The sequence below is a fragment of the Primulina tabacum genome, chromosome 7 (genome assembly GCF_025594145.1).
Source record: "Primulina tabacum isolate GXHZ01 chromosome 7, ASM2559414v2, whole genome shotgun sequence".
Lineage (NCBI taxonomy): Eukaryota > Viridiplantae > Streptophyta > Magnoliopsida > Lamiales > Gesneriaceae > Primulina > Primulina tabacum.
Genome location: NC_134556.1, coordinates 26650459 through 26722547, shown reverse-complemented (window position 1 = coordinate 26722547; position 72089 = coordinate 26650459). Strand labels below are relative to the sequence as shown.

Below are 72089 nucleotides of genomic sequence, written 5' to 3'. Positions count from 1 at the left end.
ATCAACTTTTCTTATATTAGTTTTCGTAAATAACCTATCATCCTCGAGTCAAATTTTTCTTCTTAATTCAAAAGTTTAAGTCAACTTATCTCTGATAGGTATATTCCTAACAATATAGACAAATATTAATTGTCCCCATAATACAATTCCATAAGAATTCTACAAGTAATCCCAAAAACGCGTTGAACGTGAATTTTCCAGAATTTTTCCAAAAATAGAAATTTTGGACATTGATCCATGGATAGAAAGAATACGTCGAGAGGATTCCAGAACAGTCGACGGAATTAAATTATGAATTTCCTACGAAAAGCCATAAGTTCTACGAAACTTTCCTAAAATAGCAAAAACACGATTTCGTAGGTCCAGATGAAGGAATTTCTCGTTTTCGGACCACGTCTCACAACAAAGTTGTGGTATTAATCGTTGGTCATTCCGAAGGGGACTGCATCAGCCCTTCGCCATAATCTGAGCAGAAGACACCCCAATGTCAGCATTCAGAATAAGGTCATGTAGGATCGAAATCAGGAATATCAGTGGACCTAAGAAAGTAGAGGCAATTCTAGATTAGCCGAAACATAATAATGCAACCGAAATTAGAAGCTTCTTTGGATTACCAGGCTATTAGCGGAAATTCATCGAGGGCTTCTTTTCAATTGTCGTATCACTGACGAGACTCGTACAAAAGAACTTTGTTCAACTGAAGAGAAAGATGTGAAAGAGCTTTCAAACATTAAAGGAGCAGCTAGCATCTACACCAATGTTAGTATTATCTACTGAGGACAAGAATTTTACCATCTACAGTAAAGCATCAAAGGAAGATATCATATGCGTACTCATGCGAGACAGGCGAGTCAACTGAAGCCGCATGAGCAAACCTACGCTACTCACGATCTCTAGTTGGCAGCAGTGATTTTGCTTTGAAAATTTGGAGACACTATCTCTACGATGCCAAGTGTGAAGTATTCACTCACTGTGAATTCCACTTAAATGTCACGCCCCGAGACCGGGGTTAGTCGACACCGGCATTGTTTTACAACCACACAATTGAAAACAACAAGGCTCGTAGTACAGTAAAAACCTAAAACCAGTTTATTACTCATAATCAATCAAAAGATTGTCTTTACAACGTAGATTCTTAAAATGATAAAAATATTATGCGGAAGCTTTTACAACTTACTAAGCCAAAACTAAAATAAACTTCTTGAATCATCTTATTATCAGCCCCAAAACTGGTCTTGCTCATCCTCCTCGATTTTCTTTTCTGATTTATCTGGGGAGAGTAGAGTAAGGGATGAGTGATATGGTCGTCACTCAGCAAGTGGGGGCCGTTTGAGCACAACATAAAATATTTACACAATTTTCGAAAATGACACATAAACATATCATGCTTTTCCATAACATATCATCATATTCATATCATAACAGCACTGCGATTCTTTCACATTCTATGGTTTACTGATATCAGTCCCTAATTTTTAATCCTCTAAGGGGGCGAGGCCATAAAACGGTTATATCCCACCGTTAAGGGCCATATGTTGGGATTCCCACCCATTTTCAGTGAATCCTCACAGTGCCAACACGTAAACGTACCAAAATTTCACAAAAAGACGTAGAAACAGAATGAAGGTACTCAACCGAAACTTTCGAAAACGAAATAATTCATACGCAACATATTTTAAAACAAGCCCACTTACCTTATACTGGAAGAACACGTGAAGAACTCAGAAACCATAGAAGAATCATGCTTCGAAACTGTAACTACACATCTACCGAAAAATCAGCCGTCTTGTAAAATTCCTTGTACCTTATTGAACCGTTGGATCAGGCTCAAACTTTTACAGTACATTCAAAAGTACGTTATATAAATTATGAACAGTGAAGATCGGGCTTAGAAGTCTTTTTGACCTGCTTATGAAAAAAACCGTAGGTATGCTGAATTCTCGCCTAAAATCTGGAAAGTTTTCTTGCAAAGGCTATGAACGAAAAACTAACCGTTGGATTTTGCTGAAATTTGGATATGTTATGCGAAACGTACCGAAGCATATTCTGAACGGTGGAGATCAGATTCCGAGCACCGGAGTGAGAGAAACAAATTTCTGAATTTGAACATAATTTTGATGACTCGTGCAGAATATTAGGAGAAAAATTTCGAAAATTTGGGGAGGAACTCGAAAATTTCATGTAAATTCTGAATGAGAGGGTCCTCCTATTTATAAGGGTGATGTAAAAATCCTACCATAATTCGATTGATATTTCTTCCTATAATTTCGAGATAATTATTCCATAATTATCGAGATACTCCTTCTTTAAATATTAGGATGCTACCTTGTTGAGAAAATCTACCTTGTGTGTAATATTTCCTTCCAAATTGATTGATATTCAGCCTTATTTCGAAATTAATACATGTACTGAATATTGAATTTCATGTATTTATTGACTTGGAATTTCCAATATTATGTATTATTTAATATTTTCGAATTTATTATAACTCGAAAATAAATTCTTATACATGTCTATATTTCAAAATTGCACTCCCAAAATTTGGGGTTCTCACAACTAGATTTCAAGTCTTTCATATTTGCTAAAATATATGGACTAAATTTTAAAGATTTTTGGGCATTATTGATTGAATAGAATTTGATTGTTCTTGAGTTTTCTCTCAAACAGCCAAAAACAGCTTCTTGCTTTGTATCAAAAAAAAAAAAATCAAACTTATCAAAGTTTATGCTTTGTGGCGTTTGTCGATCGTTTTTACACGAATTGTCATAAGCTTGTTCTTTGAAGATTCGTCTAGTTTCAGTTGTTTTCCTTGTGATTCTTTATTATTAAACCCGTAGTTTAGGGGTGAAAATCATGCACACACTTGATTCAAAATATCGGGACATCAACATGGATCCTTAAACGTTATTGAATTGAGGGCGTGATTCCAATTAATCGCGTTTGCTTTATTTCGTTCGAGGATTTATACCATAGGGTTTCAGGAGAAAAACGGTCATTTAAAACCTGAAAATGAGACGTCCTGATAGTTCCCTTTATGTTGTAATGAATGTTAAAATGTTTATTTTGAAATTTTATGGGATTTAATTATGAAAAATGATAATACTAAATGATGTGTTCTATGCTTGATTTAAAGGAAAATTGATATAAGTGCATAAATTTTTATAAGTGATGAATATAATGAAATGTTGAAAGATGTGACTTGATTGTGACTAATAGGAAATGATATGATGATAGGTGATATGTAAGGCCAAGGCTCAGTTGACGGGGGAGAGTGTCGCTGATGCCCCCGTCGCCTGGTATCAAGGTTATACGTAGATGGATCCATCGGCCAATCGCTGAAATGAAAGTCATAATTAATTATTTGAATTCAATAAAAAGAAAACATATAGCCTGGTCAGTACCTAGCCGAGCCATTTTTGTATATGATAAAAGGAAAAATGATATGATGATAGAGAAAATGTTAAAAGTTTATTCATGTTCATGAAAAGCTATTTTATTAAACGTATTTTTCACTGTTGCTTGCGAATGTATATGTATTACTCGTTATCATAGTTAAGGTTTGCTGAGTCAATAGATTCACTAAGTGTGAATGATGCAGGTGAGAATAATATTGATGATGATGGAGGACTTGATGGTTGAAATAGCTGGACTGATGATGCACATAACCCGATGACCTTTGCTAGTTTTTTCGCATTATTATGATTTAAGTTTATTTTAAAGATTTTATGACTTTTATTCTTTCAAGAGGTTTTGAGAGGATTTAAGGATTTTTGCTATTTTCAAAAATGTTAGTTTTAGGTTTTGTTTGACGATTTACGATTTTACACAGCTCTTTTAGATTTTCAAATAATAGGTTGGTTGGTGTTTTAAATGATGCAAATATATATATTTATGTAGTTGTGTATATTTGGCCGAAAGAAAGTTTGCAAAAAAAATCTAGTATATTTCAAAGAAAAATTAGTAATAGATGTTTAACCGGGTCCATAAGTTCATGTTTTCTTTTACGTTGAGTACCCAATATAGCTGCCGCAAAATAAAGGCTGACTAGTTTCAATTTCTCAACATTCACTTCTTCACCTCCTGCATTTATGAATTCATCAATCTTAGCCTTCAAATCACCCAAACATAGTCTCGATCTCCCATTAAATGTGTAAGCATAAGTCCAAAATTAATCATTCCCACTATCATAGGCCTATGTACTCGTAAAGAACCACAAAATCTAATTCGAATTTATATAATCTTTCACAAATCTAATTAGATTATCGAATTGGGTTTGTAGGACCAACTGCTCCAACTCATTTTCATTAATAAATGAATGTATTTTATCATACACCTCAGTGTAACGTGACCTTAATGTCAGCTTACAAATATAAAAATGATTTCTTTCAAGTTTGGTGGGGAAATAAAACTGCACAAAACAATACAAAATTATTATTTCGCATGGAAAAATAATTTTGGGTCGAGTTTTTTAATCTAGGTCGTCTGAATCAAGCTCTACCCAAACACATAAACTCGACCCAACTATATTAAAAACTGGGTTGTCTCGATCGTGCTCGACCCAGAACGAACACACGACCCAGTTTTTAATATCAGTTTTAGTTAGATCAACCCAACTATATTAAAAACTGGGTTGTCTCGGTCGTGCTCGACCCAGAACGAACACACGACCCAGTTTTTAATATCAGTTTTAGTTAGATCGAGTTTATGTGTTTGGGTCAAGGCTGACCCATATTCATCAAAACACTATCCAAAATCCCAAAATGCTAAGGCTTGCTTAATTTTTGATAATTTGGGAGTCGAGTTTTAGAACACGATCCAATTTCAAAATACAAATTTACTGTAATAAGATCAACAAATTGGAATGTTTGAAGTTGTACAAATACATGATCTCTCACTGTCTTCTCTTCCAATCCAATCTCGAAAAATTTTCTTGCTGTAAATAGTTGAAATCGAGTGATTCAGAAATGGAACTTCGTGGTAGTAATAACAACCTTAAATGGTGATTTTTTCTCAAATATGATGGATTTCAAGTGAAAAGTCTGTCCTTTTTATTGCTTTAAAAATACTAGAAATTTTTTTTAAAACACTCAATTTTCGGCCATGTACACTTACCACATGAAAATATTTTTGTAATATATTTTACCCTTTTAATATAAAACATCATCCATCTAACACTTTTAAAAACCAAGTGCAACAATCATAAAATGAAATCGTCAACTGTTTTACCAAGCCTAAAAAGCAATAAGTTTGAAAAGTATAGCCCATACTAAACCTTTCAAAAATATATCAAAAGCATAAATAAATAGTCTTAAAATCTTTAGCATAAATCATGATTCATAAATCGTAAATGTGGAAAAAGTAGAAGCGCTGGTCCTCGGGTTGTGTGCGTCTTCAGTCCAGTCAAATCATCCGTCAAGCCCACCCTCAACCTCACCTGCATCCATCACACCTAGTGAGTCTAAAGACTCAACACACCATAATACTGCTAATAAGTAATATGTAATACAGTCAACATACAACAGTGAAAAATACTTGTACTTAAAATATCGTTTTCATGAAAATGCATAAACTTCAAACATGAACATTTTCGAAAACTTTTTATGATGCATGAACTTTAAATAGAAACATTTTCATAATGATGCATCACCTTTATTCATAACCATTTTCATGAAATGCATCACATAAACCTTAACCTTTTCTTTTTTTTTTCCTTAACATGACATAACATAAATTTTTTTTCATGATCATAAACATTTTTACTTTTCCTTCTCCTTTTGCTTTTCCTTTGTTGAATTCAGATCGTTAATTGTGACTTTCCTTAAACCTCAAAAGTCGATGGATCCATCTACATGAAACCGCAGTACTGGCGGCGGGGGACACCAGCAACACTCTTACCGGTCAACTGGGCCCTGACCTATCCTCTTTCGAATAGAATACGATCGTCGGGCTCCTTCTGGGGCCTTTTCCCATAAATGGGCTCCCTCTGGGGCCTTTTCCCCTCATGATATTCCATTCTTACCGTTACCACATACTGTTACATCATATTCGTAATAATGGAAATACGATCGTCGGGCTCCCACTGGGACCATCACCCTCACGACATCTCCAACATTATCGAATTTGTCACATTACTTCACTTCCTTCAACGTTTACATTCTCATTACTTTAAAAAAATCATGCATAACATATAATTTTGTTTTGAAACCAAGCTGCAACATGTCCTTTAAATGTCTTCCTTAAATCATAAAAATCTCATGGACATTTAAAAATCATAATTTAATCATGAACGTTTCATAAACATTTTAAAATGACATTTTAACATCAAAACATTTAAAATAACATTTTGACATATTAAATCATAAACATATAAAATTCCTTAAAATTTGAAATATCATTTTAACATATAAAATCCCATACACATTTAAAATATGATTTTAACATAAAAATATTCCATAAACATCCATAACTATAGAAAATAATCATATTAGCACATAAAACAACATTCAGAGCACTGCCATGACATTTACATATTTTTAGGTGTAAAAAGACCGTTTTACCCCTGGACGTAAAATTCCTCGTTTTCGACATTTTCTTGAATTCATTGACTATAACATGTCCCAAATAATTATTTAAGCCTACATGAATTTTTCCATATTTTTATTTAACTTAAATCGAGGACTTTTAAATTAATCTTTAAATAAGACGTATTACTGCGTTTTAATCCCGAATTAAACCAAACCTTAATATAAAATTTCCAAATTAAAAACTTAGACTTTTAATAATTATTTAAGTTTAAATATAATTTTTCATAATTTTTTTAAGCATAAAACTAGGCGTTTCAATTAACTCGTTAATTAGCAGTTTCGTGCGGCGATTAAATCCCGAATAAATCCAAAACTCATTATTTTGCTCCCAAATTTTAAACATATCATTTTTATTATTTATTCTACCATTCCAAGTCATGATCTAGACCCATGGACCCATGGATTCAATTTTAGTCTTACTAATTTCGTTTTTTGACCCTCAACCGATCAACCCGAGCCATCTTTTGATTTACTCGAGCCATGCCCGAGCCACCTCGAGCCAAACCCTAGCCAACCCATCTAGGCACCCTCTTGAGCAATCCTGACCCATAAAACCTAACCCTAGCTCATGCCCAAGCCCTGCAACCGAGCTACAAAAATCTGCTTGTGAGCCCTTCCTTGCCCAAGACTCCTAGTGACCCTAGGACTCCTCTAGACATCTAACCACTGATCACCCACGACCCTTACCGACGCTAGACCAGTCCCAAGCCCGAGCCACCCCCAGCCCAAGCCCCTGAGCCGTGCAGCAAGACCCTGCGCAAGCCATCTTCTAGTCGCAGCCCCTCCCTCACGTGAATTAGGAGTTTTTCCATGCTAGGACTCCTCCTCCTCTAGACCCCGACTCCCTCCACCTAGCCGCACCTGTACAACCCTCTAGACCTTCCTGCACCACGCCTGGACCTGCGCACCAGCCTAGGCGCTTGCACCAGCAGCACGCCACTTTCTTCTTCAAGTGGGTCTTGCGCGTCTCCCCTTCTCCCCTACGTGCAGCAGTGCCCAGCCGCCCTAGGGCTCCTCCTAGCCTCTCAACACGACCCTAGCCAAGCCCCTACTAGCCCTGGCCGAGCCCCCTAGCCCCATGCAAACCATCGAGTTCCTTGGCCCCCACATGGACACACAAATTCTTCATATACCTCACGGCTCTCTTCCCTTAACCCACGTTTTTCCAGCTTTATTTTAAGAATTTGTGCAGCATAATCATGTGTTTTAGGACCCTTAGAAACGTGTTTGATCAAAGCCTAATTCATGGCAGACCTTTAAACATCATACAAGCATGGTTTTGAATCAATAAACACAAGTTAAACACATGCCTATGCATAGTTGCAAAAATTGTGAGTGGTGTGACTTGTTTTTATGCAAATTCATAAACAATTACATAATATGGTGTGATGATGAGTAAAAGAAGAATATGGTGTGTCTTTGCGTAATTAACGCACGAAAAAAAAACCGTTGACGATTTGCGAAAACTGGACAAGAACCTTGGCTTGAATTCCCTTGTGCTTTTTCCGAAAATTTCTTCTACTTTGATGTGTTGTGTGCCGTGTGATATGGTGATATTTCAAAAAATTGGGCGTGTGAAGTGTAGGGTTTTGGGGAGGGTTTAACATATTTAAATACTAATTAATCACTAACAAAGCTTTAGGCCTATTAAGCCAACAATTTAGGCTCATTAGTCTTAATTAGATTTAATAAAATATCAACAAAGTTTTTGTTTAAAATAATTTGTGAATTTATTAGCCGGGTTGTCCAAAAAGCTCGCATTTTTATTGAAAAACCAACACCGATAAAATTTACATCCCGGCGTATAAAATCACCTCAAAACCCCATATTTTCAAAAATAAGAAAAAGCAACACTCTTAATTTAAATAATTGAAAACAATTAACCAATAAAAACATTTTCAATTTTTCAGCCATCGGTCTCCGTTCCTCGATCGCAACTCGAATAACCTTTTAAAAATACATTTTTTATGCAACAATGTAGAAAATTATATTTTAAACATGCACAACATAATTAATTAATGCAATTAAAACATTTAATTAAAATACACAAAGAATTTAATAATTGCATGCATGAGGTTCGCGTGGACCTTTAAATTTTCGGGGCGTTACAATCTTCCCCCCTTAGATTGAATTTCGTCCTCGAAATTCGTTTATCCTTAATAACCCAAAGTTTAGACTTACTTCTAGTATCCCAAAAATCCACACTTCCGCTGCGCTACTCTAAAATTAAGTTCTAGAATGTCCTTACGTCTCCTTGATCCCAATTAATTTTACCTTCTAAATCCTTATTTTCCAATCGCAACTTAAAAAGACACAAATAACTTAGTGCTATTACTATTATAACCTCGAATTTCAATTTTTCTTACAATGACCATACTATTGCATATTATTTTGCTTATTTTATACCCAAAATATTTATCAACTTATCATATTTCAACCTTAAAATCCCTAATGCATCTGCTAACGCTTAGATTTTTCAAGCTTAGTAATGATTCATCCTTAAAAACCCATTATCAACATTCCTTATAACACTATAACCAAGATATCCCAAGGTTCCAAATATTCTTACAAATCTAAATCATCAAAAACTCTTATCAATTAACCCATTTAATTTTCACTTATTGCTAAACTAGTCCCCAAATTCCTCAATAATTGCAAAATTATTTCTTAATTTCCTCAAAAATTATCTTAATTGGTCCTTAATTTCAAAATCCTACAATTAACTCATAAGTTCTTAACATTCTTAATTCTCTTCTACGAGTTTCCCATAACATAAATTTCGATAATTTAAACTTATTTCCCCAAAATCAATTGCTATAACCAATTTTACCTTTCATGAAAACTTAAAATCCCAATTTATACATTTTCTTACTCCCGAAGTCGTTACAAATCCTCGAATCATTATTACTTATGAGTAATTCCCAAATATTTATTCAACTAGTACCCAAGAGCCATCAGTATTTTCTTAGAAAATCTACGTGTCCCAAAAGCATTCATAATATTCATGATTAACTACTGGTCCAAAAAGTAAAACGTCAATACTAAAACCCAAAAATCAATATAGTTCAATTCCACTACGAAGCCAACATGCGTTGAAATCAAATAATTTATTATTTCATATTGTATCACATATAAAAATTCTAAAGCATATAAATCAAATACGATCATAAAGCTATTAAACATGTGACATGAACATATAATCATGTACTTATGCAGGTAACATCATAAAATCATATAAACCATATAAACTTCAGTTTGAGGCTTGACGACTAATCTTTCCGGCGCTGATGGTGGCACAACCCTTTACAGGACCTTTGCTCTGATACCAACTGAAACGCCTGCCCTTTTTATTGCTTTAAAAGTACCAGAAATTTTTTTTTAAACACTCAATTTTCGGCCATGTACATTTACCACATGAAAATATATTACCCTTTTTATATAAAACATGATTCATCTAACATTTTTAAAAACCAAGTGCAACAATCATAAAATGAAATCGTCAACTGTTTTACCAAGCCTAAAAAGCAATAAATTTGAAAAGTATAGCCCATACTAAACCTCTCAAAAATCTCTCAAAAGCATAAATAAATAGTCTTAAAATTTTTAGCATAAATAAATAGTCTTAAAATTTTTAGCATAAATTATGATTCATAAATCGTAAATGTGGAAAAAGTAAAAGCGCTGGTCCTCGGGTTGTGTGCGCCTTCAGTCCAGTCAAATCATCCATCAAGCCCACCCTCAACCTCACCTGCATCCATCACACCTAGTGAGTCTAAAGACTCAACACACCATAATCTTGGTAACAAGTAATACGTAATACAGTCAACATATAACAGTGAAAAATACTTGTATTTAAAATATTGTTTCCATGAAGATGCATAAACTTCAAACATGAATATTTTCGTAAACCTTTTTATGATGCATGAACTTTAAATAGAAACATTTTAATAACGATGCATCAACTTTAAGCATAACCTATTTTCATGACATGCATCACATAAACCTTAACCTTTTCCTTTCTTTTTCCTCAACATGACATAACATAAAACTTTTTTCATGATCATAAACATTTTTCCTTTTTCCTTTTCCTTTTTCTTTTCCTTTGTTGAATTCAGATCGTTAATTGTGACTTTCCTTAAACCTCAAAAGTCGATGGATTCATCTACATGAAACCGCAGTACTGACGGCGAGGGACACCAGCAACACTCTCACCGGTCAACTTGGCCCTGGCATATCCTCTTTCGAATAGAATACGATCGTCGGGCTCCCTCTGGGGTCTTTTCCCATAAATAGGCTCCCTCTGGGGCCTTTTCCCCTCACGATATTCCATTCTTACCTTTACCACATACTGTTACATCATATTCGTAATAATGGAAATACGATCGTCGGGCTCCCACTGAGACCATCACCCTCACGACATCTCCAACATTATCGAATTTGTCACAATTACTTCACTTCCTTCAACGTTTACATTCTCATTACTTTATAAAAATCATGCATAACATATAATTTTGGTTTGAAACCAAGCTGCAACATGTCCTTTAAATGTCTTCCTTAAATCATACAAATCTCATAGACATTTAAAAATCATAATTTAATCATGAACATTTCATGAACATTTTAAAATGACATTTTAACCTCAAAACATTTAAAATAACATTTTGACATATTAAATCATAAACATATAAAATTCCTTAAACATTTACAATATCATTTTAACATATAAAATCCCATACACATTTAAAATATGATTTTAACATAAAAAAATTCCATAAACATCCATAACTATGGAAAATAATCATATTAGCACATAAACAGCATTCAGAGCACTGCCATGATGTTTATTTTAGACTTTTAATAATTATTTAAGTTTAAATATAATTTTTCATAATTTTTTTAAGCATAAAACTAGGCGTTTCAATTAACTCGTTAATTAGCGTTTCGTGCGGCGATTAAATCCGAATAAATCCAAAACTCATTATTTTACTCCCAAATTTTAAACATAGCATTTTTATTATTTATTCTACCATTCCAAGTCATGAGCCAGACCCGTGGTGTCACGCCCCGAAACTCGGGATTGACACCGGCGTTGTTTAACAATCACACAATCGAAACAACAAGCCTTTCGTAGCACAGTATAAACCGAACCAGTTTATATATCATAATTTTCACGAAATAAACATTGTCTTCACAATAACGAAATCCAACGAAATAGTAAATAATGCGTAAGTGTCTTACAATTCTTTAAATCAGAAAATTCGAAATAAAGCCTATTACTAATCTGGCAAATCACCAACACCAAAATTTTTCCGACTCTTCGTCCTCAACCTGCTCTTCGGACTTATCTGGGAGGGAGAGTAAGGGGGGTGAGTATTTTGGGAATACTCAGTAAATGGGGGACTTTGAACACAACATAACAGATTTAATAACATTTTCGAAACATATCATAAACGTACTGCATGCTTTTCATAATCGTAACGTAAATACCATAACGTAATAACACTGCGATTTTTCACCTTTAACGGTTTACTGACGTCAGTCCCTAAGTTTTAATCCTCTAAGGGGGCTAGGTCATAAAACGGTTCTATCCCACCGCTAAGGGCCATATGTTGGAATTCCACCCATTTTCAGGGAATCCTCACAGTGTCAACACATACACGTAATAATTTTCGTAAAAACGTATAGACGGGAGACGAAGCTCGATCGAATTTTTAAACCAAAAACCGAAAGTTTCATATGCATAAAAACCGAAGTTATAAGTATTTAAAACAGCCCACTTACAGTGTTTGGATGTACAAAAAAAACATGGAGTGTACGGCTTGGTTTGGATCACTTCGCGTTCCTCGTTCGGGTAGCGCTCCGGCTCGATTTCTAGCTTATACTTGGGACGATTTTTGGGCAGAGTTTCGGCTATGGAATGCTGCTGAATTTCGTGGCTTTCAGCTCTAGGATTTCGAATTTTAGGGGTGGAGAATGAGTAGGGATCGTGTGGTATTTATAGGTGGAGGAGATGGATCTAAATTTGGTACAAGAATCCTATCAAAATCATGCCAAATCTCTCAAAATTGGCGCCAATTCTCTTTCTGATTTTCGAAAGTATTGCTACTAAAGTTGGGAGATTCATTCTCTAATCCAATGCTCTTGATTAATTCAGAATTTAGTATTGCAAGATCCAACGGTTTTGGTGAAGAGTTTGATGATTTCCTTCCAAATAACCAAGCAATTAATCCTTACAAAATATTGGCATTTAACCTAAGGGAATTTCGAAAATATCTAGCTTTATTCATGCCTTAACTCTTTTAATTGTATGATATTCAATTCTTGAAAAAAATCCTTCCCAAATTTCGAAATTTGCTTGTACAGTATCTTGACATTGAGGACTTTCCATTCAGACAATTCCAATAACAAGATTAACAATATATTTCTCATTTATCCCAAGAATCCAATCCTAATAATTCCCTTGAAACAATGATTTAGATTGCTTAAAAGATCCGGTTCTCACATCCATCCCTCCTTATGAGAAGTTTCAGTCCTCGAAACTTGAGTTGGCTTGGTCACCAAATAGGTAAGGATATTTCTTTCGCATATTCTCTTCCACTTCCCAAGTTGCTTCTCGCTCAATATGGTTAGACCACTGCACTTTGACGTAGGGAATGATGCGTCACCTGAGGACTTGTTCCTTGGTATCCACGATTCTGATAGGAACTTCTTCGTATTTCAATCCTTCCTCCCAAGTTTCCTTCGGTCAATAGTGGTTCTATTTCTAAAACGTGACTTGAGTCTGGAATGTATCTCCTCAGTTGGGATACATGGAACACGTTGTGGATCCTTGACATGTTCGGTGGCAGTGCCAGTCTGCATGCTAGCGTGCCTACTTTTTCTAAGATTTCAAATGGTCCAACGTATCGAGGGTTCAATTTCCCGGCCTTACTGAATCGTACAACTCCTCTCATAGGCGAGACTTTTCACGTAAGCCTTCTCGCCCACGTTGAACTCTACAGGCCTTCTCTTAAGATCTGCCCAACTCTTCTGTCGGTCTTGAGCTGCCTTGAGCTTTTCTCAAACAATTTTAACTTTGTCCACAGTCATTTGTACTAGCTCGGGTACCACTAAGGCTTTCTCTCCCACTTCGTCCCAATAAAGTGGTGATCGATATTTCCTTCCATAAAGAGCTTCGTATGGAGCCATGCCGATACTGCCGTGATAGCTGTTGTTGTAAGCAAACTCAATTAAGGGTAGATGAGTGCTCCAGTTGCTACTGAATTCCAGGGCGCATGCTCTCAGCATATCTTCTAAGGTCTGTATGGTTCTCTCAGTTTGCCCATAGGTTTGTGGATGATAGGCTGTACTTATGGTCACTTTCGTTCCCATGGCTAATTGAAAGCTCTTCCAAAAGCGCGAGACGAACCTTGGATCCCTATCAGATAAGATGCTAACTGGTACTCCATGCAGTTTCACGATGTTGTCTATGTACAGTGAAGCCAACTTGTCGAGATTGTAGTTCATGCGGACGGGTAGGAAGTGTGCAGTCTTCGTGAGTCTGTCTACTATCACCCATATACCGTCATGTCTTTGCCTAGACTTTGGCAATTCTACCACAAAGTCCATGGAAATATGCTCCCACTTCCATTCGGGAATTTCCAAAGGTTGCAGTAATCCTCCAGGTCGATGGTGTTCTGCTTTGACCTGCTGGTATACCTGACATCTAGAGACGAATTCAGCTACATCTCTTTTCATGCCATTCCACCAGAAACTATTCTTGAGATCTCTGTACATTTTTGTACTGCCTGGATGGACTGAGAATTTTGACTTGTGCGCCTCTGCCATTATCTCTCGGCGAAGGTTTTACTGTCGGGCCCACACAGTCTTCCTTTCATCCACAATATTCCCTTGTCATCGATCTGGTGGTCTTGAGATTTTCCTTCTCTGACTTGATCCTTAAGTTTGATCAGTACCGGGTCTTGATCTTGGTTTAACTTGACGGTCTCCCGTAGGCATGGTTGGGCCGAGAGGGAGGCTAGAGTCACCTTGCCTGGGCCCTTCCTACTTAGCGCATCAGCCACCCTGTTTGCTTTACCCGGATGGTAGCTTATGGTCAAGTCATAATCTTTCAGAAGTTCGATCCATCACCTTTGCCTCATATTAAGTTCCTTTTGGGTGAACAAGTACTTGAGGCTCTGATGGTCTGTGAAGATTTCACATTTAGCACCATAGAGGTAGTGCCTTCAAATCTTTAAGGCGAAGACAACCGCTGCTAGTTCCAGATCATGAGTAGGATAGTTCTGCTCGTGCGGTTTCAACTGTCTTGATGCGTAGGCGATCACTCTTCCTTCCTGCATGAGCACGCATCCTAAACCTTCCTTAGATGTGTCACTGTAGATGGTAAAATCCTTATTCTCTGCAGGCAATATTAACACTGGTGTGGATGCGAGTTTCCCTTTCAATGTCTGGAAACTTTTCTCACAATTTTCATCCCAGATGAACTTAGAATTCTTCTGAGTGAGCTTCGTCAGTGGTACGGCTATGGAGGAGAACCCTTCGACAAACTTCCGATAGTAGCCTGCCAATCCAAGAAAGCTTCTGATATCGGTGGCGTTCTTCGGTCTCGGCCATTCTGTGATTGCTTGTACTTTCTTTGGATCCACTGACACTCCTGCTTTCGAAATTACATGTCCCAGGAAGGACACACTCTTTAGCCAGAATTCACACTTGCTGAACTTAGCATAAAGCTTATTCTCTCTCAAAGTTTGCAACGCAAGGTGAAGGTGTTCTTCATGGCTCGTCTCGTCAGGAGAATAGACGAGGATATCATCGATGAATACCACTATGAACTGATACAGGAATGGCTTGAATACTCTGTTCATCAGATCCATGAACGCTGCCGGTGCGTTGGTCAGACCAAAAGGCATCACGGTGAATTCATAATGCCCATACCTGGTTCGAAAGGCTGTCTTGGGGATATCTTCAGCCCTGACCTTCAACTGATGGTAACCTATCCTCAGATCGAGTTTAGAAAAGACGGCGGCTCCTTTAAACTGATCAAACAGATCGTCTATCCGAGGTAGAGGTTACCTGTTCTTGATTGTGATCTTGTTCAATTCTCTGTAGTCGATGCACAATCTCATACTCCCGTCTTTCTTCTTGATGAAGAGCACTGGAGCTCCCCAGGGGGACACACTCGGTCGAATTTGCCTTTTATCTAGCAATTCTTGGAGTTGTTCCTTCAGCTCCTTGAGTTCGGTTGGTGCCATTCTGTAAGGTGCCTTAGAGATTGGTGCAGCACCGGGAACCAGATTGATCTCGAACTCCACTTCGCGGTTCGGGACCGTCCCTGAGAGTTCTTCTGAAAAACATCTGGGAACTCTCTCGCTATCGGGATGTCTTCCAGACTCAGTTCGACTTCTTCTTTTATTTCACTGACCATAGCCAGGTAGATATCCTCTCCTGATTTCATGGCTTTCCAGGCTTGAGCTGCAGAAAGTAGCAACTTCCGTTCCTTGGATTTACCATGAAACACGATTTCCTTCTGCTCTGCGGTTAGGAGTTTAACTTTCTTCCCTTTACAATCCACTATGGCATTGTTCTTGGCTAACCAATCCATTCCTAAGATGATGTCGAAGTCGACCATGATCAACTGTATCAAGTCGGCGCTAAAAGGCTGATTACTGATACTGATTCTACAATCTCGGTAGATTTCGTGAGTTTCAACGGCCTTACTTGTAGGTGTGGCTATTCGGAGAGGTTCGGCTAACTTATCGGGCTTACGTCCTAACTTCTTAGCACATCTATTAGATATAAAAGAATGTGTGGCACCACAGTCAAATAACACATAAGCAGGCACTTGCTGAATAAATATGGTACCTGACACAACATCGCTTGCATCATCTGCCTCCTCCTACGTCATGGCGAACACCCTGGCATTCGGTTTGTTCTCCCGCGGTTTATTGGCATTTGCCCCTGAGCTTGACCCGTCTCCTTTACCTGGTCCAGCTGTTTTGTTGGTGGCGGCTGGAAAATCTGCCATACGGTGTCCTGGTTTCCCGCATCCAAAGCAGACGCCGCTGGCTCTACGACATTCTCCCAGGTGTGGAAAGTGGCAAGTTGTGCAAGGCTTAATGGCCTGGTAGCCTGAGGCAGGCGAAGGCCCTTTAGATGGTCCACCAGACTGGTTAGGCCTCTTGAAAGTCTAACTGCTATGCGAGGACTGACTATTCATAGGCCTTTTGTTCCTAATCTCTTTCTCTCTGCGCTGAATATCAGTTTCAGCTCGGATAGCTGCGTCCATCAAGTCTGAAAAGTTCGCAGGTTGGTAGACTGCCAAAGCCGACTGTATTCTGCTGTTCAAACCCTTTTTGAAGCGGTGCAATTTCAGAGTTTCATCTGCCATGATTGTCGGTGCATAAGATCCAAGAGAATTGAATTGGGATGTGTATTCTACCACCGACATATCCGGAGTCTGAGTCAGATTTTCAAACTCACTCAACTTTTGCAACCTGACCTCGGCTGGAAAGTACTGCTTGAGGAATGCATCTTGAAAGCGCTGCCATGTGATTGGCCCGACGGTTAACATGGCTGGGGAGACTGCTTCCCACCACTTACTTGCTTTGCCTTCAAGGAAGGGTACTATCACATCCACTTTAAGAGCATCGGGTATTTCTAGCAGTCGCATCTGAGTTTCCACGCTTTTCAACCAGTTTTGGCCTAACTCAGGATCTGCGTCCCCTTGGAATGTCGGGCACCGGTTCTTGCGCAGTGATTCATAATGGAACTTGACTCCATGCTGCGGTGGAGGTGGTGGTGGTTGATTGGCATTCGGGTTCACTCTCCCTTGCAGTGTTGTCGCCACGATCGTGGCTATGGCCATCAAGTCTTCTTGATTAAGACTGAACTGAGGTGGATGTACGTTGCCTTCTTCGTTGGCATTGTTGTTGTTGTTAGCATAACGGGGGTTGCGGTTTTGTCTTGGTGGTCTACCGGCCATTTCCTACAAGTTAAACGCTTCTAAGAATTTGATGTGCATAATGACAAGATTGGATAAATGAGTTATGCTAGCACAACGGAAGTTAATAAGTAAAACATAACTTGAATATAGATGAACGACTGAGATTAATAAATAATCATAATTTTATTAATTTTCGAATGTAAAAGAACAACTGAATGAACAAAGCGTACTGAATGGAAATAAATCATACTGACTGAAATAAAATAGCAACACTGGAAAGATAAACTCCTAGCAATAAGGAAAGGTCACTAAGAAACTCTAATCATCTATCTCTCCATCTCCTATGGCAGCTATAGGCTCGTCGATCTCTATCGGTTCCTCTTCTTCCGGCTCCTCCTCCGGCTCCTCCTCCGGCTCTTCCTCTTGCAGTAGCTCCACCATGTGGGTGAGCTGGGCATTCTCTGCATTAAGCTGGGCCACCTGCGTCTTCCACCCCTGAACATCTGCCTCTGCCTCGTCCAACAGATCTATGGTACACTGGTGGCACAGTTCGTACCCCCTTTTATTCTCCTTGATCTTGTTCTTCAGCGCTTCACCCTGTTGAGTCAGTTGATGGTTCACCTTGGCAATGCAGCTTATAGCCTCACTCAAATTTTCCAGTCTCATTTTGCTCCTGTCATTCAGCTGTTTTTCTTCCTCCAATTCTTTTCGGTACCGGTCGATATCTTTTTGCAGCTTTTTCTCTCGATACAAGCCATGCTCTATGCCATCCCTCAAATCCATGTTATCGCCTCTCACTAACTCACCCTGATAGATCGATTGGTTAAGGCGGACCTGAATCTCCTGTTTCTCAGCGGCTAAGGTTTCGACCTGACTCCTCCTCTCACTCAATCTGGCTCTAAGTCGCCGAATCTGACGGGACTGATAGTGAAGGGCAAGCTCCTTCAGACGAATGGCAGCTTGGGCACGGGTGTGGGGTCGCATAGGGGTAGATGGAGCCATTTCCTGAAATCAAAAAATGGAAATGCTCAGAATCCGAAATAGACAGTATATAACGAGTGAGAATATGCAATATATATGAAATTCTCGAAATTTAAATAAATATATATTTTGTTCCAAAAATGGAAAGTTCGGAATTTGACACATGGGTTCGAAGCATATGTCGAGAGGATTCCGGAACAATTGACGGAATCGAATTCGGAATTTCCTACGAGAAGTTATAGGGTCTACGAATATTTCCTAAAACGGCAAAAACGACGTTTCAGAGGCCCAAACGGAGGAATTTTGCGATTTCAGTCCCTACCTCACGACTTTAGGGTCGTGAGTCTTGATCGTTGGGCCGTTTCGGAGGGGATAGCGTCGGCCTCGAGTCAAAATTCGTCCGAAAATTTTTCGTTCTTTTTTTTTCTTCGAAAATCGATTTTTTTTCCACTCGGATTATGAACCTGGCGGCTCTGATACCATTTAAATGTCACGCCCCGAAACTCGGGATTGACACCGACGTTGTTTAACAATCACACAATCGAAACAACAAGCCTTTCGTAGCACAGTATAAACCGAACCAGTTTATATATCATAATTTCCACGAAATAAACATTGTCTTTACAATAACGAAATCCAACGAAATAGTAAATAATGCGGAAGCGTCTTACAATTCTTTAAATCAGAAAATTTGAAATAAAGCCTATTACTAATCTGGCAAATCACCAACCCCAAAATTTTTCCGACTCTTCGTCCTCAACCTGCTCTTCGGACTTATCTGGGAGGGAGAGTAAGGGGGGTGAGTATTTTGGGAATACTCAGTAAATGGGGGACTTTGAACACAACATAACCAATTTAATAACATTTTCGAAACATATCATAAACGTACTGCATGCTTTTCATAATCGTAACGTAAATACCATAACGTAATAACACTGCGATTTTTCACCTTTTGATCGAGCAAAACTTGCACAGTGAATAATCCCAAAATTTATTTTATAAATGAAAGCTCGATTTAAATATCGCAAGTGCACGATAGTCAAGTTATAATAAACGTAAGTAAATACGAGTATCGTTCCACAAGGACTGCGTTACACTATTTTTATTTTCAATTAAAATTTCTTTAGCAACGATAAATTGAGTTGATGATTAAACTAATGTAAAGTAAAGAATTAAAATAATTAAAATGCAAAGAAAACGTGTTCAAGAACGCAATGATTAATTTGGATTAAATCAAATGGGAAATGAATTTGTTGGGAATTATCAGTTCACCTACCGCTCGTGTTTAACTAATTACACTCGACTTTTACTCGTGCGTCCGACGGAATTCCCTAGACTAATTAATATACTCTGTCGAGCTATATTAATACTAATCAAAAACATGCAGTATTCAAGTGTCCTCAAATATTTAACAGTTCAAGATTGCATTACATTCTATGGAATCCACTAGCTTTCATTCGGGTGAACTATCACTATCGACACGTACCCAATTCCGTATATCTACTAAAATTGTAAATCCGTGGTTTATACTATTTGATCGTATTGTTAACTATTCTATCGAACTCATCAACAACATGGAATAATCAAAGGAAGTTAGCTAGGCTTCGATTGAAACACGAAAGAACAATAGCATAAACAAATCACTAATAAAAACGTCGAGAAATAATGTTCAACACCGAGTACGGGGTAGGATCCCCTCAAATCCCAACAAATCTAGAGTTTAGCTACTGAAATTCATGATAAAAACCAACAATCAATGTAAGAAATAAAATACTGAATAATGAAAATACTAAAGATGACGATGGATGACGGCCACGACGCGTGGAAATCTCGAGGTCTTCGAAATCTCCTTTGCTCCTAGCCTCCTCTCCAAGAAAAATGATGAAAAGTCTGATAAAGATCAAAAAACGGCCGCTGCTCTCGTGTGTTAGGTTATAGTGTAGGATAGAGTCCCTAGAAATTTGGAAACAAATCTTTCTCAATCTCGCTTCTCGCTAGGGCGGTATATTTTGACCACCCTAGCGAGAGGTCCTCGAATAAGCTTCCTCGAGCATGTCCCTGGTTTCGCTGGGGCGGTCACTTTTGACCGCCCTAGCGAGACACTTGCGCAAAATAATCCTCGGCCAGACCACAATGCTCGCTGGGGCGGTCACTTTTGCCCGCCCTAGCGAGACCTCTTCGATATTATGCCAAAGTTTCTCCCACTTTTTGGTTCAATTCCTACAAAATAACCACAGAATACACGAGATTAGTCAAATGCTCAATAATGCTAAAAAATTGCAAAATTCAACTAAAACAAACTAATATGATGCATGAACGCGACTCAAAACCAACACTAAAAACACGTAAAAACGAGTCCTATCAACCCCCTCATACTAACCTTTTGCTCGCCCTCGAGCAAAATAGGTTAAAGCACGAGATTCTAAACAAACAAAACAAACACAAAATACTCAAACAAGAAATAACCAACTCAAGTAAATGTCAATGGTGAGTTAACAACTGTTATGCTCATGCCTCAGTGAACTTTCCCACACACAAATTCATAATCAAGTCGAATCACAAACGAATACTCATTCTCATCTACACATAAATCTCGACACTAATTTGAACGTGTGTGTGTGTCATGATGGGTCTAGTCATTCGTACTTCAAATAGATCAATCATCCGATCATGCGAGTCACTCAATTAGCACTTCAATACAAGTATCACTAGCATGCACTCCCGTGTCCATTTATCACTAACCATAATTTGAACTTTATTCGATTCTTAAGTGCAGAGAAGGGTGTCGAAAATAAGGAAAATAAGCTCAAGTGGCTAACAGTCGGGAGTACACCGATCATTTTCATTGTGCAATCGTCAAGACTTTTCGTCTGACTTTCCTCGTCTCCTTACATCTCCCACTTTTAGCCCAGGAATAGAATTCCATTCCTTTTATTTCGGCTCCCCCTCACCTTACATCTCCACCAATTTTTTCTTTTTCGATATATATATATATATATATATATATATATATTTTTTTTTCATTTTATGCACAATTTTCACACGTGTACTCCCTAGGCTAAGAATATATACTTTGGATTACAGCTGGTTAGGAGTATGATATTTTAATTCAGTGCATTGAAAAAGGGGGTATATGTAAAGTTCAAGACAAATCACATGTTCTCATTCAAGGTCCCAATTAGTGACTTATTTTCACGGGTTTACATGCTAAATCAACTCATAAATGATGCCTTTCAAGTTAACCACACAAAACCTTCAAATTTCACCATTATTCCTACAAAATTCTAGTCCCCACACATATGTGCTCAAAAAGTTCAACTTTGTGCCAAAATTCATGCTTTAACAATCAAGAGTACCATTCATGAGGTGACCCAATCAATACTTTTGTATACTATCAATTCAACATCATCATTGGCTCATACACTATGTCTTCTCACCATAAACAACACCAAATAAAAGAAATGCAACAATTTAAAACCAATTAACTAAGCAAACAAAACAATCTACCCCCCTCATACTAGAGTTGTGCAATGCCCTCAGTGCACAAAACGAAACAAACACTAAAAACATAAAAAAACTCATGAATGTAAATGCAAAGAAAGAATATGCAAAATAAAAAGCAAGGGGAAACAGTGAACTCCCCTAATCAGAAATCGTCCTCCTCCTCATTCTCAGGCGGTGGGACTCCCTCTTCAGCCGCTGGGGCATAGGATAATGGTATTGAAACTGGAAGGGTGGCGGGTATGCTGGTGTAGGTGGCCGGCCGGATGTGTCTATGCCCAAATGAGTTGAGATCCCCTGCACCAAGTATTCGATGTTCTGAATGTGGGCTTGATTAACGGCCTGGTACTCAGTCTGATAAGTGGCCCAAGCGCCCAATTCGTCGAGGCGATCTCGCATGGCACGGCGGCGTGGCTGCGGAGGTGGTGGTGTATGTCCTAAGGCCGGAGGTGGTTGAGCTGCTCCCCCATAATCGAAAAATACCTCCTCGGGCAGCTCAGCCTGTCTTTTCTCCCTCTTGGATCTATAAAGAGCCTCATCAATGGCTCTCATCGGCGGTAACCACTCATCATCATCTGCAAATATCACCCCCACTCGGGCACACAGCTCAGTCACTATCGTCGGAAAGTAAAAAGCCAAATTGCTGCTATTAATGCACATGTTAAGCTGTCCGAAAATGAGCCTGCCCACATCAATCACCATCCCAGTACAGATGGCATAAAGAACAACCGCCCGCTCACGCTACACATCACTCGTATGACCGACCGGCATCAATCTCTTAGACAAGAATGCATACCACAATGCCCCCTCCACTTTCAAAAACTTTTCAAGAAAGATCGTGTAAGTCCCCGATTGTTTCCACGTGGTGCCCGGATAACAGAGTGTGCGAATGATCAAATCATAATCCGGGTTAAGCACCCACGCCTGAAACACCGAATCGTCCACCGACGGTAAACCCAACATATCATTGATCGTCTTGGGATCATACGGGACTAGATGTCCCCTCACAAATGCCTTCGACTCATTTCCCTCCGGAGCATTGGCATAAAATTCACGCACAACCGGAACCACTGCTGCATTCGGTTGTGCTACAAAGGCATTCCACCCTCTTCTTTCTATTTGGGACTCCGAAAATTGAGCGATAAGAAACGAGCTAAATCCACGCTCAGGGATTGGTTTCCTATGTAGTCTAGCATGCTCAAATCTTTCCCTAGCTTTTTCATTCACAAACATAGATGGAGTGGAACGAGAACTAGAAGCACCCTGAGTTACCTTAGATCTTTTGGGTGCCATGTAGAGATTGGAGTGCACAAAGTATCCAACCGCCGGAAAATTGTTGAGGGTCGCCGGAGAAGCTCACCGGAATATGTGGAAGATGACCGGAGTTGCTTGAAAGACCGCCAGAGAAGAAAATCTTGTAGCCTAAATGCTTCCTCGTGGAGTGTATGGACCAAGATTGAGTCTTTGCCCTGAAAAATCACCAAATAATAAGGATTGAGTACAAAAGATGGAGGGGGGTGCCGAAAATCGGAGGGGAGGAGTAGGGTTCGAAGTGGGGAGGAAAAGAGAAGAGGAAAGTATTTATAATCTGCGCGACTCGCTAGGGCGGTAAAAACAGACCGCCCGAGCGAGAAGTTTTCGGAAAAAAAAATTTTTTGTTAATCTTGCGACTCGCTAGGGCGGTCAAAATCGACCGCCCGAGCGAGAAGTTTTCGGGGAGAAAAATTTTTTTTAATCTGCGCGACTCGCTAGGGCGGTATATTTTTCCCGCCCTGGCGAGACGTTTTCGTAAAAGGCTTTTCTTTAAAAACGAGTACCCGCTGGGGCGGTCAGTTTTGACCGCCCGAGCGAGAAGTGTTCGGGAAAAAATTTGAATGCAATGCCATGCAACTACCTAAATGCAAATGATGCGATTAATAACTAAAAAAAAAAAAACTATAATCAAAATCAAAATAAGGAGTAGAAGTAGTTCTCAATTTATAGTCTAGAGCTCGACTCTTCACCCATGTCCTCAATGACTGTCATGGAGCCGAGTGACTCCAATTTGTGGCTCAATTGTGCCACCGATATAGTGCTTCAATCTTTGAGCGTTCACAGTAAATGTCCCGTCCTTGCCATCATGCAACACCACTGCACCTGATGGGAACACCTTGGCTATAGTGAATGGTCCTGACCACCTTGACTTTAGCTTGCCCGAAAAGAGTCGTAAGCGAGAATTGTATACCAACACCGCTTCACCCACTTTGAATTCCCTTCTTATAATGTGTTTGTCATGGGCTCGTTTGGTGCGTTCCTTGTATGATAGTGCAAGATCATAAGCTCTTCCCCGAAACTCATCTAACTGATTCAACTGCAGCAATCGTTTTTCACCTGCAAGAGCAAAATCAAAGTTTAGTGCTTTGGTCGCCCAATATGCTCTATGCTCTAATTCGACTGGTAGATGACATGCTTTACCAAAAAGCAACCTATATGGTGTAGTGCCTATAGGTGTTTTAAAAGCAGTACGATACGCCCACAAAGCATCATCTAACCGAATGGACCAGTCCTTCCTATTCACATTAACCGTCTTCTCTAAAATCCTCTTAATTTCTCGATTGGATACTTCAACTTGTCCACTAGTTTGGGGATGGTATTGAGTGGAAACTTTGTGGGTGACACCATATTTGCCCAACAGTTTATCAAAAATTTTGTTGCAAAAATGGGTGCCACCATCACTTATGATTGCACGTGGTGCACCAAATCGATTAAAAATATGTTTCTTCAAAAATTTTAACACCACTTGTGCATCATTAATGGCACAAGCCTCTGCCTCCACCCATTTAGATACATACTCCACTGCCACCAGAATAAATTTCTTTGCAAAAGACGCAGGAAAAGGACCCATAAAATCAATCCCCCACACATCAAATATTTCACACTCAATAATGTTATTTAAAGGCAACTCATGACGGTTGGAAATATTACCTGTGCGTTGGCATCTATCACAATTGAGAACATACAAACGAACATCCTTAAAAAGAGTTGGCCAATAGAAGCCACATTCAAGTACCTTAGATGCCGTCCGTATGGGTCCAAAGTGACCACCTACCTCACGGTCATGACAATGGTTTAGAATTTGATTGGTCTCCTCCTCCGCCACACATCTTCTTATCATGGAGTCTGCACAAATCTTAAACAAGAACGGTTCCTCCCAAAAATAATATTTCACGTCTGAAAAGAATTTCTTTCTTTGGTGAAACAATAAATTAGGTGGAGGTGTGCCAGTGACAAGAAAATTTGCAAAATCGGCATACCAAGGGTACACATTTACCTCAAGCAATTGTTCATCAGGAAACCAGTCATCTATATCATCGTCACTGCCCTTAATTTCAACATGCTCAAGCCTAGACAGGTGGTCAGCAACTACATTTTCCACACCCTTTTTATCTCGAATTTTGAGATCAAATTCTTGCAATAATAAAATTCACCTAATTAACATAGGTTTCGCATCTTTCTTAGCAAGCAAGTATTTTAGGGCAGAATGATCTGTATACACAGTTACTTTAGACAGAACAAGGTATGAATGAAATTTGTCAAAAGCAAATACTATAGCAAGCAATTCCTTTTCAGTAGTAGCGTAATTCAATTGAGCATCATTTAAAGTCTTACTTGCATAGTAGATGGTATGAAATACCTTGTTCTTCCTTTGACCCAGCACCGCACCAACAGCTGTATCACTAGCATCGCACATCACCTCAAACGGTAGCTCCCAATCAGGGACAGTCAGAACAGGTGCTGTCACCAAGCTTTCCTTGAGTATCTCGAATGCATGCAGACAAGTAGAATCAAAATTAAATTCAGCATCTTTCATCAACAAAGAGGATAAAGGTTTAGCAATTTTGGAAAAATCTTTAATGAAACGCCTATAAAAACCAGCATGGCCTAGGAAACTTCTAACTCCTTTTATTGATGAAGGTGGGGGTAAGTTTTTGATTACTTCCACCTTGGCTTTGTCAACCTCAATTCCATTCTCCGATACTTTGTGTCCTAACACAATCCCCTCTTGAACCATAAAATGACATTTCTCCCAATTCAACACCAAATTGCTCTCCTCACATCTAACTAACACCAAGTTCAAATTCTCTAAACATTCATTAAATGAGGAGCCAAAAATAGAGAAGTCATCCATAAAGATTTCAAGAAAATTTTCAGTCATGTCATGAAAGATAGCGGTCATGCATCTTTGAAATGTTGCAGGTGCATTGCATAAACCAAAAGGCATACGCCTAAACGCAAAAGTACCATAAGGGCAAGTGAAAGTAGTTTTCTCTTGGTCCTCAGGTGCAATTGTCATTTGATTGTATCCCGAGTATCCATCTAAAAAGCAATAAAATTCATGACCTGCTAATCGTTCAATCATTTGATCGATAAATGGCAAGGGAAAGTGATCTTTACGGGTTGCATCATTCAATTTCCTATAATCTATGCATACACGCCAACCCGTAACAGTTCTAGTGGGAATCGACTCATTTTTTTCATTAGTAATAACAGTAATCCCACCCTTTTTAGGCACACATTGTACAGGACTTACCCACGCACTATCAGAGATAGGATAGATAATACCTGCATCCAGAAGTTTAATTGTTTCAGCTTTTACTATCTCTTGCATCTTTGGATTGAGTCTCCTTTGTGGTTGTGCTAGAGGTGAGTATTTATCTTCCATCAGAATTTTGTGCATGCAGATCGAAGGACTTATCCCTTTTATGTCCGAAACCTTCCAAGCGATGCTCCTTGAGAACTCCCAAGAGCTTACTCTCCATATCATCTGTCAAAGAAGAGGAAATAATAACAGGCAATTTATTATTTTCTCCTAGATATACGTACTTGAGATGTGGAGGTAATGGTTTGAGCTCCAAAGTAGGTGGCTCCTCTAGGCTTGACTTTTGAGGCATTAAATCTTTTCTGTCTCCCAATTCCTCTAGTCTAAGCCTCACTTGCTTTCTCCAAGGTGGAATGGCATTCAAATGAGCTACCATCTCCATCTTTTCCTCGTCTAGCTCGTCCTTCTGTTTTTCAGTAGTGAGAGTGGCCTCCAATGGTTCTTTCAATCCATCCTGCACAAAATCACAAACAAGCGAATCCAAGACATCAATACGAAAGCAACTATCATTGTGCATTTGTGCTTGAGAGTATTGAAAACATCAAAAATAATTTCTTCTTCTCCAACTCTCAGTCTCAATTTCCCCTCCTCAACATCAATCAGTGCTTTCCCTGTAGCCAGAAAAGGTCTCCCTAGGATTAAAGGCATCTCTAAATCTTCCTCCATGTCAAGTACCACAAAGTCTGCAGGAAAAATAAACTTATCCACTTTCACCAGAACATCTTCGATAATCCCACGTGGATACTTGACAGATCTGTCAGCCAGCTGCAACGACATCCTAGTTGGCTTGGGTTCACCTAATCCCAGTTTCCTAAACACAGAAAAAGGCATCAGATTAATACTCGCACCAAGATCACATAAAGCTTTATGAAAATTAATGTCACCAATAATGCAAGGTATCGAGAAACTCCCTGGATCTTTTTGCTTCGGAGGCATCTTGTTTTGAACTAAAGCGGAGCAATTTTCGGTCAAATTCACCGTCATATGATCTTCTAGCTTCCGCTTATTTGCTAAGATATCTTTCAAGAATTTTGCATAACTTGGCATATTCAATAAAGCATCAGCAAAAGGAATGTTAATATGCAATTTTTTAAATATCTCAAGAAATTTACCAAATTGTGCATCTAATTTAGCTTTCTTCATTGCTGCAGGAAAAGGTGGAGGGATAACAATTTTATTCTGTGCAATAGGTGTAGATGTAGAGTTAGAAGACTTACCTCCTCGATTTTTCACCTCATCCTCACCGTGCTTGGTCTTTTCCTCATTAGACCCGAGTGTTTTTCCACTACGCAATTCCACCGCCTTCACATGTTCTCTTGGGTTAGTTTCCGTGTTGCTTGGTAAAGTTCCTTGCTCCCTATTAGCAATCAACTTAGCCAATTGTCCAATTTGATTCTCTAACCCCTTTATGGATGCATCTTGGTTCTGAAATCTCGTCTCTGTTGCAGAAATAAATTTAGTCATCATTTGCTCTAAATTGGACTTCTCCTCCCGAGACGGTTCTGGCTTGAATCCTTGGTGCATCACATATGGTGGACCTCTTTGTTGGCGATGTCGGTTGTTTTGACCTCCCCATGAAAAGTTTGGGTGATTCCTCCATCCCGGATTATATGTGTTCGAGTAAGGGTCATTTCTAGGACGGTTCTGGAATCCCACTTGTTTTACCGGTGCTCCCTCAGGCACATAGAATGGGTTGCCATCTTGGCAATCCTGCACATCATGCTCACCCCCACACTTATCACAGAAAATTTCTTGCAGACGCATAGCCGACCCACTCATGCTCATCCCATCAATCTTTCTATTCAAAGCCTCTAACTGTGCTGAAACCGCCGACAAATCATTAACTTGATTAACTCCAGCACCTCGTCTCTGCCTATCAGACTGAGGATGATAGCTACTAGCAGCCATCTCCTCCAATAACTCATATCCTTCCTCCACCGTCTTTCTCAGTAAGTTACCACAGGCAGCAGCATCTATCATAGTACGGTTAGGAGTAAGCAGACCATAGTAGAAAGTTTGAACAACTAACCCAAGAGGCAGCTCATGGTGTGGACATCTCCTCAACAAGTCCTTGTAGCGCTCCCATGCCTCGTAAAGTGACTCTTGCTTATATTGAGCAAAAGTAGTAATGTCGGCTCTGAGCTTCATAGTCTTCGACGGAGGAAAGTACTTGATCAGGAACGCCTTTGCCATATCTTCCCATGTAGTAATAGACCCTACAGGCAAACAGTTTAACCACGACTTAGCTTTATCTCTCAGTGAAAATGGAAATAAACGCAAACGAATAGCGTCATCAGACACGCCATTAAACTTAAAAGTATCACAAATTTCAAGAAAGTCAGCTATATGAGAATTAGGGTCGTCAAGTGCACTTCCCCCAAATTGGACAGTGTTCTGAATCATCTGAATGATAGCTGGCTTGATCTCAAACTGATTAGCTCGGATGACTGGTCTTACGATGCTTGGACGTGCTCCATCAAGAGACGGCTGTGCATAATCCAACATCGGTATACGCCTTGGCTCCTCTCTTTGTTGATCGCCTTCCATTCTTTCCTTCGCTCTTTGCTGCTGTAGTCGACGTCTAGCTGTGCGTTCGATCTCGGGGTCAAAAGGCTCAAGCTTAAACTCGAGTGATCTTCGCATGCACCACAAGAAAAATCTGCAACACAATGAGAGTATCAAATAACAATAAAATAAATAATACTAAAGAATTTAACTGAAAAATAAAAAATTGTGAATCAACAGTCCCCGGCAACGGCGCCAAAAACTTGATCGAGCAAAACTTGCACAGTGAATAATCCCAAAATTTATTTTATAAATGAAAGCTCGATTTAAATATCGCAAGTGCACGATAGTCAAGTTATAATAAACGTAAGTAAATACGAGTATCGTTCCACAAGGACTGCGTTACACTATTTTTATTTTCAATTAAAATCTCTTTAGCAACGATAAATTGAGTTGATGATTAAACTAATGTAAAGTAAACAATTAAAATAATTAAAATGCAAAGAAAACGTGTTCAAGAACGCAATGATTAATTTGGACTAAATCAAATGAGAAATGAATTTGTTGGGAATTATCAGTTCACCTACCGCTCGTGTTTAACTAATTACACTCGAATTTTACTCGTGCGTTCGACGGAATTCCCTAGACTAATTAATATACTCTGTCGAGCTATATTAATACTAATCAAAAACATGCAGTATTCAAGTGTCCTCAAATATTTAACAGTTCAAGATTGCATTACATTCTATGGAATCCACTAGCTTTCATTCGGGTGAACTATCACTATCGACACGTACCCAATTCCGTATATCTACTAAAATTGTAAATCCGTGGTTTATACTATTTGATCGTATTGTTAACTATTCTATCGAACTCATCAACAACATGAAATAATCAAAGGAAGTTAGCTAGGCTTCGATTGAAACACGAAAGAACAATAGCATAAACAAATCACTAATAAAAACGTCGAGAAATAATGTTCAACACCGAGTACGGGGTAGGATCCCCTCAAATCCCAACAAATCTAGAGTTTAGCTACTGAAATTCATGATAAAAACCAACAATCAATGTAAGAAATAAAATACTGAATAATGAAAATACTAAAGATGACGATGGATGACAGCCACGACGCGTGGAAATCTCGAGGTCTTCGAAATCTCCTTTGCTCCTAGCCTCCTCTCCAAGAAAAATGATGAAAAGTCTGATAAAGATCAAAAAACGGCCGCTGCTCTCGTGTGTTAGGTTATAGTGTAGGATAGAGTCCCTAGAAATTTGGAAACAAATCTTTCTCAATCTCGCTTCTCGCTAGGGCGTTATATTTTGACCGCCCTAGCGAGAGGTCCTCGAATAAGCTTCCTCAAGCATGTCCCTGGTTTCGCTGGGGTGGTCACTTTTGACCGCCCTAGCGAGACACTTGCGCAAAATAATCCTCGGCCAGACCACAATGCTCGTTGGGGCGGTCACTTTTGCCCGCCCTAGCGAGACCTCTTCGATATTATGCCAAAGTCTCTCCCACTTTTTGGTTCAATTCCTACAAAATAATCACAGAATACACGAGATTAGTCAAATGCTCAATAATGCTAAAAAATTGCAAAATTCAACTAAAACAAACTAATATGATGCATGAACGCGACTCAAAACCAACACTAAAAACACGTAAAAACGAGTCCTATCACCTTTAACGGTTTACTGACGTCAGTCCCTAAGTTTTAATCCTCGAAGGGGGCGAGGCCATAATCATTGAAAATAATCATATTAGCATATAAAATAGCATTTAGGACACTGCCATGACGTTTACTAATTTTTAGGTGTAAAAAGAACGTTTTACCCCTGGACGTAAAATTTCACATTTTTGATTTTTTTTTCTTAATTCCATTGACTCTAACATGTCCCAAATAATTATTTAAGCTCACATGAATTTTTTCATATTTTTATTTAGCCTAAATCAAGTACTTTTAATTTATTCTTTAAATATGACGTATTAATGTGTTTTAATCCCGTATTAAACCAAACCTTAATATAAAATTCCCAAATTAAAAACTTAGACTTATAATAACTATTTAAGCTTAAATATAATTTTTCATAATTTTATGAAGCTTAAAACTAGGCTTTTCAATTAACTCGTTAATTAGCGTTTCGTGCGACGATTAAATCCCGATTAAATCCAAAACTCGTTATTTTGATCCCAAATTTTTAACATAGCCTTTTTATTATTTATTCTACCCTTTCATGTCATGAACCACCCCCGTGGACCCACGGAATCAATTTTGGCTTAATTAATCTCGTTTTTGACCCTTCGACGAACACACCGAGCCATCTCCTAATTTACCCGAGCCACTGCCCGAGCCACCTTGAACCAAAACCTAGTCAACCCATCTAGGGACCCTACTGTGCAAGCCCAGCCCGTAAAACAAGCCATGGCCCGCTCAAAAACCTTCCTGAAACTGAACCCAAAATCTGCATGTTTTGTGCGTGACACTTACCACCTTACCAAGACTCCTAGCCAACTAGGACTCCTCTATCCACCTAACCAACGATCACCTAGGACCCTCACCAACCCTGGACCATGCCGAGACTCGACCCAGACCAACCCAGCCCCTAGAACCCGAGCTGCGAACCACTGGACTACATGACAGCAACTTACGTGTGTTTATGGTGCTCCCTTGCTTCTCACGTCCCTCTCGAGCCAGCAGCAACCCGAGCCGCCCCAGCCCCTGCCCAGACCATCTTGCACCCTCTTAGAACCCTAAGGACCTAGCCCAGCCCAGCCTAGAGCCCCATGGCCGAGCCACTTCTCCCCTAACCCAACTGTCAACCTGCGCGCTATCCTTGCTCTCGGGTGGAGTCCTTCTTGGCAAGGACTCCTCCCGGCCCCTTATTTCCAAGTCCTAGCATGGCTAGGACTCTTCCATGACTCAAACCATGACCCTGCCCTGACCCCAGATGAACCATGCAAGGCCTAGCCTCTTATTCCCCAACATCCGAGCCCTCACAGTACACAACACCATGTTCAGTTCCAGCTTCACATTTCTGTTTTGTTTTGTGCAGCGTTTTGTTGCTTTTGTGTGTGATTCTAGACCTTTAAACTTGTGTAAATACATGCTTATTCATATCATAGTTCATGGCAGCCCCTTAAACATCATATAAACATGATTTGGATCCAATAACAAAGGTTTAAACACAAGCATGAGCATAGTTACGAAATTGTGAATTGTGTGACTTGTTTTCATGCAAAAATTCAATAAATAAAATACTATGGTGTGATGATGAGTAAAAGGAGAATATGGCGTGCCTTTGCGTAATTTACGCACGAATATACGTTGACGAATCGAAGAACGGCGACGAGAAACCTTGGATGAATTTTCCCTTGAACCTTCAAACTTCCTAATTGAAATTGTGTGTGCCGTGTCTTGAGTTTGAGGGGAGAGTTTGATAGAATTTTAAAAAGTGGGAGGCGTGTATATGTGTAGGGTTTGGGGAGGGTTTAATCATATTATATAATTTAATTAATAACTAATTAGGCTTAAGACCAATAAGGGATTTAATTAGGCCCATTAATCTTTAATTAAATACTAAAAATAAGTTTGTGAATTTATTAGCCGGGTTTTCAAAACGTTCGTATTTTGTTGAAAATCTAACACCGATAAAAATTACGTCCCGGCGTATAAAATCACCTCAAAACCCCTTATTTTCAAAAATAAGAAAAAGCAACACCCTTATTTTAAATAATTAAAAACAACTATTTAATAAAAATATTTTCTATTTTTCAACCCTCGGTCTCCGTTCCTCGATCGCAACTCGAATAACCTTTAAAAATATATTTTAATGCAATCATGTAGAAAAATATATTTTAAACATGTAAATATACACAACAAAATTAATCCATGCAATTAAAACCATTAATTGAAATGCACAAGGAATTTAATAATTTGCGCATGTGGTTTGCGTGGACTTTTAAATTTTCGGGGCGTTACACGTATAGACGGGAGTCGAAGCTCGATCGAATTTTTAAACCAAAAACCGAAAGTTTCATATGCATAAAAACCGAAATTATAAGTATTTAAAACAGCCCACTTACAGTGTTTGGATGTACAAAAAAAACGTGGAGTGTACGGCTTGGTTTGGATCACTTCGCGTTCCTCGTCCGGGTAGCGCTCCAGCTCGATTTCTAGCTTATACTTGGGACGATTTTTGGGCAGAGTTTCGGCTAGGGAATGCTGCTGAATTTCGTGGCTTTCAGCTCTAGGATTTCGAATTTTAGGGGTGGAGAATGAGTAGGGATCGTGTGGTATTTATAGGTGGAGGAGATGGATCTAAATTTGGTACAAGAATCCTATCAAAATCATGCCAAATCTCTCAAAATTGGCTCCAATTCTCTTGCTGATTTTCGAAAATATTGCTACTAAAGTTGGGAGATTCATTCTCTAATCCAATGCTCTTGATTAATTCAGAATTTAGTATTGCTAGATCCAACGGTTTTGGTGAAGAGTTTGATGATTTCCTTCCAAATAACCAAGCAATTAATCCTTACAAAATATTGGCATTTAACCTAAGGGAATTTTGAAAATATCTAGCTTTATTCATGCCTTAACTCTTTTAATTGTGTGATATTCAATTCTTGAAAAAAATCATTCCCAAATTTCGAAATTTGCTTGTACAGTATCTTGACATTGAGGACTTTCCATTCAGACAATTCCAATAACAAGATTAACAATATAATTCTCATTTATCCCAAGAATCCAATCCTAATAATTCCCTTGAAACAATGATTTAGATTGCTTAAAAGATCCGGTTCTCACACTGTGGACCCATGGATTCAATTTTAGTCTTATTAATTTTGTTTTTTGACCCTCAACCGATCAACCCGAGCCATCTTTTGATTTACTCGAGCCATGCCCGAGCCACCTCGAGCCAAACCCTAGCCAACTCATCTAGGCACCCTCTTGAGCAATCCTGACCCATAAAACCTAACCCTAGCTCATGCCCAAGCCCTGCAACCGAGCTACAAAAATCTGCTTGTGAGCCCTTCCTTGCCCAAGACTCCTAGTGACCCTAGGACTCCTCTAGACATCTAACCACTGATCACCCACGACCCTTACTGACGCTAGACCGGTCCCAAGCCCGAGCCACCCCCAGCCCAAGCCCCTGAGCCGTGCAGCAAGACCCTGCGCAAGCCATCTTCTAGTCGCAGCCCCTCCCTCACGTGAATTAGGAGTTTTTCCATGCTAGGACTCCTCCTCCTCTAGACCCCGACTCCCTCCACCTAGCCGCACCTGTACAACCCTCTAGACCTTCCTGCACCACGCCTGGACCTGCGCACCAGCCTAGGCGCTTGCACCAGCAGCACACCACTTTCTTCTTCAAGTGGGTCTTGCGCGTCTCCCCTTCTCCCCTACGTGCAGCAGTGCCCAGCCGCCCTAGGGCTCCTCCTAGCCTCTCAACACGACCCTAGCCAAGCCCCTACTAGCCCTGGCCGAGCCCCCTAGCCCCATGCAAACCATCGAGTTCCTTGGCCCCCACATGGACACACAAATTCTTCATATACCTCACGGCTCTCTTCCCTTAACCCACGTTTTTCCAGCTTTATTTTAAGAATTTGTGCAGCATAATCATGTGTTTTAGGACCCTTAGAAACGTGTTTGATCAAAGCCTAATTCATGGCAGCCCTTTAAACATCATACAAGCATGGTTTTGAATCAATAAACACAAGTTAAACACATGCCTATGCATAGTTGCAAAAATTGTGAGTGGTGTGACTTGTTTTTATGCAAATTCATAAACAATTACATAATATGGTGTGATGATGAGTAAAAGAAGAATATGGTGTGCCTTTGCGTAATTAACGCACGAAAAAAAAACCGTTGACGATTTGCGAAAACTGGACAAGAACCTTGGCTTGAATTCCCTTGTGCTTTTTCCGAAAATTTCTTCTACTTTGATGTGTTGTGTGCTGTGTGATATGGTGAGATTTCATAAAAGTGGGCGTGTGAAGTGTAGGGTTTTGGGGAGAGTTTAACATATTTAAATACTAATTAATCACTAACAAAGCTTTAGGCTTATTAAGCCAACAATTTAGGCCCATTAGTCTTAATTAGGATTTAATAAAATATCAACAAAGTTTTTATTTAAAATAATTTGTGAATTTATTAGCCGGGTTGCCAAAAAGCTCGCATTTTTATTGAAATCCAACAGAGATAAAATTTACATCCCTGCGTATAAATCACCTCAAAACCCCATAATTTCAAAAATAAAAAAAAGCAACACTCTTAATTTAAATAATTGAAAACAATTAACCAATAAAAATATTTTCTAATTTTCAGCCCTCGGTCTCCGTTCCTCGATCGCAATTCGAATAACCTTTTATAAATACATTTTTTATGCAATAATGTAGAAAGTATATTTAAATATGCAAACATGCACAACATAATTAATTAATGCAATTAAAATATTTAATTAAAATACATAAAGAATTTAATAATTGTATGCATGAGGTTCACGTGGACTTTTAAATTTTCGGGACGTTACATCAAGAATGAAAAGAATCTGAGAAGAGTCAAGAACAATCCAAGAAACTTAACCCTTGGTTGAGGTAATTTTTTTAATATTTTGAAGAAAAGATGTTTAATTTTTTTATTAAATTATATTTTAGTTGTTCTATAATTATAATGTTGTTGATAAATTAAATTTTAATTTTTATGAACAAAATACTAAAATACACATGTTCTCTTCTTTTGAATTAATACGTAGGCAAAAGCTTGTGTGAGACAAATATCTTATTTGAGTTATTTTTGAAAAAATATTATTTTTTATGCTAAAATATTATTTTTTATTGTGAATATCGATAGAGTTATCATCTCACATGTAAATATTTGTGAGACTGTATCAAAATAACTCGTTCTAATATGAATGGCACAACCTATTTCCTCAATCACCCCCTCAGATTTTCTATTGACCCTTCATTTCAGTCACAATCTCCGATCTCCGCTCCCATTTTTTCTCCGGAATGGCGGCGTCTGCCACGAGATTCATCTTCGCTCTCCTTACGTTTGTAACTGTGGGAATGATTATCGGTAATTTTCCTCAATCATCTCCATTTTAAAATTGTAATTTTGAGCAACTTTTTTTTTTAAAGAAAACTTTTTATAAATTGTAAATAGCTGTTTCTCATCATGGATTGACTGAAGAATTAGTTTTTCTAGTGAGTGACGTCATTATCGTGACATTTATGCGTCGTTTCAAATTATCTTCTGATTTTATCTTCCAAAATTCTTTTGCATTCAATTGGGTTTTTTTGGTGTTTATAGTTTGTTGTGAGAAATTTCGCAGGAAAGAAGTGAAGTTTGTATTCAATCTTAGTTGATCAATATTTTTTTTGCTTGCATCACCCAATTTGGGAAAAATGATTTTTTTTTTCGAATCTGAACATTTTAGGTAAAAATTTGGTACCGCGCTCTGTAAATAGTAAACCCACCATGAATGGTAAAACTAGACATCAGAAAAGGAAAAAATCTCCAAATTCAGCTGGGTTCTACTGAGAATATTACCTCATTCTGTTTTATGATCAGCAGTACTTGACCATTATATACGGCAATGTTTTGACAAGAAAATATGTTTGTGTGTAAAGTAATAGTGTCATTGACAATGCATGCTTCATAATAATTAAATCAGAAACTTTGATTTTTGAATTTGCTTCGCTTTAAGATAAATGAACATCTGGTTTTCTTGTGGAAACTGCTTCCTCTACAATTTCAAAGTGACGCATCTTTTAAATCACTTGTAAGTGTTGTTTAACTTGAGTCAATTGTCATTTCCACTTTCCATGGTCGTTATATTTTATTTTAACTGTTATATTGTTGCCATTGTGATTTTTATGGCATTTCTAATGCTCAGGAGCTTTGATCCAATTGGCATTTATTTGGAGGTTGGAGGATTCACATGGTAGATTTATCAATCAATTCTCTTCCAAGGGTTTTATCATTTTCCTTGCATTGCTACTGTATGTTTGTATACCAATGGGTGTTATTTGATAGCTGAATTTTACTGATTTTTCTAATAACATTTACACTAGTAGAATGGTAAGCACTATCTCTAGTAATAATCTATTCTAGTCCAAGTGTGAGATGCAAGCAAGAGTAGAGAGTAAGTCCATCGTTAACATTTAAATTTGCTGGGTTCTTTCAAACAGGCTCAAATTTCTCCCAATCTTCTCCGACTGTAGGATGAATGGTTTTATTTCAACTAGATGAATCCCTTGTCTTGACACTGTACTAACTACTATCCATGCTAAGGGTTATTCTTTAATTTTGGAAGATTTAATTCTTTCTTCAAAATTCGTTTCATTCACATGGGTTTTTCGGATGCGATCAATTTAGCTTCTGATCCTCAAAGCAGTATTCTGCATTGGATTTGCTTGATTACTATTTTGAAGACTTTTCACGACTCAAAGTCATTCGATGTTGTTTTGGTCTAATGCCAACTCTACTAACTTCAAACAAAATCTCTGGGCCACTATAGAAATCACAATCACATTTATTGAAAGTTACGTATTTCCATTTCAATTATCTCAGTCTCCTGGGAGACCTTCAGTTTGTGGGAGTTACAAAGAAATGGTGTTTGTGATCTTATACATCATCTTGTTATTCAGTTGTTTGACCAGTTTTTCCCATCAATACCAAGAGTGATTCAGAAATCAGCCGAGTGGGGGCGACTCATGCCTGTTGGGTGGGGGGATAAATATGAAATTTTAAAAGTTGCACATGAAAAATCAATTTTTTATATGAGGGCGGAGGCGATGCCTCCCCTGCTCTTCTATTTGTCCATCCTTGGTAGCCATAGTATTTGCAGGATCTCATTTTTATGGATGTTTATGAATTATAATTTTTTATAAATGAAACTACTTGTTATCATGTTGTGCTATGATGCCCAAACAAAAATGTAATTTCAATCCAAAAACATGATCTACTCTTGTTACACGATTGGTTAGAATTGGAGCATGTATATATGCCGTAAAAATATGCATAAAAAGTTTATTTTGAAAAACATAAGAATTCGTCTTCATTGCTCCGTTGAATTAAAATGGTTTGTCTTAGTTCTATCACTTTCTCGGTACTCTTGTTGCAAGATCTCATCTTTTTGGATGTTCCAAAATTTTTAGCGGTTGAGTTACTTGCTACAACTCCCACAACATTCAAACTAAAGGCAAATGGAATCTGAAATCCAGTAGTACTTTTGTCGCATGTTTGAGATTTGATTAACTCCGTACCAAAATATTTACGTTGAGTTTTTTCTATCAAAGTATGCAACTTATGAGAAGGTTATCTCTCCTTTTGCTTTTATACTGTGGAAATTCTCGTATTAAGATTGTTGATGAATGTAGTGGAAAAGTTGTACGAGTACATCTGTGTATTTACAGTATATTTTCTACTGTTTTAATGATTGATTAAGTACTTTAAAATTTTAATAAACCTGGAATATATTTAATGTCAGTATTTTCGAGAAGATCTTTCATGCACGGATTTTTTGTTTAATTCAATTTTGTGCTTTTCGCACGCGTCACCTGTAAATTTTTTACCCGTTCTTCTATTCTCCATTTGGACTTGTACCAAAATGTTATGTATTTCCTATTTCAAATATGTTTAAACTGTTCCAAGTGCCCGTCTTGTGGATTTGGACATGGCGCCTTATCAATTAACCAAATGGGAGAATGTTGGGCTGTAGGAATTGGGTATTCTTTAGGAAGAATTCAAAGTCTGAACAGAGGCAGTCTTGAACTTGCTAGAGGTTTCAACTCTTATTATTGATCTAAATTTTACATGCACCAAATAGGACAAAAAAATGAATAAATGTTTGTTGAATATCACTGGCCTTACTGCATGTTCTCTTTTGTCAGGTAAATCCTATTGGGAAGACAAAGAAGCTGCAATTTTACGTCTTGGATATGTACGCTTATTTGTTTTAATCCTTTTTCATTAGCTTTTGGCTTTGTAAAGGAATGGAATTTTATCAATTTTTAATGTTTGTAAATTAGAAGAATAAAACATGAGACATTAGATCACATCTTACCGATTTATTTAGTTACATTTTTGTTACTTCTGACTAGACTTAATATTTGGGAGACTAACGTATTCCTGAGTATCTTATTATCTGTTTTATTGCAATAAATATTGTGAATGATGACACGCCAACCTGCGGTTTTGTATTTGTCTTAGGTGTATAGGAGGTTTCTATTTTATGGTCCATTGATTGCATTTACAGAAAAATTGGTGGGATTACCATGCGATAGGACCTGAAAAATTTTTGCTCTTACAAATGACATTTATTTACTTTGATGAACACATTACAGATAGTGGCCTACAATAGGCAGTTGGAAGATGTTTTAGGGCTTGTTTGTATGTTTTACAAAAAACAAAAGTGTGTGATCATCATTAGTTTTGGTCAAATCATTGCAGTAAAACATCAATTTCTTGCAATTATCGCTTTTTTAATCAAGATGAATCATTTCAGTGGTATATATAGCTATTTTTTTTTTTGTGAAACTGGATGAGTTTCTCATAAACATCTTATGAAGAATAAATTATTTTTAGATTATGTGATACTTTATATAAATTTTAAGTCTCAGGACCTGTCTAGCTTTTGGGAATGGATAGTAGAAATCAGGCAAATGATTTATTGGAGGATGATGAATGCGAACTAATAGTTTACAAAGTAAAACTCAGCCTGGAAATTTTCTCGACAAGAGAAAAGTAAAACATTCTCTTGCCCTGGCACTGGCGAGCAGAGTAGCAGTAACAAAAATATGCTGCTTGCCCTCCTCTAATATACTTTGCATCTATATATTCTTTCTTCCCCTGTGCATCTCCTTTTCTTTTCCTGCAAATTCTCTTCAGGTGTATTCTTGGCATATAGGGGCCTGTACTGAGTTGAATTCTTAGCTACTGCTCCACTCTTATGGTCCTATTTATTTAGGCCCATAACAGCATCTCAACACATTAATTTCATTAATCTATTCACCTTAGACCAATGTGCCAGTGTGCTTGATTTTATCGGTATTTATTGGAACTAAAATTTATTCATGAATCATGATCCTTATGCACTTGTGATTTCTGCAGGCAACATAAATATTTGCAAAGCTTCAATATATACATTTACCCTGAAGCAGCAAGATGTTAGATTTACTTTCTTGTAACATCATTCGTTTTTTATGATTTAGGTCAAACCTGAAATTATTAGCTGGTCACCACGTGTTGTTTTATTTCATAACTTCTTAAGCGCAGAGGTATGCCAATTTTTTTTTTTCGTATTTTCTCTCAGATTTTTTAATTCATTTGTTGGGATGAAAACTGAATATTTATTGTTTTTGCAGCTATAAATTATACTTTTTTATGAAATTGAATCCTTCTCTGTTACCACTTGGAAATAATATCTCTTTGTTAGATTGAAGCGTGTATTACTTAAAATACTGCTAGATTTTTTTTTATAAACTAATTTCCGAAATTACATTTAAATGCATGCATGCAATAACAGCTGTCAATGACACGTTTTAAATAAAAGTATTCAACTACTGGTAAAAAAAATGCTCTTAAAAATAAGAGAAATCGTCAAACCCTAGACGGTCGTGTAAAATAAAACAAATGTGAAGCATGCAAAAATCCTGACAAAACATCGACATGTAAAAACGAAAGTGTATGAAAATATCCATGTTCACTTCTAACTCATAAACATAAAGTGCGGAAAATATGGTCCTCGGGTTAGTGTGCGCACATCCTACTCCGCCTACTCAGTCTTCGGCGCCTCCAGTCTCCTCAACAATATGCTCACCTGCATCATTCACACCTAGTAAGTTAAAGACTCAACACATCTGTAACGTTATAACAAATGCATATACATAACATGCAACAGTGAAAAGTACTGTAATTAACATACATTTCACGATCTTAAAAACATAAACTTAATCATATCGTGTCAAAGCATAACATGTCTCATAATATTAGCATATACGTGTTCATTTTCTTTATTTGAATTCAGATAATTAGTTGTAACTTTCGTATAAGAATGTATCCATCTACGTATAACCGTGGTACCCGGCGGCGGGGACATCAGCGAAAGTTTTACCCATCCACTGAGCCTTGACCTTACATGTTCGTGTTCGTATTAGTCACAACAACTCTCATCCTTCAAAATGTATCATCATATTCATCACAAACAAAGATCGAATAAAACAATAATGAATGTTTGTGCTTGAAGCTCAAAGTATAGACTGAAAGCTATGGATATGTATAATAAGTGTGAGCTTTTGTAAAACTGAGCTTTGAAAGAATATGCGTAGAGTTCTTGAAACTGACTGTATAGCTCGATAGTTGGGTAACTCATTTAACTTCATATATATCTCAGCTGATCTTCTCGGTTATTTATAGGCTTTGATTCCAACGGTAACATTGAATACATTTGAATCTTTATGTCCGTTGAATATTCATGTCAACATTCTTCTGACAATCATACACTGGAGCTTTTTTGAAATGCTTCGTTCCCACTGCTTCTGTACAAACTGTCGGTTGTTGTCTACGTTCTTAACTGATGACGTGTAAAGCTGGTAAAATTAGTTGTCTTCTTTAGCCGATCGGTCTCAACTGATTAGTGTGTAACTGTTCAGTCTCAATTGATTGTTGTGTAATTGATCAGTCTCAGCTGATCGTTCAGTTGACAACAAAGTTCAGTTAGCTTCGCTTAGTTCAGTTGCCTAGAATTATATACGCATTAATCTTCAGTTCAGACAACTATCAGTTTACGAATCTTCAGTTCAGTTACCTTCAGTTTTCTTGATCAGCTGTTCAATCTTTTCAAGTTTAATTTGTCAAACTTCCGAAATTTAATTTCCCACAATTTCCCTCTTTTTGGTGTTTGACAAAACTTATAATATAAGAACTGATCAAACTGAACTCTTGTAGATAAAATAATCTTTTATTTATAATTTTTTCAATGTACAAATTCGTACAATGAATGAAAAAAACTTCTGAATGAAAAAATCTTCTTTCAATATAGATTCGTACAAAGAATAAAAGAATAATATAATCTTCTATTGACTGACTGAAAATCTGCCAAAACTCTAATCTGAATAAAGAGGCCGTACTATAACTGACCTGGACTTCCTCATTTCTTTGCTCTTTTATCAGCTGGTCCTTGATCAGTTGATTGACTGGATCTTTTCTTGAATTGTTGTTGCTGTTGTTCTTCCCCCTTTTTTGTCAAACCCATCAACCTTGCTGGATAATGTGCGGACTTCTGAGGTGACCATAGATACATCATTCATCATCTGTTCTTGCATCAGATCCAATCTCTTGGTCATGTTGGTTTGTATAAAATCCATTCGATTGATCCGCATGTCCTGAGTTTGGAAAAGAGATGGAACTGTCACTCTGTCCTTTTTCAACTGATCCAATTGTCAGAAGAATGTTGACATGGCTATTCAACGGATATAAAGATTCAAATGTATTCAATGTTACCGTTGGAATCAAAGCCTATAAATAGCCGAGAAGATCAACTAAGAAACATACGAAGTTAACTGAGTTACCCAACTATCGAGCTATACCAGGCAGTTTCAAGAACTCTACGCACTATTCTTTCAAAGCTCAGTTTACAAAAGCTAACACTTGTTATACATATCCATAGCTTTCAGGCTATACTTTGAGCTTCAAGCCCAAACATTCATTATTGTTTTATTCGATCTTTGTAAGATCAGTTGTGCTTAAAAATTACATCAGTTGAGTACTGATAAAAATTATATTAATACTAAGAGTTTCAGTTTTGATATTGTTAAGTCCAAACTGAAGTGGGTTTGTACAAAGCATTGTATAGATCAAATTCTTTTAGTAAATATCCTATCCTCGAGATAGAAGGGGTGACGTAGGAGTGTTTGAAATCTTCGAACATCGACAAATCTTGTGTTCCTTTTTATGAGTTATATTCTATCTGTCTTTCAGTTATTTCCACACTTTTATTAAGTTAACTGATTGGCATTGACAACAAGATTCTTGAACTCAGTTTAATACTAAACTGATTCAATCATCGAAGAAGTTGTGAAAATTGTCAAGTGTTTATTCAATCCCTTTCTAAACACTTCTTCACACCCAACCGATACTAACATAATGAGAGACATAATTTTGTTCTTGAATAGACTTCTGTGTCGGTAGGTTTAATGAACTTTCTATTTGTTAAATTTGAATCAGAAGATGAATGCTAAATGTTTCCTGCTGAAGGTAACAGAATGAGCGGTGTAATGTGAGATTAGAGTAGGAGGAAGAACATCATGGTTTATAGCAGCAAGTGCTTAGATAAAACTCTCTCAGCGTCCGGTAAAGCTACCGACTGATTCAGACTTTATTGCTCAAATTTGTGACTTATCTGTGCAAGTTGATTATATGAAATATGTCTTTTAGATCCAGCTAGAACAATGCAATAGTTTATAGATGAATCCAGAATGTAACTTACCATTATCTTTGGTATATGCAGATTGCTTTGTTAAAAGCATTTCACATATTTTAGTCTCTTATTAACCATAGAATGTGAAATGATTGGAAAGTCAGTTACTGGATGAATCATTTGTTTATTTTATGTCTTTTCAGGAATGTGATTATCTTAGAGCAATTGCAAAACCCCGCCTTCATGTTTCTACTGTTGTCGATACAAGAACTGGAAAGGTGGGAATAGGTTTTGCCAGTTTCTGATCCTCGCATGTTTATGTTGATCTCTTGATGATTGTGTTATTATACCATATTTACCTTTTTTAAGGATTTGAAGTTATTCCAAAAAGGCAGTATCTGTGCTTAGAATTCTGGAATTACACCTACTGTTGAACAGAATCATTATTCTGTAGTTTATTTACTGATGTATTCAAATTGTGTCACTAGGAAGACAAGCTTCAAAGAAGATATTCATGGCTCTTGTTTTTAATTATTTGAATTCCTTTTTCTTTCTACTTTCAGTTCATAGTATTTTTGAAGTTTCATGAATTTATTTTGTGTAATGCTTTTGATAGAATTATGTTTTTGTTTTTTGATTTAATGTTTTTGGTAGAGTCATGTTTCTGTTTTTCGTTTTTGATTAGTTCTTGGAATGGATGGCTTTATTGTAACTCCTAGTGTTTTTTTTCTTCTTCGTTAATCAATTGCATCCATCATTCTCAAACCGAAATCTATTCCTAGTGAAACGCCGAAACTTTGAAGCCCTTGTATATTGGTTTAAATTTTATATTCTTTAATTTGAATGCATATGTGTTACTATTTCTTCGAAGAGCTGTAACTATTTATTGAGATTGGGTGACACAATCCAAATTTTGTGGTGATGTTTCAGGACTTATTTTTTTCTTTCTTGATTTTTTTTTTCTTTCTTCCATTCTATTGAGTGCTTAAATTATTTTTCCCAGTCATAATCATGTAAATGGACAAATTCCACATCTTTCGCCATTCTCTTCAACCAAAATAACCAAGGAAACTAAAGATACTGTCACTACTGTTTACACCCTCGAGTATCTTCTAAACAACCTTGGTTGCTTATAACATGGTTATCAGAATCGATATATACTGTAGAACACCAAAAATCGTGACAAGATGATACACGGTGATTGGTCCCACACATGAAATGATGGAAACGACAATATCCTCGTACACTGGAGAGCTTCCTGGACCATGCAATATTTTCTCAAAATATGGATCTCAACACTACTTGAATGTTGGTTAAAGTTAGAAGATAAATAAATAGCTTTGGCAATCACCCAAGTTTGAAACAACTATTAAGGAGTGCTATTGACAACAACTGAAACATATAAAAGCCCTTTTTTAGTGGCTTTACGTTATAAACTCAATATGATTCATGATGTCATCATCTGTAAAATTCATGATTCTTTATTGGTTGTTCACCTGACCAACATTGGGTCTTCTTGCGATCGGAGCTTGCTGAAACAATGCCGTGAATTTACTTTGCTTTGTGCATTGATTCTTGTATTTCTGCATGATCCGAGATTTTCTTCTCGAAATATTAATATCTTTTTTTTAGCTTATAAAACTAGCAATTGGTTCTTGATGACGACCATTTCAGTTTTTCTTGATAACTGATGATTCATATTATTCTGTAGCATTTTCATGGTTTGTCATCCTGAGCCCAAATTTTGATCGATAAAGAGAGGTTGGTTTCAGTTAAAATATTCACATTGGTATTTCATTACCCTGTAAATTTTTTCAGGGTATGAAGAGCAGTGTCAGAACAAGCTCCGGAATGTTTCTGACTGCTGAAGAGAGGAGGTATCCGATGATACAGGTTCTCGTACTTGAAATTTCTCTTTATCTGCTTTTAGTAACTTCTGTATCTGGCTTTGTAAAAATATTTTATTGGTATGTGACGCACCTTGATATGTGCTTTCATACTTTGTGCTTGTGTTTACTTGTTTTATTATTCTTCTGTGGGAGTACTTGGCTGTCTTTTGTTGGTTCTAAATTCCACATTTTTCTAGTCTATTAAAACCCAATTGTGTTTGAAAATGTGAATTTTGGTGTTCTAAACACCATCAGGCAATCGAAAAACGAATTTCTGTATACTCTCAAGTACCAGTGGAAAATGGGGAGCTCATGCAAGTGTTGAGGTAAGTACATAGAACTGTGCTTGTTGAGTTACTCGTAATAGCAAAAAATTGATAGGTTTTAATGTCAAGGCTAACATCTGCAGAGGCACAGGTATGAACAAAATCAGCTTTACAGGCCCCATCATGATTACTTTTCTGACTCTGTAAGTTTTTTATGGCTCCTTTTCAATATTCACTTTGCCAATATATCTTTCAGCTTTTCACATTGGTTCCTTTAATGTTACAAATTTTTAAGGTGTAAATGATGTTTCTGGTTGCAGTTTAATTTGAAGCGCGGGGGTCAAAGAGTGGCAACAATGCTCATGTACCTGAGCGACAATGTCGAGGGGGGAGAAACGTACTTCCCAAAGGTGGCTTCTTATTGAAATCTGTTATTTCATTAATTCAAACAAACTTATTTTAGCTTTCTGTCATGTTAAACATGAATCTTATATTGGTTTCTGCTTAATATACATGTATGTACAAGTGTTGCAACCTAGATTTCATAGATCAAATATAATTCTGATTGCTGAAATGTAAGTTTAAACATATGAAATATAAAATGTAAACCCAGAGTATTAACTCTGTAAAAGAGCTCTTGCTCTCCCCTAGCAATGCTAATTACAAAACTCTCAAGGAAAATAATAGAATGAGTCTAACAGCCGTCCCTTTCTTCAAGTTTTATTCTCCTCTCCCCCACATCTAGATTCTTCCGAGGCCTTGGGAACTCTTGGGCCTGTATCCTTTATATTAGGGCCCATGTCAGACCCAATAAATATCGAGGCACGTAACAATAAGTGTTAAGAATGGGGACCCCACAGGCTATTTCGTTAAATCTGGTACTTACTTGATAAGCTTAAGCACGTAACAGAATACTTGATAAGCTTAAGCATCGTGACAGAAATAAGATTAATCAGCACCTAGTGGATTTAATATTTGTAAACTAATATTTTTTATGAGATTTACATCTTTGTTTTTTTTGTGGTTCAGACAACTTCAAGTACTGCTGGAAAGATTAAACATGCATTGAGTTGAGATGCTTTTCGAGTATATATTCGTTTATTTGATTGTGTTTTGTTCCTTAATGTGCCATTGTTGTTAGGCTGGATCTGGTGAGTGCAGCTGTGGTGGAAAAGTGGTTCCAGGGTTATGTGTGAAACCACTTAAAGGAGATGCTGTACTTTTCTGGAGCATGGTTTGTATCCTTCCTTTAGCCATGGTGATCAATCATTATTCGTAATTACTTTGGATAGCATGTGATTGGCTTGAATTGTCTTCTCAAACGTATCCTTGTGCTTTGATGTCTGTGCTTGTTTTTATTTATGCCTGCCAATTCTTCCCTGGATGGTTACTGGATATTATATGGTGACACTGGGGCTTTTTGACTTTAAATTTTTGATTGATCTTGCTATTTTTATTTAATTTAATTTAATTTAATAAATCAGTCTAATGAAACTATTAATGTATATATTAATTTGAAGTGGCAAAATGTTTAAAAAATTATTGTCAACTTTGATTCTGCCAACTTGCTCAGTCGCACAGGTTATGTTCAACCAAGTAATCACATCGTTATTAAATTTATTTTCTTTTCTGCATGTATAAGTAAGAGATGGAACACCACTTTGAACGGAATATCTAGCCGACTCTATTGTCCTATCATATATTGTGTTTCAGGGGCTTGATGGACAATCTGATCCGAATAGCATACACGGTGGATGTGAAGTGTTATCTGGAGAAAAATGGTCAGCCACAAAATGGATGAGACAGCAAGTTACTTCCTGAGGTTTTGGACGATCTTTTCCATCTAATTCTTTAGAAACTTCTACATCCATTCATGTAGAAAAGCATTAAATATTAATGATAGTTGTTGTGGAATGTGGAAAGCAATGGAATTGAGTTCACCTCTATATGCTGTACAAGATTGCAGTTGGATTTTGTTTAACACTGAAAATTATGACATCATAACAATATAGTTGTTTATCTCACACACACACATACATACATACATACATATATTAGGGTGTTGTCTTCTAAAATGACTTTAACTAGCTAGTAGATCCTAAAATTATTAGATTTTTATTATTTCCTTAGTTTCTTGCTGAATATATGTTCTGATGAGTAATTCTTAAGACCCATTTTAATCTTATAAAGTTTTGTTTAACTTTGAGATAATTGTGACGGGTCTAATCTTTATTGGTTCGAATTATACTATACATTTTAATTTTTTTAAAAAAGAAGACATTTTTTTATTTGGTTGATGGAGCCTGATACTAAATTTTTTTAATGTGTGTATTGGATCTTAAAGAAACATACCAAATTATGTATTTATATTTTTTGATTAGAAATGTGCACATTTTCGATTCAACAAATAAGATATGCGCAAAGTTTTGAAGGTCACAATTAAGTGCATAAAATTAACAAGGTACTGCCACGGTCGATACGACAATTTTCAGTATACCGTCTCGCATATCGCTTCTGAAATATTTTCCAACTGATAAAGAATTACACGGAACATTGTATCTGAATTGCCAGAATCCAAGGCTAACTTGTTAAGATTTTAAAGCACGCATACTCATCCCGCCCGTCTTTAAACTTAGATTTACATGCATCTCGATCCATTCCCAAAGTTAAACGTGTTTTAACCAATTAAACTTATTAAATCTCATCAGACAAATATAACTACCAAAAAATTTTCATGAATTCTTCTTACCCAAAATTAAATGTGTTTAAACAATTAAACATATTAAATTTTCATGATCGATACTACTTGTTTCATTTAGATAATTTTCATGAATTCTTTTTGAAAATCAAATATAGTAGAACAAGTCAATAAATCACCCTTATCTAATTATTTATCGTAACTTAAGTGTATTAAAATCTAGGATTTTATTAAAAATGGTTAATTAAATGTTTTAAATACATTTAAAGCATGATTATGACATTATTTAATGATTATATCACATGGTTTACTAGAATTGCATAATATAGGACTTTTGGCAGTATTTGATGCTCGAACTAGCAACGAAGACCAGAGACAGTTTAAGGAAAATATTTTTATTAGATGATCATTTAAATATGATGTATTTAACAAGGGATTTTCTAAAACAAGGAGTTTTATGATTTTTTTACACGTTGAGACATTTTTTAAACCGGTAGTCGATTTTTAGCAAAACGGAGGAGTTTTTGAGGGTGCGGGTAATATTTTTAAAAACGTACCAAAACCAAATATTTTACGTGCGTGTTATTAGGCCTAATGAGTTTGTTTTAGTAGATTTTTGGGCCAAGTCCACTACAACTCATTATTTTTAAAACCTAGGCTCAATAGTCACTCATTTTATTATCAAACTCCCACCCAAACCCTAGCCTCCTCCCTCCCTCTCGGCCACACCTCACACTCACAGCAGCAGGTTTTGGCTCATTTTCAAGGAGGTTTCAGTAGGAACATCGTCCCGTCCCTCTGGTGTTCGTCTCTCGCTTCGTTGGTTCAATTTTCCGAGCGTTTAGACGCAAAGGCACACCCTATACCTTCTTCTTCTCATCGATCACATCATGATATGTATAATGAACGATTTTGCATGATTTCCACCATTAGGCATCGATTTTATATGGTTTTTACATGAAAAATATAGGATTTTTTGTCTTGCTTCTCACGTTTTTGATATAGTTGAAGGGGCTGCCAGATTTTGATGGTTATGGGACAATCTACAAGAGGTTTAGAGAGGGTTTAGGTGAAAACATCAGATCAAGAACGAGTCATGGTAGGGGGCCGATCGGAATACTGGCCCAATAACACTGCACGTAAACTTTATGTGCAGATAAGCGACACAGAGATCTACATATGCATGAAATTTTATTAAGTGATGAATATGATAACATGTTTGAAGGAGGTGACTTGGTTGTGACTAATACGAACACAAACATGAATGTAGAAGAGCCCAAAATAAGTACACGTAAATTCTTGCATTTATTAAATGGTCAAAATTATTTAGTTAACTTTAAAATGATTTTTAACCATGCATATTTACGATTAGCATTATTTTAAATTGTTACATGTTAATTTGATGCACATTAAAAATGTTTTCTTGAGTTTTGTGCTTCAGGCGAATATTCGATGTGGGACTGAGAAAAGAGACCAGTGACGATTTAGGCGATTTATGAAAATGTGGTATTTTATTTCAAGTCAAGGAAATTGATATCAAGCTGTAACGGCTCATAGCTCAACACATGTGAAGGATTTTCTAGGTGCTTCCTCAGCATCGAGACGTGGAACACATTGTGTACACCGGTCCAGATTCGGCGGTAAGGCTATACGATAAGCTAGTGTCCCAACTCTGTCAAGAATCTCGAACGGTCCAATAAATCTCGGACTAGCTTGCTTCTCTTCCTAAATCTCATAACACCCTCATAGGTGCTATCTTTACAAAAACGTGATCATATATGGCAAACTCAAGATCCCTTCTCCTCTTGTCAGCATAACTCTTTTGACGACTCTGTGCAGTCTTCATCCTATCTCGGATCTTGACCACCACATCTGCAATCTGCTGCACAGTCTCTGGACCAAGTTCTGATATCTCACCGACTCCATCCCAATGAACCGGCGACCTACACTTCCTCCCATACAGTGCCTCGTAAGAGCCATACCCATAGATGATTGAAAACTGCTGTTGTAGGTAAACTTCACTAGAGGTAGCTTAGATTCCCAAGTCCCATGGAAATCGATCATACAGGGCTCGTAATAAATCCTTCAAAATCTGAATCACTCGCTCAGACTGGCCATCTGTCTGAGGGTGGAAAGCTGTACTGAATCGAAACTTCGTCCCCATGGCTGCATGCAAACTCTTCCAAAAGGACGATGTAAACCTCGGGTATCTGTCGGACACAATAGAAACTGGGATCCCCTGCAATCGAACTATCTCCCTGATATAGAGCTCCGCATACTGCGTCATGGAGAAAGTCGTCTTCACTGGCAAGAAGTGTTCCGACTTAGTAAGTCGATCCACTATAACCCAAATGGAATTGGATCCTCCGACTGACCTCGGAAAACCAACAACGAAGTCCATGGTGATATTCTCCCACTTCTACTTGGGGATAGGGAGTGGCTTAAGCATCCATGCTGGCCTCTGATGCTCTGCCTTCACCTGTTGACAAGTGAGGCATTCAGACACAAATCGGCGGATATCTCGCTTCATACCTGGCCACCAATACAAAATCTGCAAATCCTTGTACATCTTGGTACCTCCTGGGTGGACAGAATACAGAGATGCATGTGCCTCTGTCAAAATATCCTCTCTGATCGAATCAACACTAGGCACCAACATCCTTCCTCTGTACCTCACAATACCATCAGACACTGTGTAGAGTACACTGCCCTTGGCTTCATCCTTCAGTCTCCATTTCTGCAATTTCTCATCTGAAGATTGACCTCGACGGATTCGGTCAAACAAAGAAGACTGGACTGTCAGATTAGACAGCTTAGGAGCTCGGCCCTTAGGATAAACCTCTAACCCAAATCTCTGAATCTCTGACTAAAGAGATCTCTGTACTGACAACTGTGCTACGACTGCAACTTTTCTGCTCAAGGCATCTGCTACAACATTAGCTTTTCTCGGATGGTAGCTAATTTGAAATCGTAGTCTTTTACCAACTCCAACCACCTTCTTTGTCTCATGTTCAGCTCTTTTTGCGTGAAGAATTACTTGAGACTCTTGTGATCAGTAAATATTTGGCATTTCTCACCATACAGATAATGTCTCCATATTTTCAACGCAAAGACGGCAGCGGCTAACTCAAGATCATGAGTCGGGTAGTTCTTCTCATGCACATCCAACTTTTTGGAGGCATAAGCTATAACCCGACCATGCTGCATCAAAAGTGCGCCTAAACTGAGCTTAGAAGCATCTGTGTATAGTACAAAATTGCCTTGACCTGCTGGCATGGCTAACACTGGCGCTGTGATAAGAGCTTGCTTCAAAGTATCAAAACTCTTCTGGCACTCGTCACTCCAAATGAATTTAGCATTCTTCTTAGTCAATGAAGTGAGTGGCACTGCTATCGAAGAAAATCCATGTATGAATTTCCTGTAGTAGCCTGCTAAGCCTAGGAAACTGCGGATCTTTGACTCATTCTTCGGCTCAACCCATTCCTTAACGACTACTACCTTCGTTGGGTCCACCTCAATGCCACTGCTAGAAATTACATGACCCAAAAATTCTACCTTCTCCAACCAAAATTCACACTTACTGAATTTTGCAAACAGCTTGCGACTCAGCAAGACCTGCAAAACTGTACCCAAATGCTGACGGTGCTCATCATGGCTCTTCTAGTATATGAGAATGTCATCAATGAACACTATGACGAACTGATCTAGGTAGGGCTGGAATACTCAGTTCATGAGGTCCATAAATATCGCTGGAGCATTCGTCAGTCCAAACGGCATCACTAAAAACTCGTAATGCCCATACCTGGTTCTGAAGGCTGTTTTATGAACATCTGTATCTTTTACCTTCAGCTGATGATACCCTGATCGAAGATCTATCTTAGAGAACACTGTAGCTCCATGCAACTAATCAAACAAATCATCGATCCTTGGAAGTGGATATTTATTCTTGATCGTTACCTTGTTCAGTTCTGGTTAATCGATACACAGTCTCATGCTTCCATCTTTCTTCTTTATGAAGAGTACTGGTGCGCCCCATGGTGAGAAACTAGGGCGAATGAATTTCTTGTCAAGAAGCTCCTAAATCTGCTGTTTGAGTTCTAACATCTCAGCTGGAGCTAGTCGGTACGGTGCCTTAGAAATTGGTACAGTGCCTGGCACAAGATCAATAGCGAACTCCACCTCTCTCTCTGGTGGAAGGCTTGTGACGTCATCTGGAAAAACGTCAGGAAAATCTCTGACCACTGGAACATTAGATATCGACGGAGTGGGTACGTCAGGTGCAGAAATAATACTGGCCAAGAAAGCCTGACACCCCTTGTGAATAAGTCTCCGTGCCTGCATGCAAGAGATCATGCGAGGGAAACTTCTCCATCTATCTGGCTCAAAGAGAAACTGCTCCATGCCCAAAGGTCTTACCAACACTGACCTTTTCTGAAAATCAATAAGAACTATGTTCTTCGTCAGCCAGTCCATTCCCAAGATAATATCAAATTCTGGCATCGGCAACACGATTAGATCGGCATACACTAGGTGGCCTTGCAGCTCGAGATCGATATCTCTGACCACACTAGTAGCTAATAATTCTTCCCTTGATGGGACTGTCACTGAATAACTCACAACGAGTCCAATAGACTTGACGTCCAGATGATTAGCAAACGTCTCCGAAATAAAAGAGTGAGTGGCCCCTGAATCTATCAAGGCTTTCGCGGCTACTCTCTTTATGAAAATATTTCCCGAGAGACGTTGGTACAACACGAAAACTTATATCCCAAAAATTCTAATCTTAACCTCAAGCACCATAGGAATCTCTACACCCAGTCACCAAGATTACTAACTAGCACACTAATAATCCCATATAAAATCGAAACATGCATGACAAAAATTATGCGGCCCTGAATTAAATAAGTTTCCAGTCAACAGGGTCGTATCTAGGTTCGCCTCCTCTGCTTTCATGGAAAACACTCTTCCCTGGGTCGGCTGCCTCCACTGTGGGCATTCTTTCAGCATATGATCGCTAGCTCCGCATTTGAAGCATTTTCTCGATCCAAATAAACACTGTCCTGGATGCTGGCGGTTGCACTTCGGGCACACTGGGTACTCACCGGGTCTCTTAGGAGCCCTCTATTGAGGAATAGGACCCTTGCCTTTCGGCGGTCCCTGAAATGGTCTCTTCCCCTGCTGTCCTGGGAAAGGCCTCTTAAGCTGAGGTCGCTGCTGCTGCTGAGGCGCCTGATAAGGCCACCTTCCCTACCTATCGACCTCAATGTCCCTCTGGTCCTGCTCTGCCGCCAAAGCTCTCGAAACGGCAACTGCATAAGTCATAGGACCAGCAACTCGAACATCACGGCGCAAGATCGGCCACAACCCATCCATAAAATGCCTCAACTTCTCCCGGGCATCATTTTCAACCAGGGGCACAAAGTGACACCCCCTCTCAAACTTCTAGACGAAGTCTGCTACGCTGCTGTCTCCCTCTCGCAGTGACATGAACTCCCTGGTCAGGCTGGTGCGTACTTCTTCAGTGAAATACTTGGAGTAGAAAACCTCCTTGAACCCATTCCACGTCAATGTTTGTAAGTTCACTGACACTGATGCGCTTTCCCACAAAAGTCTGGCGTCTCCTGTCAGAAGGAATGTGGCACACTTGACGTTGTCTGCGTCCTGCAGCTCCATAAACACAAAAATGACTTCGATGGACTTAATCCATCCTTCTGCTATCATCGGGTCAGTAGTCCCCGAGAACTCCTTCGGATCCATCCTCTTAAACCTCTCATAAACTGCCTTCGGTTTGGGCCTCGCCCCTCTGTCTACTGCATTCTGGTTCCCCGCAAACTGTGCGAAGAATTGGGTCATCACTGCAAGCATCTGAGCCTGCATATCTGGGGGTGGACGAGGAGGAGTGACCCTCTATCCATCCTGGGCTTCCCTATTTTCATCCCTTGCTCCACGGTTAACCATGCGTCTAGGAGGCTTACTGTTTCAAAATTCACCCAACACGTACACCCAACATGCATGAACATACTACTAATATCAATAGCAAAAGATGCACGTAATTTGAACTTGAAACATGACATGCTGAAATCATGACTTAATGCTTAATACATGGAATAATTCAAAACCTTAAAACTTACGGACTTGAGGTGTGGCTTCGTGAGCTTCTTGCAACTGGCAGTAGGCATAACCCTTTACAAGAACACCGCTCTGATACCAACTGTAACGTACCATAATTTGAACTACTTGAAATTTTGCGGAAAAATAAAAATTTTCTTAATTAAATAGAAACCTTCAAATTTTGATAACAATAAACTGATCATTCAAAATATTTGCAATGAAAAGATCACAAATAAAGTTTGCTAAAAAAACACTTGTTTAAATATCGTAAACAATAACGTGAAATCAGAGTATTTGAAACATTGCATAATTTCATAAAAACATGGGCGGTCCTCGGGTTTAGCCTCCTGCTCAGTCCAAGTCGGCTCATTGGTCCCCACCCCTCGTCTTCTCAAATTCATGATTACCTGCATTGATCAAGTCTAGTGAGTCTAAAGACTCAACACGTATAAACTGGATATAAAAAGTAGTACGTAATAAAACCACATGCATCTTTAAAATAGAGCGTACATACTTGAAACTTGAACGTAATAGCATAAACATACTTGAAACTTGAACGTAGTCGCATAAACGTAGACGTGCCATCATCATAAGACTTTTCTTAAACATACTTGCATCATACATACTTGAGCATACATAACATCATTTTGCGTAGAGATATATTTCAAAGCAAGTGACCCATACATAAATACGCCTGATCAGACTAAACCTGTAGTGCCCAAATTCAGTACACGTATAACCCATGCATTATTTAAATTGTTAAATACTTTATTTAAGTTTAAAGTGATGTTAGTGATGCATGATATATTTAAATTACATTATTTTAATGTTTATGCGATGCATGTTAAAATGTTTTTCAAGTGTCATATTTCAGGCAATTATTCGAAGCGGGATCGAGGAATAGAGACCGGTGACGAGTTTGGCAATTTTTAAAATGCGGTATTTTATTTTAATTGAAGAATGGGGCATTTCAATTAAATTATGAAGTGTTAGTCTTTTAAAGTCTAATTTATTTATTGGGTGACTTTAAGATTTTAAAACATTTAAAGATTTAGTGCTTGTGCTTTTTATTTTAATTAGGGGATTTTATTTAAAGGTTAGTAGGAATAGTATTTTCTTTAATTGGTTAATTGAGTTAACATTTAATTAGTATATTGATTAACATGGTTAATGGTTTAATTAAGCAAAAATCACTCGCTAAATATATCTAACACACGCCCACACACTCCACACACACACATACACGTATCACACAACACACACAAACACATACTCATCCATTCATTCATATTTTTGAAAAGAAAACTAGGGTTCTTACTCCTAGAAGCAGCCGCCCACTTCCCCATTAAATTCTTAGAAATTTTCGTGTGTTTTCTTCAAAGATTTTTGTAGTGCCCAAATTCAGTACACGTATAACCCATGCATTTATTTAATTATTAAATCATTTAACTAATTTAAATTGATTTTAGCAATGCATGATTTACGAAAATACATTATTTTAAATTATCCATGTTTGTGTGATGCACGTTAAGATGTTTTTCGAGTTTCATGTTTCAGGCGATTATTCGAGGCGGGATAGAGGAAAAGACCGGTGACGATTTTTGGCAATTTGGAAGATGGTATTTTGTTTTAAGTTAAGGATGAGGCGTTTTAAATAATTTACTTAGTTTTAGCATTTTAAAGACGTATTTATGTATTTAGTAACTTAAGAGTTTGGAACTTTTAAAAATTAGTGTGTAAGCATTTTAAGTTAGGAAGGGGTATTTTGAATGATTTATTTAGTTTTAGTGTTTTTAAAAGTCTAATTTTATCACTAGGTGATTTAATTAATTTAAACTTTTAAAATTAGCATTTTTAGTGTGTTATTTTAATTAAGGAGTTTATTCAAACAGTAGTATGTATTTTATTTCTAAGGAATTGAGGAGCTAGTGTTGGATTAACTTTTAGTTAGTGGTTAATTTATTATTAAGCAATTTACTATCCCTAAATCACACCACTAACTCATGCCACACACACACTTTTCACACACTAATATCGGCTAACACACACACACAAGTTTTAATTCAGATTTTTATTATTTTTAGAGAGCAAAACCTAGGGTCCTAAGAACCCTAGCAGCCGCCCCACTTCCCCCTATAATTCCCAGCGAACTTGCGTTGGTTTTCTTCAAGATTTTAGCGCCACGGTCGTACCCGATCAAGCCTCGCTCCGTTCCCGCGTCGGTATCGCCGTTTCGGTAAAGTTTATCATCAAAAGGCACGTATAATCTCTCCTTTGCGGCGTCGATCATGTCATATTATGTGTTGCGTTGTTTTATGCGTAAAATTCATGTATGATGTTCATAGTTTGAGCGGTTAATTGTTTGGATCGATTTTGAAGGAAAACTTTTAGATCTAAACCACGTTTTTACTGTTCTTGTTAAAACTGAAAATTTTAGGTCGAGATTTTCAGAAAACTTTCAATATGAAAAACGTAGAACTTTTTGATGCCTTCGATTTGATGTAAAATTCGAAATTTTTGGATGAAAATTGAGTGAGCTATGGCATTTTTCGTGGGACTGCTCAAACTACGTTTTTCAGAAAATTGTGATGTTGATGCATTCTTGAAGTTTATGTTGCAGGCTTCGTTGGGGATCGACGGGTGATCACTGCCGCATATGGGTACAATGTTTATGATGTTGGGATGGTTATTAACGTTTTGTTTCGTGTCGATAGGCACTAAGTTGATCCAAGAGTCGTAGGAAAACAAATGGTGGCAATTTCAGATTGTGTCGGGGTTGTTGATTGTTGTTACTCTTGGGAATAATTTTAATGGTTTACTTGAGTTTGATACAATGCCTTAGTGTTTTAGGAAGTGTCTTGAGGTGTCGACTCACAGCCATCGAGTTTGGTTGAGGAGAATGAAATATTACGTCAAGTCCTTCACGCAGGTTTCGACCATTAGTGCCTAGCCGGACCCGTACACGGACCCTTACACGGGGTCCGTGCCTTTGTTTTCTCATTAGTGTCAAATTTGCGTGCGGACACGGACCCCCACACGGACTAGGGCACGGGGTCCGTGCCTTCCTTTTTTTTTCACAACAATTTTTCCCCGCACCCACACGGACCCGGAGCCGGACCTAGGCACGGGGTCCGCGCCCCTCCTTCTTTCCGAGTATTCTTTCCACCGCACTTAGGCGGACCCGTACACGGATCCGGTCATGGGGTCCGTGTACTCACGTTTTGGGAAATGTTTAATGGTTGCTTTGGGGTTTGATGTCATGGTTTAGTGCAAGGATTATCAAGGTCGAGTCAGGGGAAATTTTAGAATGTCTTAAGAAATGATCGAACTTGAGAGTAAGCATGATGAGTACGTCTAAGCTATGCAAGTTAAGTATGCAGTTTCGTTTTAGTATGTGCAGCAGCGGCCCCAGTCGAAGTCCAATGGATCCCTCAACGCCAAGTGCGTATGTTGACGTGCAAAAGAAAATATTTTATTTTTGAAGTATGCTAAATGTCTTGTGACCAAATTATGAATGGGTTTGGAAGTCGGTGAACGTGGCCGAGGACCTCTCCACCCCGTTAAATTATGAACGGGTTAGATCGTGGTTGGAAAGCGTTAAATTATGAACAGGGACCAACCAGCCCGTTAAATCATGAACGGGGATCTCATGTATGTGGCAGTTGATACGTCCCTGTCAGCCCAGTACTGTGGTTTGTCTGATCAGGCGTTTATTATGTATGGGTCACTTGCTTTGAAACATGCCTCTACGCAAAATAAAGTCATGTATGTTCAAGTATGCAAGCATGTTTATGAAAGTTTTCACGTTATGACACGTCTATGTATGTATGCAAGTCAAGTTTCACGTATGTACGCCCTATTTAAAGTTGCATGTGGTTTTATTATGTAGTACTTGCTATTTCCAGTTTATACGTGTTGAGTCTTTAGACTCACTAGACGTGATCGATGCGGGTGAGGATGTCTATGAGGAGACAGGAGGTGGCGACCAAGGAGCAAGCTTGGACTGAGCAGAAGGCTAGACCCGAGGACCGCCCACGTTAGTTTAAGATTTTAAGCATGAAAATATTAACACTCTGATTTTATGTTTTGATGCGAGATGTTTTGAGCAAGCTTTTCTTTTAGCAAAAAAATTTTATTGGTGATGTTTGATTTCAAATATTCTTGTTATGAACGATGAGTGACGACCGTATGGATTTTTATTTTCGTATTCAAGAAATTTTTAATTTTTCCGCAAATTTTAAGTATGAAAAGTACGGTACGTTACAGTTGGTATCAGAGCGGTGTTCTTTTAAAGGGTTATGCCTACTGCCAGTCGCAAGAAGCTCACGAAGTCACACCTCAAGTCTGTAAGTTTTAAAGTTTCAAATTCATGCTATGTAGTAAGCATTAAGTTCTGATTTCAGCATGTGCATATTTTCAAGTTGTAGTACGTGCATCTTATGTCATTTATATCATGTTCATGCATATTGGGTTTACGTGTTGGGTAAATTGTTGGAAACATAATGCCTCCTAGACGTGTGGTTGACCGTGAAGCAAGGGAATAGGGTCAAGAGCCTCGAGGTGAGGAGAGGGCCAATCCTCCACCTCCAGATATGCAGGCATAGATGCTTGCAGGCATGACTCGGTTCTTTGCACAGTTTGCGGGGAACCAAGCTGCAGTTGATGCAGGGGCGAGGCCCCGACCCGAGGCTGTGTATGAGAGATTTAGGAGGATGAGTACTAAGGAGTTTTTGGGTACCACCGACCCGATGATAGCTGAGGGATGGATTAAGTCCATCGAGATAATTTTTGCGTTTATGGAGCTGCAGGATGCAGACAGAGTTAGATGTGCCACCTTCTTGTTGACTGGAGACGCCAGGCTTTGGATGGAAAGCGTGTCAGTGTCAGTGAACTTACAAATACTGACTTGGAATGGGTTCAAGGAGGTTTTCTACTCCAAGTACTTCACTGAAGAAGTACGCTCCTGCCTGACCAGAGAGTTCATGTCGTTACGACAGGGAGACAGCAGCGTGGCAGACTTCGTCAGGAGTTTGAGAGGGGTGTCATTTTGTGCCCCTGATAGCTAATGATGCCCAGGGTAAGCTGAGACATTTTATGGACGGGTTGTGGCCTACCTTGCGCCGCGATGCGAGAGTTGCTGGTCCTACTACCTATGCAGTTGCCGTGTCGAGAGCTTTGGCAGCAGGACAGGACCAGAGGGACATTGAGGTCGATAGGCGTGGCAAGAGGCCCCATCAGACATTTTTTTTAGGAATCTTTGTTAGTTGGTAATAAACTTAGGATTAAGTGGATATGAGTACTGGAATTAGGTTATCTAAGACTACTTGAGTTGTGTAAGTTTTAATTTCAAGTATATGAAATAGGTGATGATACGGGTATATTGGGTGAAATAAAAACAAAAACGAATTAGTTGTATTCAACATAGGTTACCAATGGTCGAATATTAAGATTTTTATTGAGTAAGAAATCTAAAATCTTTATATGAGGATTCTAGAATTCTGTGGGTTATAAGTGAAGTTGATTTATTAGAATTAGTCCATCATTAATAGTGGGAAACTTATTAAGCTTTATACGTTCGAATGAATTAAGTATTGAGGATACGTCCAAGTGTGACATTCGTTCCAGTGAGGAAGGTTTAAGTGTCTTAGGTCTCAACTATAATGTAATTGGGAAGAAAATAGTTTAACCATGTGTTTGATGCTAGGAATGTTTTATTATCTAAGCAAAATATCGATATTGTATATTTTGAGGTTTTATGGATTAATGTTACTCGAAATTTAAGATTAGCAACAATCTTTTTTCGGGATGTACTTGTAAATAGCTAAGTTACGTAAGTTTGATGTCGTAAGGTAAATATTCGATTCAAGGATCGTAGGTCAATATTATTACGGGGTTAAGATAAGGTTTAACTTTTGCGTGAAGTACCAAGGATAGAAGTTGATCAGTAACTTTTGGTGCTAAGATATTTCTTAGGTTGAACTGCATGAATGCTAATGTAATAGATAGATGAACATTACGGGTATAGTGTAAGGAAAGTAAGATACGATAAGTTTGAACCTCCATTTCTAATATTGGGAATTGTGAGAAAAGTCAGAATTCGAGGTCATAGTAAAGTAAAACTAAGACAGCCTTTAGAATTAGATGCGGGCATTACGAGTTCTTAGTGATGCCATTTGGATTGACGAATGCTCCAGCTATTTTCATGGACCTCATGAACCGAGTATTTCAGCCGTACCTTAACCAGTTCGTCATAGTATTCATTGACGATATTCTCATATACTCGAAGAGCCATGAGGAGCACAACCAACATTTGAGGACAGTTTTACAGGTTTTGCAAAGTCGCAAGTTATTTGCGAAGTTCAATAAGTGCGAGTTTTGGTTGCAGAAAGTAGCGTTTTTGGGTCATATAGTGTCTAGCAGTGGTATTGAAGTGGATCCAGCAAAGGTAGCAGCCGTTAATGAATGAGTTGAGCCAAAGAATGCATCGGAGATCCGTAGTTTTCTGGGTCTAGCCGGTTACTACCGTAAGTTCATTCAGGGATTTTCATCCATAGCAGTGCCACTCACTTCACTAACCAAGAAAAATGCTAAGTTTGTGTGGAGTGAAGAATGCCAGAAGAGCTTCTTCGACACTTTGAAACAAGCTCTTATTTCAGCGCCAGTGCTAGCCATGCCATCTGGGCAAGGAGATTTTGTGTTGTATACCGATGCATCTAAGCTCGGGTTAGGCGCAGTGTTGATGCAGTAGGGTCGGGTTATAGTTTATGATTCCAGGCAGTTGAAAGTGCATGAGAAGAACTATCCGATGCATGATCTTGAATTAGCCGCAGTCGTCTTTGCGTTGAAGATTTGGAGACACTACTTGTATGGCGAGAAGTGTCAGATTTTCACTGATCACAAAAGTCTGAAATATTTCTTCACGCAGAAGGAGCTGAACGTGAGGCAGAGACGGTGGTTGGAACTGGTGAAAGACTATGATTGCGAGATTAGCTACCATCCGGGAAAAAGCTAATGTTGTGACAGATGCCTTGAGCAGAAAGGTTGCAGTCATAGCTCAGTTATTAGTGCAGAGACCTCTTCAGTCTGAGATTCAGAGGTTTGGTTTGGAAGTTTACCATAAGGGCAGAGCACCAAGGCTATCTAATCTGACGGTCCAGTCTTCTCTGCTAGACCGTATCCGGACAGGCCAGTCTTCAGATGAGCAGTTGCAGAAATGGAGACTGAAGGATGAAGCCAAGGGCAGTCTACTGTACACAGTGTCAGATGGTATTGTGAGATACATAGGTAGAATGTGGGTGCCTAGTGTTGATTCGATCAGACAGGATATTCTAACGGAGGCACATGCATCTCCGTATTCTATTCACCCAGGAAGTACCAAAATGTACAAAGACTTGCAGATTCTGTATTGGTGGCCGGGGATGAAGAGGGACATCCGCAGATTTGTATCATAATGTCTTACTTGTCAGCAAGTGAAAGCTGAACATCAGAGGCCAGCAGGGATGCTTAAGCCCTCCCAATCCCAGAGTGGAAATGGGAGAACATCACAATGGACTTCGTCGTTGGATTGCCTAGATCAGTCAGAGGCTTTAATGCCATTTGGGTTATTGTGGATCGACTCACGAAGTCAGCGCACTTTTTGCCAGTGAAGACGACTTTCTCCATGACGCAGTACGCGGAGCTTTATATCAGGGAGATAGTCCGTTTACATGGGTTCCCAGTTTCGATTGTGTCTGACAGGGACCCGAGGTTTACGTCATCCTTTTGGAAGAGCTTACATGCAGCCATAGGGAAAAAGTTGCTGTTTAGTACAGCTTTTCACCCGTAGACAGATTGTCAGTCTGAGCGAGTGATTCAGATTTTAGAGGATTTGCTGAGAGCCTGCATGATTGATTTTCAGGGGACTTGGGAGTCTAAGAAACCTCTAGTGGAGTTTACCTACAACAACAGTTTCCAATCATCTATTGGTATGGCTCCCTATGCGGCGCTGTATAGACGTAAGTGCAGATCACCAGTCCATTGGGATGAAGTTGGGGAGAGAGCAGATCTTGGTCCGGAGATAGTTCAGCAAACTGCAGATGTGGTGGTTAAGATTCGAGATAGAATGAAGACTGCCCAAAGCCATCAGAAGTGCTATGCTGATAAGAGGAGGAGAGATCTCGAGTTTGCCGTTGGTGATCACTTATTCGTCAAGATAGCACCTATGAAGGGTGTAATGAGATTTGGGAAGAGAGGCAAGCTGAGTCCGAGATTTATTGGACCGTTCGAGATTCTGGACAGAGTTGGGACAGTAGCTTACCGTGTAGTCCTTCCGCCGAATCTGGCCGGGGTACACAATGTGTTCCACGTTTCTATGCTGAGGAAGTACCTTGCGAATCCTTCGCATATTTTGAGTTATGAGCCGTTGCAGCTTGCTCCAGACTTGTCTTATGAGGAAAGACCCATCCAAATCCTAGACAGATAGGAGCGCAGACTTTGGAACAAGGTGACTAAGCTAGTCAAAGTCCGGTGGCTAAACCAATCAGTGGAAGAGGCCACTTGGGAGTCAGAGGCAGATATGAGGGTTCGCTACCCAGAGTTGTTCGGTAAGACGTAATTTCGAGGACGAAATTTTTATAAATGGGGGAGGAACTGTAGTGCCCAAATTCAGTACACGTATAACCCATGCATTTATTTAATTATTAAATCATTTAACTAAATTTAAATTGATTTTAGCAATGCATGATTTACGAAAATACATTATTTTAAATTATCCATGTTTATGCGATGCACGTTAAGATGTTTTTCGAGTTTCATGTTTCAGGCGATTATTCGAGGCGGGATAGAGGAAAAGACCGGTGACGATTTTTGGCAATTTGGAAGATGGTATTTTGTTTTAAGTTAAGGATGAGGCGTTTTAAATAATTTACTTAGTTTTAACTTTTAAAAGCCGTATTTATGTATTTAGTAACTTAAGAGTTTGGAACTTTTAAAAATTAGTGTGTAAGCATTTTAAGTTAGGAAGGGGTATTTTGAATGATTTATTTAGTTTTAGCATTTTTAAAAGTCTAATTTTATCACTAGGAGATTTAATTATTTTAAACTTTTAAAATTACCATTTTTAGTGTGTTATTTTAATTAAGGAGTTTATTCAAACAGTAGTATGTATTTTATTTCTAAGGAATTGAGGAGCTAGTGTTGGATTAACTTTTAGTTAGTGATTAATTTATTATTAAGCAATTTACTATCCCTAAATCACACCACTAACTCACGCCACACACACACTTTTCACACACTAATATCGGCTAACACACACACACAAGTTTTAATTCAGATTTTTATTATTTTGAGAGAGCAAAACCTAGGGTCCTAAGAACCCTAGCAGCCGCCCCACTTCCCCCTATAATTCCCAGCGAATTTGCGTTGGTTTTCTTCAAGATTTTAGCGCCACGGTCGTACCGGATCAAGCCTCGCTCCGTTCCCGCGTCGGTATCGCCGTTTCGGTAAAGTTTATCATTAAAAGGCACGTATAATCTCTCATTTGCTGCATCGATCATGTCATATTATGTGTTGCGTTGTTTTATGCGTAAAATTCATGTATGATGTTCATAGTTTGAGCGGTTAATTGTTTGGATCGATTTTGAAGGAAAACTTTTAGATCTAAACCACGTTTTTACTGTTCTTGTTAAAACTGAAAATTTTCGGTCGAGATTTTGAGAAAACTTTCAATATGAAAAACGTAGAACTTTTTGATGCTTTCGATTTGATATAAAATTCGAAATTTTTGGATGAAAATTGAGTGAGTTATGGCATTTTTCGTGGGACTGCTCAAACTACGTTTTTCAGAAAATTGTGATGTTGATGCATTCTTGAAGTTTATGTTGCAGGCTTCGTTGGGGATCGACGGGTGATCACTGCTGTATATAGGTACAATGTTTATGATGTTGGGATGGTTATTAACGTTTTGTTTCGTGTCGATAGGCACTAAGTTGATTCAAGAGTCATAGGAAAACAAATGGTGGCAATTTCAGATTGTGTCGGGGTTGTTGATTGTTGTTACTCTTGGGAATAATTTTAATGGTTTACTTGAGTTTGATACAATGCCTTAGTGTTTTAGGAAGTGTCTTGAGGTGTCGACTCACAGCCATCGAGTTTGGTTGCGGAGAATGAAATATTACGTCAAGTCCTTCACGCAGGTTTCGACCATTAGTGCCTAGCCGGACCCGTACACGGACCCTTACACGGGGTCCGTGCCTTTGTTTTCTCATTAGTGTAAAATTTGCGTGCGGACACGGACCCCCACACGGACTAGGACACGGGGTCCGTGCCTTCCTTTTTTTTCACAACAATTTTTCCCCGCACCCACACGGACCCGGAGCCGGACCTGGGCACGGGGTCCGCGCCCCTCCTTCTTTCCGAGTATTCTTTCCACCGCACTTAGGCGGACCCGTACACGGATCCGGTCACGGGGTCCGTGTACTCACGTTTTGGGAAAAGTTTAATGGTTGCTTTGGGGTTTGATGTCATGGTTTAGTGCAAGGATTATCAAGGTCGAGTCAGGGGAAATTTTAGAATGTCTTAAGAAATGATCGAACTTGAGAGTAAGCATGATGAGTACGTCTAAGATATGCAAGTTAAGTATGCAGTTTCGTTTTAGTATGTGCAGCAGCGGCCCCAGTCGAAGTCCAATGGATCCCTCAACGCCAAGTGAGTATGTTGACGTGCAAAAGAAAATATTTTATTTTTGAGGTATGCTAAATGTCTTGTGACCAAATTATGAATGAGTTTGGAAGTCGGTGAACGTGGCCGAGGACCTTTCCACCCCGTTAAATTATGAACGGGTTAGATCGTGGTTGGAAATCGTTAAATTATGAACGGGGACCAACCAGCCCGTTAAATCATGAACGGGGATCTCATGTATGTGGCAGTTGATACGTCCCTGTCAGCCCAGTACTGTGGTTTGTCTGATCAGGCGTTTATTATGTATGGGTCACTTGCTTTGAAACATGCCTCTACGCAAAATGAAGTCATGTATGTTCAAGTATGTTCAAGTATGCAAGCATGTTTATGAAAGTTTTCACGTTATGACACGTCTATGTATGCATGCAAGTCAAGTTTCACGTATGTACGCCCTATTTAAAGTTGCATGTGGTTTTATTATGTAGTACTTGCTATTTCCAGTTTATACGTGTTGAGTCTTTAGACTCACTAGACGTGATCGATGCAGGTGAGGATGTCTATGAGGAGACAGGAGGTGGCGACCAAGGAGCAGGCTTGGACTTAGCAGAAGGCTAGACCCGAGGATCGCCCACGTTATTTTAAGATTTTAAGCATGAAAATATTAACACTCTGATTTTATGTTTTGATGCGAGATGTTTTGAGAAAGCTTTTCTTTTAGCAAAAAAGTTTTATTGGTGATGTTTGATTTCAAATATTCTTGTTATGAACGATGAGTGACACCGTATGGATTTTTATTTTCGTATTCAAGAAATTTTTATTTTTCCGCAAAATTTAAGTATGAAAAGTACGGTACGTTACAATTTTAGCACCACGTTCGTCCCGGATCAATCCTCACGCCATCTCCGCTTCGGTATCGTCATTTCGGTATTTTAATCATCAAAAGGCACGTATATTCTGTTATTGCTGCATTGATCTCGTCATATTATGCGTCGTGTTGTTATTTATGGGTAAAAATACATGTGTGATGCATGGAAGTTTGAGCAATTATGTTTAGAACACTTTTGAAACCATTTTAGATCTAAACTTTCGTTTTTACTGTCTTTTTCTAATACTGCAATTTTTCGGTCGCGATTCTGAGAAAAATTTTCAAACAAAAATTGTAGAACTTTTCGATACCTTCGATTTGACAGCAAATTCGAATTATTTGGACAAAAATTGAGTGAGTTATGGCATTTTTTGTGGGACTGCTCAAACTGCGTTTTTCAGAAAAAATTATGTATTGATGCGTTCTTGAAGTTTTATTGTTGCAGGCTTCGTTGGGGATCGACGGGTGATTGCTGCTGCATTTAAGTAAGTCAAGAATGATGTTGTGTTGGTATTTGGTATGCCGGTGAGTGTCGATAGGCACTTGAACTCGTTAGGAGTCGTAGGAAACAATTTGGTGTCAAATTCCATGTTTTGAGTTGTATTGTGTCGTAGGGTGGATATCTTTTTTTTGGGGTGTTTGTACGAGGTTGGTTCAATGTTGGGGTATACTAGGATGTGTCTCGGGGTATCGGTTCATGGTCCGTACAATCGAGTCTAGAATGATAAGCATCGCGTGTATTGAAATTTTGTGAGTTTGCACTTCTCGTAAGTACACGGACCCCCTCACGGACCAGGGCACGGGGTCCGTGTCTTTGTTTCCTTCGCGGTGTGCGGTGCCAAATTCCAGAGACTAGACGGACCCTAGCACGGGGTGCGTGTCCTCACTTCTTTTCGGTGTCTTTTTACCGAGCCTAGACGGACCCTTAGACGGACCTTGACACGGGGTCCGTGCCCTTCCTTTTCTTCGAGTATACAGAAACAGTATCTACATGGACCCGGACCCGGAGGGGTGCACGGGTCCGTGTACTCCAGTCTTTCGGGAATTTTCTTAGAGGTCAGTTGGGATTTCAAGTTATGGTTTAGTGCAATGTTTAACATAGTCGAGTCACGGGAATTTAGAACGTCCTAAGGATAAGATTGAGCTCGAACGTAAGTATGAATACCTACGTCTAAGTTATGCAAGTTAAGCTTTTAAATTCAGGTTAGTATGTGCAGCAACGGCCCCAAATGAAATCCAACGAATCCCTCAACGCCAAGTAAGTATGTTGACGTGCAAGAAAAATATTTTCAAGCTTTTGAGGTATGCTAAATGTCTTGCGACCAATTTATGTATGGGGTTGGAAAGCGTTAAATCATGAACCGGGACCAATCCACCCCGCTAAAGCATGAACGAGTTTAGATCAGGATTGGAAAGCGTTAAAGCATGAACGGAGACCAATCCACCCGTTAAAGTATGAACGGGGATCTCATGTATGTGGCAGTGGGTTCGCCCCTGTCAGCCCAGTACTGTGGTTTAGTCTGATCAGGCGATTTATGTTATGGGTCACTTGCTTTGAAACATGCCTCTACGTAAAAATTATGAAGTTCATGTATGTTCAAGTATGTACAAGTATGCAAACATGTTTATGAAAAGTTTTACTTTATGGCACGTCTAAGTTATGTACGTATGATCATGTTTAGTGTGTGAGTTCAAGTTTCAAGTATGTACGTTCTATTTTAATGTTGCATGTGGTTTTATTACGTATTATTCGTTACTCCCAGTTTATACGTGTTGAGTCTTTAGACTCACTAGACTTGATCGATACAGGTGAGGATGTTTTTGAGGAGACTGAAGGTGGGGACCAAGGAGCAGGCTTGGACTGAGCGAGAGGCTAAACCCAAGGACCGCCATGTTTTAAGTTTATGAAAACATTCAATACTTTTGTCAAACTTTAAATTTCAAATCTTTTGTTGCAACAACTTGTGAGACGTACAGTTTATCTCTTTTATCGAATTTTGAATGTTCACGTTTCAATCAAGAAAATTTTAAATTTTTCCGCAAATTTTGAATAGTAAAAGTACGGTACGTTACGGTTGGTATCAGAGAGGTGTTCTTGTAAAGGGTTATGCCTACTGCCAGTCGCAAGAAGCTCACGAAGTCACACCTCAAGTCTGCAAGTTTTAAGGTTTCAATTTTATGTTATGTAGTAAGCATTAAGTTCTGATTTCAGCATGTGCATATTTTAAAGTTCAAGTACGTGCATCTTATGTTGTCTATATCATGTTCATGCATGTGGGGTTTACGTGTTGGGTTAGTTATTGGAACAGTATGCCTCCTAGACATGTGATCGACCGTGAAGCAAGGGAGGAGGACAGAGAGCCTCGAGAGGAGAGAAGAGACGCTCCTCCACCTCCGCCTCCGGACATGCAGGCACAGATGCTTGCAGGTATGACGCAGTTCTTCGCACAGTTTGCGAGGAACCAGACTGCAGTAGACGCAGGGGAGAGGCCCAGAGCGGAGGCTGTGTACGAAAGATTTAGGAGGATGAATCCGAAGAAGTTTTCGAGTACCACTGACCCAATGATAGCGGAGGGATGGATTAAGTCAATCGATGTAATCTTTGATTTTATGGAACTGACCGATGCATATAGGGTCAGGTGTGCCACATTCCTTCTGACAAAGGATGCTAGACTGTGGTGGGAGAGTGCGTCAGTGGGAGTCAACTTGCAGGTGTTGCCTTGGAATGGTTTCAAGGAGGTTTTCTACTCTAAGTACTTCACTGAGGAAGTACGCTCTCGCCTAACCAGAGATTTCATGACGTTGCGTCAAGGGGATAGGAGCGTGGCGGAGTTCATGAGGAAGTTCGAGAGGGGGTGTCACTTTGTGCCCCTGATAGCTAATGATGCCCAGGGGAAGCTGAGGCATTTCATGGATAGATTGCGGACGATCTTCCGCCGTGATGTGAGAGTAGCTGGTCCTACTACCTATGCAGTTGCCGTGTCCAGGGCTTTGGCGGCAGAACAGGATCAGAGAGATATTGAGGCAGATAGGCAGGGCAAGAGGCCCTATCAGGCTCCAGCGCAGCAACAGCAACAACGACCTCAGTTTAAGAGGCCGTTTCAGGGGCCGCCAGGGAAGAAGCCATATCAGGGACCGCCAAAGGGCAAGGGTCCAATTCAGCAGCAGAAAGCTCCTCAGAGGCCGGGAGAGTACCCGGTGTGCCCAAAATGCAACCGCCAGCATCCGGGACAATGTTTGTATGGGACAGGAAAGTGTTTCAAATGTGGAGCCAGTGACCACATGCTGAAGGAGTGCCCACAGTGGAAGCAGCCAACTCAGGGCAGAGTATTCGCCATGCATGCACAGGAGGCGAACCCAGACACGACACTTTTAACTTGTAACTTATTTAATTCGGCACAGCATTAAATTTTTGCCTTGCGTGTTGGAATTTTATTTGGGATTATTAGCGTGCTAGAAAAATTTTTGTGTGACTTGGGATATTAATTTCTACTATGCTTGAGATTAATGTTAGTGTGGGGACCCGGGCTCTAACTCAATTTTTTTTGGGATTAATTGGATCTTTATTCAAAATGTGGGTCAAATTTTCGCTTTTTAACATTAATTCAAATGTAAATACTAAGCATAATATCTTTCTTTATTTAATTACAACACATATAATATACATGTCATGTTTTACTACCAACACATCACTATTGTTTAATACAAACCATAAACTACAAGTAGTACAAATCTAGTACAACATCACTATTGATCTTCTGCGCCCGTAGTAACCACGCTATCTTGATCTCATCTCTGACGTGACCCAGATCCTGCCCCACCTGTTGTTATGCACACATACAGACATAACAACAGCCGGAAACTCCGGTTAGAACAAATCCCAGTATAAAACATGTACACATGCTGATACGAAATCATAAATCATGCATGAAAGCAATAACAATGGCTCCATAGTCTATGAAACCGATCTATCTAAACATGCAACTCAAATCAAATCATGTCTTGACTCGAATCGACTCTACTCTAGGGATCCCGGTGTGAATAAGACGTCAATGGCTGTCACCTATCCTCCCAATCGGGGTGACTGTACGTCTTATTCCTAGACTTCGATCATATCTGTATCGAATGTCTACAATCGGATTGAATCTGGTCCGAAGCGTCGATACCACCGAACATCTAGTAGTTTGGCAAATCTGCCAATGACTCTCCTATCTCAAATGCATAAATATAAATCTATAAATGCATAATCATATCAAAAGATTTGAATATAGTCTATAAAAAAATCATAATCATATCAAAAGACAAGCAACTAATCTAGTATGTGATTTTGTTGGGAAACTCAAATTGAATCTTATTTGAGTTGTGTCTTCCCCAAACAAAACATGCATTATACCTTTCGTCGTACACTCTGTCGTAGTCGAAGTCTCGAAGACGAATCTGTCAATATCAAATCTGAAATGAAAATGTTGATACATATTCTATCAATCTCTAATCTCAATCAACACATATCCAATTCAATACTTGATCTCGGTACAATTTAACGGCATAACAACGTAATTTCTCGATACCGGTCAATCCATCTCTCAACATATATCACCAATTCATACTTCTCAACTCATAATCATCATCATAAGCATATGATAGTACTCAAAGCCTGCATAAGTTAACTCTAAACATGCTGGAAAATAATAACTATAGCATACAACGTCCGTTCTTCGATCCGGTTGCGTTTCTACGATATCAATAATCTCAAGAACATATTATGAAACTCAATTCATCCTTCTCCTAACACATATATATCAAAAGGTGCTGGAATTGAATGAAACTTACATCTTCTTGTAGCTTCCAAAGAAAGGAACCCAAATCTATATTTAGATTCAAGTTTTAATGTATAAATCTCACACAATCACAATTATAACTTTGGGAGAACTTGAGGAATTGTTGGAGATGCTCTCGGTTCTGAATTCTGAAATGAGAAAGACTAATCAGTTCAATATCTATATATATATACATGCCATGTGTCACAACAAGGAACAAAGGTGGATTTCTCGCATGCAGCACCGCGGGTGCGGTCACTCTTCACCGCGGGTGCGCTGTGCCCACGGCATGCCTTTCATTTTTTGAAATTAAACGACCGCGGGTGCGCTACATATAAGACCGCGGGTGCGGTAACATCAACGCATGTGCAGTCGCGTTTGAACCGCGGGTGCGGTGTCATTTCTGTAAATACTTTCCAACTCTCTGTCCATCAACCGCGGGTGCACTCTTTTTGGACCGCGGGTGCGGTGACCCTACTGTAAAATGGCCATCTTTCTGTCCATGCACCGCGGGTGCGGTGCTTCTCTAGGCGCGGGTGCAGTCCCTTTCTTCAAGCAACACTTCATCTTTTCATTTTATCCACATACAATCTAGGTCATTACATTTCTCCCCCTCTTAGATATTAGTTCGTCCTCGAACGTGAAATCAATTAATCAAAGTATGTACAAACAGAAGTAATATCAAAAGCTGAATGAATACTCACATCATGAGAATAACTCGGGATATTTCTGTCTCATATCTGCTTCTGTCTCCCAAGTCGCTTCCTCGGTGCCATGACGATTCCACTGGACTTTCACTAGTGGAATAGTCTTCGTTCTGAGCTGTTTCTCTTTCCGATCAAGAATCTGTATCGGTTGTTCAACATAACTCAATGTCTGATCCAGCTCAGCTTCGTCAGGTCGAATGACATGAGAACAATCTGGCATGTATCTACGCAGCATCGATACATGAAAAACGTCATGTATCCCGGATAGAGAAGGAGGAAGAGCCAGTCGATATGCTCGATCGCCAATCTTTTCAAGAATCTCGTGTGGACCGATGTATCTAGGAGACAACTTCCCGCGTTTGCCAAATCTGACAACGCCTCTGAAAGGAGAAATCTTCAAAAACACTCTGTCTCCTTGTTCAAATACTAGCGGTCTACGTCTGATATTGGCATACTTGGCTTGCCTATCCTGTGCCGTCTTCATTCACTTCTGAATGATCTTCACCTTCTCAG

The 72089-nt window shown here is 38.7% G+C and overlaps 2 protein-coding genes and 1 non-coding gene across 5 annotated transcripts; 2 read left to right on the top strand and 1 right to left on the bottom strand.

The window, feature by feature from the left end:
- Positions 1-15807: 15807 nt before the first annotated feature.
- On the bottom strand, positions 15808-17565 carry LOC142550636 (uncharacterized). The gene is made up of 3 exons (XM_075659714.1): positions 16794-17565; positions 16484-16712; positions 15808-16369 (listed from the first exon to the last, which is right to left on the bottom strand). The coding sequence occupies exons 1-3, from the start codon at positions 17563-17565 to the stop codon at positions 15808-15810; spliced, it is 1563 nt and encodes a 520-aa protein (XP_075515829.1).
- An 11120-nt stretch (positions 17566-28685) lies between these two features.
- Positions 28686-28792, top strand: LOC142552428 (small nucleolar RNA R71). Its single transcript, XR_012821760.1, has one exon. It is a non-coding gene; the product is annotated as a small nucleolar RNA R71 (small nucleolar RNA).
- Positions 28793-36054: 7262 nt separating this feature from the next.
- LOC142551202 (prolyl 4-hydroxylase 1) lies at positions 36055-47746 on the top strand. 3 transcript variants are annotated; one of them, XM_075660298.1, is made up of 12 exons: positions 36055-36222; positions 37043-37090; positions 38870-38932; positions 39042-39091; positions 40362-40427; positions 43771-43845; positions 45386-45460; positions 45712-45782; positions 45874-45925; positions 46043-46132; positions 46864-46956; positions 47436-47746. In XM_075660298.1, exons 1-12 carry the CDS (start codon positions 36156-36158, stop codon positions 47541-47543), a joined length of 858 nt encoding a protein of 285 aa, XP_075516413.1. In that variant the 5' UTR covers positions 36055-36155; the 3' UTR covers positions 47544-47746. The 3 variants fall into 3 exon arrangements, with proteins under 3 accessions (XP_075516413.1, XP_075516414.1, XP_075516415.1); XM_075660299.1 differs by lacking the exon at positions 37043-37090 and having other exon boundaries at positions 36058-36222; XM_075660300.1 differs by lacking the exon at positions 38870-38932 and having other exon boundaries at positions 36058-36222.
- The last annotated feature ends 24343 nt before the right edge of the window (positions 47747-72089 follow it).

What these genes read in the sequence shown, in the direction of transcription:
- LOC142550636 (XM_075659714.1), bottom strand. Translation starts at nt 17,565, where the DNA reads ATGGCCGGTAGACCACCAAGACAAAACCGCAACCCCCGTTATGCTAAC. An exon ending in GAACAAAAGGCCTATGAATA is followed by an intron (nt 16,713 to 16,793) that starts GTCAGTCCTCGC and finishes CGCCTGCCTCAG; the next exon opens with GCTACCAGGCCATTAAGCCT. An exon ending in GCCAGGGTGTTCGCCATGAC is followed by an intron (nt 16,370 to 16,483) that starts GTAGGAGGAGGC and finishes TATATCTAATAG; the next exon opens with ATGTGCTAAGAAGTTAGGAC.
- LOC142551202 (XM_075660298.1), top strand. Translation starts at nt 36,156, where the DNA reads ATGGCGGCGTCTGCCACGAGATTCATCTTCGCTCTCCTTACGTTTGTA. An exon ending in GAGGTTGGAGGATTCACATG is followed by an intron (nt 37,091 to 38,869) that starts GTAGATTTATCA and finishes GTTGGGCTGTAG; the next exon opens with GAATTGGGTATTCTTTAGGA. An exon ending in CTGTACTTTTCTGGAGCATG is followed by an intron (nt 46,957 to 47,435) that starts GTTTGTATCCTT and finishes ATTGTGTTTCAG; the next exon opens with GGGCTTGATGGACAATCTGA.